General features: G+C 46.5%; 1 protein-coding gene, 3 long non-coding RNA genes and 1 other non-coding gene across 5 annotated transcripts; 3 read left to right on the top strand and 2 right to left on the bottom strand.

Moving 5' to 3' along the window:
* The first annotated feature begins 6254 nt into the window (after positions 1-6254).
* Positions 6255-9634, top strand: LOC135828382 (uncharacterized). Its single transcript, XR_010555650.1, has 2 exons — positions 6255-6799; positions 9073-9634. It is a non-coding gene; the product is annotated as an uncharacterized LOC135828382 (long non-coding RNA).
* A 1497-nt stretch (positions 9635-11131) lies between these two features.
* On the bottom strand, positions 11132-13746 carry LOC135828254 (uncharacterized). The gene is made up of 2 exons (XR_010555608.1): positions 13479-13746; positions 11132-11603 (listed from the first exon to the last, which is right to left on the bottom strand). It is a non-coding gene; the product is annotated as an uncharacterized LOC135828254 (long non-coding RNA).
* An 11635-nt stretch (positions 13747-25381) lies between these two features.
* On the top strand, positions 25382-25453 carry Trnap-ugg (transfer RNA proline (anticodon UGG)). Its single transcript has one exon. It is a non-coding gene; the product is annotated as a tRNA-Pro (tRNA).
* Positions 25454-31308: 5855 nt separating this feature from the next.
* On the top strand, positions 31309-37281 carry LOC135828575 (hormone-sensitive lipase-like). The gene is made up of 3 exons (XM_065341011.1): positions 31309-31389; positions 33166-33322; positions 36009-37281. Exons 1-3 carry the CDS (start codon positions 31349-31351, stop codon positions 36216-36218), a joined length of 408 nt encoding a protein of 135 aa, XP_065197083.1. The 5' UTR covers positions 31309-31348; the 3' UTR covers positions 36219-37281.
* A 2703-nt stretch (positions 37282-39984) lies between these two features.
* On the bottom strand, positions 39985-42425 carry LOC135828793 (uncharacterized). The gene is made up of 4 exons (XR_010555749.1): positions 42305-42425; positions 41624-41757; positions 41132-41216; positions 39985-40662 (listed from the first exon to the last, which is right to left on the bottom strand). It is a non-coding gene; the product is annotated as an uncharacterized LOC135828793 (long non-coding RNA).
* Between the last annotated feature and the right edge of the window lie 12939 nt (positions 42426-55364).

Genomic DNA, 55364 nt, shown 5'->3' with positions numbered 1-55364 from the left:
TACATCCAGTCCACTATTGCCACATTGGTCAGCCAGGTGTCAGAGCTGAGCGCTGCCGTTTCCCAGCTCTCACTTAGCTGTTCCAACCAATAGTCCGAAACCCGTTCCCGTGCGCAGAGCTTCTCACGACGGGAATCCGGCCTGTGCTGATATCATGCCAGATTTGGAGCTAAGGCCACGAAGTGTACATACCTCTGCACCTACGCGTCGGGAAACGGATCCGCCAGCCACTGATGGCGACCGGTGGTTCTGGCAGTCTGATGTTCGTCCTTAACCGACTCTCGGGACAGCATTTTCTGATTGATACTGGCGCTTCCGTGAGTTGTATTACGCCCTCTGCTGAGGACCTGCAACGCCCCCTGGGCCCGCCTCTCCAGGCTGCAAACCAGATATCCATCCGGACTTATGGTGAACGCTTTATCACTCTCGACCTTGGTTTGCCCCGCCGTTTCCAATGGGTGTTCATCATTGCCAGTGTCCCAATGCCAATCATCGGTATCGACTTCCTCAACGTTTTGGATTGTCCGTCAATGTGTCGGCCGAGTGTTTGTATGATGGCACCACCTCCCTCAACACCATTCTCTCCCGATCTAGCATCTCGTCTCTTGCACCGCTTTCTTTAGTGCCTACCCCTACCGCTTGTCCCTATATATACTACACTGCTTGCCCGTTATCCGTTAGTTGTCGGCCCTTGCAATGCTGAGCTACCGGTCCGTCACTCTGTGGTCCATCATATTCTGACCCGTGGTCCCCCGGTAAATGCTAGGGTTTGTCGGTTACCGCCTGACCATCTCACAGTCGCTAAGGAAGAGTTCGAACATATGTTGCAACTCGGCATTATCTGGCCCTCATCTAGCCCATGGTCTTCGGCTCTGCACATGGTGCCCAAGAGTACTGGTGACTGGCGGCCCTGCGGGGACTATCGGGCTCTGAATGCTGCAACTATCCCTAATCGCTACTCGCTGCCACACCTGCATGACTTTGCAGCATCTCTGCATGGCAAGACCATATTCTCCAAGATTGATCTGAAGAAAGCCTATTACCAGATTCCCGTTGCTCCAGATGACATCCCGAAAACGGCCATCACGACGCCATTCGGGTCATTTGAGTTTCTTCGGATGCCTTTTGGCCTCCGAAACGCTGCCCAGACGTTTCAGCGCCTCATCGATGAAGCTCTACGTGGACTCCCATTTGCCTATGCCTACATTGACGATGGTGTTCCAGACACTTGCACATGAATTCACAATTATTGTATTTGCTCGTTCGAATTAATTTGTATTTTGTTTCTCTCACCTGTCACTTTTCCCGAGTGGATCACGTACCTGCGTGCTACACTCTGCTGCAGTTAGAGGCAGCTACTCTACATGCAGTCGAGTCAATTCAAATTTTTTTACTAGAGCCACGTAAACCCGTCATGTGTGAGCCATGAATAAGGGGAGTGGTGGCGTGGTCTGGGATGCTCTGCCGACCTTGGGTCTCGGCTTCATCACAACCAGGCGCGCCGATAGCAGAGAGAGAAAGATAGGGAGAGAGAGAGAGAGAGAGAGAGAGAGAGAGAGAGAGAGAGAGAGAGAGAGAGAGAGACATAGAGAGAGAGAGAGAGAGAGAGAGAGAGAGAGAGAGAGAGAGAGAGAGACATAGAGAGAGAGAGAGAGAGGAGAGAGAGAGAGAGAGAGAGAGAGAGAGAGAGAGAGAGAGAGAGAGAGAGAGAGAGAGAGAGAGAGAGAGAGAGAGAGAGAGAGAGAGAGAGAGAGAGAGAGAGAGAGAGAGAGAGAGAGAGAGAGCGGGGAGGGTTGGGGAGCAAGAGAGGGGGAGAGAACTAAATAAAGTATAATAATATAATGCGTAACGGGTGCACATTCAGATCCAGAGAAAAGAGTAAGCAGGGCACGAGGCGTATGGCAATATGCAGCAGTGTGTGGGCAGATGTGCATACATATTACAAAGTGTCAGTGGCCCAGTGCGATTGCTGGGCACGGAGGTGCCGGAAGACAGATACTTCGAAACTTTGCAGCCGTTTCCGGTCAGGTGCCTGGCTGAGGACGGCGGGTGGCAGGGCATTCCATACAGGGACAGCACAGGCGGGGAAAGCTCTACGGCAACTTTCCTGGCTGTTGACAGGTAGCCCTGTCTCAAGCTGGTAGTTATGCATGTCGAGACGGACGAGAGAGAGACGAGTGGGTCGAACATGGGCTGGTCGGGGGGCTTGAGAGGGAGGCAAGGGCTTACAAAGTGGACTGGTAGGATTGGAGCACAGTAGCTTGTGAATGTAGGTACACGCAGCTACCATGCGCCGGATAGACAGACGTTGCGCCATTGCGCCGGGGCCAATCAAGTGGAGGGCTGAGCGTTGCGTCTGGTCAAGTCACTATTGTGTATCTGCATGTCTCCTTGACAATATCTGTCCAGCTCTAAATAATTAGAATTATATTCCTTCTCTCTTTTCTCTCTCTTCTTCTCTTCGATTTATTTATTTTCGCTTCTCTCAGTTATTTTTGTTTTGTTTGGACTTTGTACGCTATCGCTCTATCCAGTCCGTGCGCCAAATTAAAAAAAAAGTCGTCTAGAAGTTGCACTTTTATTTGCAACCGCAGGAAATTTGAGGGGTCTGGAGAAGAAAATTCTCAATGGGACTCAAAATTGACAAACAAGACGACGACCAGCACTCGAGCATGGTACCTTTTCGCCATTCCTTCGTGCATGATACCCATTCTAATTGATAAACACTACCCTCATGTTTCGTTTCATGCGCAACGGACGAAGCGAAGTGTCTTTTTTCGTCCACGAAAGAAAGGTAAGGAAATTGTCATATTCGCAACACCCTTCGGATTATTTAGTGGGGCATTGTGGGCCAAGGGTATTTTTTCTTTTTCTTTACAACTGTCCACAGTCACTGAGACGGCGCTGATATCCTAGGAGTTCTGTTGGTGCAAAATGCCAGGTTACTGACTTATGCCGAGGTTTGTCCACCCAAAAATATGAGAGATTTCTTGGATAACATACACACATAATACAGTGAATGGTATTGTAGTGGGAATCCAAATGGTTGAACCAAAAAAATATGGTATGATACCTAAAGGCTAGGCACACAAAAATCACTCAGGAATTGGACGCAAGTCCCGGGGCCTTGGTGCGTCATTAAACCCGGACATTGAATGTTTGCCGGCGCACGGCTTTTGCTTCACTACTTCATACAAGTTTACGCACTCACTCAATTCGAAAGACTGGAACGAGACCAAACCGAATGTGACAACTAAGAGCGAGCTGTGCATTTGTTGGAACAACGTTCGGGCATTGCGAGAAGGATATCAGCAGGGTCCAACAATGGCAGCAACAGCACCAGGTGATGATGGAGTACCAAGGAGCTTGTATCATGCAAAGTTACAGGGCATAGCCGAGCGTTTTGTTGCCAATGAATTGCTTGAGAAGGGAGCAGTATTCCTTGTAACATTGCATGGAGTATACGAGAACGCAGAGTCAGAACCAGGCGTGACAAGGTAAGACGGCTACTGTACAGGGGACAGGCTTGACGATCACTTGCATACTCGCAATTTTGGTACAACCAGGAAATTAGGCATCACGTCATACTGAAGTGGCTTCGACACGCTACATTGCATTCATAGCTGTACGGTGAACCTGTTACACAAGCTTCTGTGAAAGCACCAACAAACGCAGCCGGTAAAACAAACGCTAAATAACTGCCCAACATAAACTTGTACATGCTGATGAGAAGCAAGAATATGCTTGATGTTGGAAGTTATGCTCGCATATTCAAAAACATGTATGGAAAACATCAATGACATTGTTCACGAATACAACAGATACATCGTACAGGGAGAGTAAGTAATCCTTCCTCCGTTTTGTATACGCGCACGCGCGCACGCGTGGTAGATTAATCCGTTCGGCATGACTTTCGATCGAGGTTGCGTTCACCGTAGAGGTAGGTGAACTCGAAGCCAACACCTCTCACTTTCGCTCTACTGCCCCTTTGGGGCCGATCCTTGTGCCAAGTTGTGATACTGGCTTAACAGAACAGGACATGTGTGTGTGCGCGTGCGCGCATGTGTGTGTGTGTGTGTGTGTGTGTGTGTGTGTGTGCGTGCGTGAGTGTGTGCGTGTGTGTATGTGTAAGTGTGGTTTCTGAACTTTTCTCAAAATCGTATACCGTATCTTCCGGGGTATAAGCCGCACCGGGGTATAAGCCACACCCCCCCCCCTTTTTGTGGCAAAATATTGACTAAAAGTTGGTATTCGAAGTATAAGCCGCACCCACAAAACAAGATTTTTCACACTCATTGACAAATGGCCTTTCTACAAATTAATTATGGTTATGGAGCTAAATACCATGTTAGATCAGATTATGAAGTGTTAGTGCACCACAGGTTGCTGCAGAGATGTTGGTGTATTGCTGTGCTGTCTACAGATCACTCCATGTCATCTGCACTATCTTCAATCTCGCTGCCACTGATGTTGATGAGCAACACAGGCGCGAAGCTGAGTCGAATGACATGTCACATGACGTCAGCATGCATACTGATGTATGCTAAGCATTCATTCGCGCAAGCATACTCGGTGTATAAGCCGCAGGGGCGATTTTGGTCCGATTTTTAGCGGAAAAAAAGTGCGGCTTATACCCCGGAAAATACGGTAAGTTTCATTTTTTCGTGAAAACTCAGCTACACTGTGACCGGTATAATCGCATGTCGTTTATCTGGCGGTCAGTCACATGGCATGTCGGGTATCCAACAGCACCGCACTGACAGCTTATGGACCTTATATTTAGTATTTATAGTCCTACTTCAAGTAAATGTAGACAGTCAGCAGCATGAAAGTTGCCATTACGTATAGTTAAATACAAGCCAGTCTCTAGAGATGAGCACTACTGTTTCAGGCTAATACTAGTGATAAGTACTGTCTTTTTGATCTGTTAACACAAGATGGCTTTGTAGCTTCAGTCGTCCAGAATATTCATTTTATTCCGCGGGTGCCGCATAATTGACACGCAGCTGTACTTGTGCAAGTCTCCAAACGCTACGTAATTGGGCCGACATTTACTTTTCCACTGTGATGAGAAGCACGGCTCCTAATTTCTAAATCATGAAAGGATTACATACACAGGTACATCCACACAATGTGCACTATCTTGAAGTCGTGCGCAAATATTCAAAATCATTCACCGAACACAGAGAGGCGCACATACCGTAAAGTACCGCGAGAGTGCCCCACCTTGATTTTGCCGTGACAGATTTTACAGCCTGGAAAAGGAAAACCGTATGGCAGAGTGCAACTAAGTTCGTACGGTGTGAGCAACTTAGTGAAGGTCACACTAAGAAGGTTTTTGTGTGGAGCTCGTGCCCGCTCGAAGATACGGATTGTCTGCAGAACGTGCAATATGACTGTGTACAAAGTTCGTGTCGTTTAACCTACAGACAGGAGACCACCTCCACAAAACGACCACGAAAGGACGAGATGGTGGGGCGCACTGGCGGTACTTTACGGTACATGTAAATACGAAGGAACCACATGCGCAGCAAGGAGATTAGTCATTACTTAACTTATGAGTTGATGGATAGAAGTTTCCTTTCAGCTGACCATTATCACTCATGAAAGCAATAGTGAGTGCTGTTGTTCTGATTCACAGGTATATATTCGGCCCTTAGCGCTATGTGTTTTCGAAGCTAGGCACACGATTTGCATGAGGAAATCATGCAAAGATGTGGCATAAGGCCCTACAAACGTGGCCTAGGTAAAGGGATGCCATTATTTGCATTTGCAGTACTTTGCCATAGGATAATTTGTGGATGATTGTGTTGATCAATTTCACATAAATTCATGACAGGTCATAGTTTATTTAGTGGGATGCTGTGGGCCAAGGATCTACGACCATCTCTTTTGCATTTCGAACAAGTAGACACTTTCAACAATTCATACAAAAAATGCCTTCAGTGCAAAACATACCGTTCGGACACACCAGGCAGTGCTTTCCAGCCTTGATTTTCAAGTGCAGACGTATCCACGATGACCTTCGAGTGAACTGCGGCTTGGAACACTTTGAATACGAACCACACACTCAAACCAACTAGACCACCGCATAGCTAGTGTATTCACGGAGCCAAAGAAGTCTCCTTCTGCCCCCACAGGGTCTTGGTTAGTTCTCTAGAAGGGACGAGAGCCATACCTAAATTCAATAAATTCTCCAATTCCAAAAGCCTCAAATGAAGGCGTCTCGGTGACTTCGTTTTGTTTTTTTCGTTTCCCGCGGTTGCAAATAAAATCAGCCCTTGAGTGAGGTATATTATGCTCGGCAGGCCGCGAAAGAGAGCCCGTTACCTGGACTCCTACTCGCGCGGGTAGAGCGAAACTGAGCACCCTGGAATGCGAGCAGCTTTTTAGTACTCCCGGGTCCAAAATCTCACCACCAGGCCGGGATGATCAAAACGTCTGCCGGGTCTGCAGCCTACAAACGTGGATCTGCCGACACTGTGCTGTCGACGACATGTCCGGCAAGGCACCTCCTTGCGTGAAAGCAAGGAACGCTTTTTTTTAGAAAGGAAGCTTCTTCTCCAAAATTTAAAATTTTTGAAAATTATTCCTTCTGAAAATATCATCGCGTTCTTGACCTCGAAGCTGACTGCTGAATGCGATTAGGAAAGAAGATTCCTGAAGATACACCAGACTGATTCTGGCAAGCCGTCTGTCGTCTAGATATGCAGTTGTTCGTCATGCATGGTCAGCAATCTTCCTCGTTCGTCCTTTCGTTTTCCTGACCACGATGATGACAAGCAGCTCTCATGCTCAGGTTAGTGCTGTACTTGTATGTCTGGGCACACAACACATCTGAGATTCACCCACTGACGTTATCGAACTGAAGAATGCAGCAAGGGTTCCTCGGATTCTCTTGATTTCGGAACAAATTTCCTTCACTTTCACCCTCTCAGTCTCTTCCCCATGCCCTCCATGCATGCACAATGCAGCTTGCATTTCAATTGCTGTTTTTTATACTTTGGCAGTGCCTCTGCTACACTTTCATATAGAGTGAGGTCCTGTAAATAGGATCGAACATTGTTGGTGGTGGTGTGTGTGTGTGGGGGGGGGGGGGGGGGGGGGGTACGTTTGCAGCCAGGATGTAGGAATGACACTTCTGCACAGCAGGTGGCAATAGTCAAAACTGGTCACTCTACAAATCCCATACCTGCCAACCTTTGCAAACCTGAGATCCAATGACATACCTAGGCATGAAAATGTATACAAAAGAAGCTCGCGGTGAGGCATGGAACTAGTGCACTTTTGGGTGCCTATTACCGCCCTCGATATCGGGACGGTCCCGGCCAAATCGGGATGGTTGTCAGGTATGAAATCCCAACCGAGAAAACCATTTAATTAAAAGATAAACTCGGCCAGGACATAGCGACTTTCTGTTTGCCGGGGGGGGGGGGGTCATCGTCCGCAATATTGGTAGAGTTACGGTTACATTGTATATGTAGATACATGTGCATCAGGGATTCATAGCACCTGGGGAGACGACATGAGACCTAAGTACCCAAAACGTTGTGAGTTGTGACCCCGGATGGGGTAGTTCTACGTGATCTGTGTTTCTATAGACCTTATTCGATAACGTGATTTTTGGACTCGCCTCCAGGGATTTGTTGTAAGCTGGGGCACGCGCACGTGAAACGAGTGGCAAGAAAGGCCCAGTTCGTACAAGGGAGTAGTAAAATACCGGTATTTTTCTACTCCTATGTTCCCACGCCGAGTCCACTGTGCACTGAGTGCAGGTCTCTTGCCGCTCCCTGGTTCCCGGGACCCTGGTTCACGTGATTGTGACGTTTATTGAATAAGGTCTACATGTATATGCGGGCATGCATAAATCAACCCTTCCACAAGGACGGCTCAAACAGGCAGCCAAGGAGTGAAAATTTCGCTCCTGGGGCTAGGAGTGAAACGAAGGCCTCAATTTGCCAGATGAACCTTCTCCATCGAAACGAACGAAGGTGTCGAATAATTCTTTTACCAGTTCACAGTTGCCGTTCACGCGCACTCCCCGGGGTGGGGGGGGGGGCTACTATGCACTTGTAGTGATACTTACTACATGTATATGCGGGCATGCATAAATCAACCCTTCCACAAGGACGGCTCAAACAGGCAGCCAAGGAGTGAAAATTTCGCTCCTGGGGCTAGGAGTGAAACGAAGGCCTCAATTTGCCAGATGAACCTTCTCCATCGAAACGAACGAAGGTGTCGAATAATTCTTTTACCAGTTCACAGTTGCCGTTCACGCGCACTCCCCGGGGTGGGGGGGGGGGGGGGGCTACTATGCACTTGTAGTGATACTTACCGTAAGCCCAGTGGAACACGACTAGTTGACTGCACAGACTACAGTACAGTATACATGCACATGTATACAGTGAAGATCAGTGCGTGCATGCCTGCCATAATCGTATGTTGACCTTCGTTCGAATTGAAAAGAGAGGGTCGTTTCGAAAAAGAAAAAAAGCTCGATGGAAGTATGATGCTGCTGACAATTCAAGACTCACTGAAGTCGCCTTTCTGGAATGGATCATGCACTCTAGGTTCATCCAATTGGATATGGACTCAAATCATTGTTACACCATTATTGTTTGGTTAGTTATTGTACATCCCATAGCATGTACAATCAACCTTGTGAATAATCTACCTCGGGTTTACAAAACAACTCGCAAATAACGACACAATCTTCAGATCTAGTGAACATTTGATTGCATACTTCCAACCTCACGAGTAACAACAATGCGAATAGCGACACTTTTCTCATTCACAATCGAGGGTCAGTATTCCCCAGGTTGACTGCAATTGCCAATCAAACAGGAGGGGCGAAAGTCGACCACGGCTGAAAAGGCATAAAGAAAAATTAATGTATATCATGAGCTAGATGGCTGAAGGAGGAAGTAGGTTTTCTGAGAAAGCAAGAAACAGAGGTGAATGAGGCACCAGGTCTGTCCATGCAGTGGATAGAATTATTGCATTGAAAGACAGGCTCTTTACATCAGCTTGCTACTATTATACCTACATTTGCTTTCTGCCTTTTTCATGCAGGATTCTGAAAGCTGGAGCAGCTCTGCTTACCTCGACCACTGAACTTACAACTAACTTCCAACCAAGTACAAGGCAATATTATGATGAATCAAGCACGCTTGCCATCATGTCATCATTGCAAAGTACATCGACAACATAGATTTGGTGCCGACTATGTATGATGTAGAGTGTGCTCTATGTATCTATACTACTGATTGGCCTACATTGTACTTATGTGGGCTGAGAGTAATCGATTGTGCTATATGGCAGTTTACTTGTATGTCATAGATGTTAACATTGCACACAGCTTCTGAAATGCTTTCTGTTGCACTGGCCTACTGCGGCCCACTGCAAATAGATTGTAGTGGCATGGGCCATGCCATAATTATAGTAGTATACCGGTACTACACCAACAATTTCACTGGTGCACTGTACTTACTGGTACGAGTAGATCTACATCATGCACAGCCTTGTCACTGCTTTTCTCATTTTTTATTAATTTACTGTACTGTACACATTTTGGCACAGCTCTTCCACAAAGAGTTACTAGTATTTTCTTCTGCATACCTACTGTATACAGTGACCTGACTGGTAACATCTATGGCTGTGAAATCACAAATTTCTGGGTTGACAGCCTCGAACCTATACGATTTGTTTCTAAGAACTTGCTATAAGAAATTTTCTATTGAAGTATTCTACTGTAGCTCGCAGGACATGGAGTGCAATTACGTAAAGTTTGGAACACCACTCTTCTGTGATTTGGATGTCAAATTATGAAATTCAGTGTGTGAGGTAAACCCATGCATGGCATACACTGCTATAGTATGACTCGGGGTAAAGTGTTCCAACGCATACTCATTATAGTGAATAGTTGTGTGACCGACGTTGTTGCTGCTGGATAAATAGTACATATTCTGAGATACCTGAAGCTACACAGCCATCTAATGTTCAGACATGCATCGAAGGGGCCGTAACGAGATCTGCAAGGCATGATTCTATACCTGTATTTGATGCTCTCTAGCCTAGGACATTCACCTGCCTCATTTTCTCTGTGCTGCATTGATGAGTCCATTAGTAACTAAAGGACGAAACAGCATGCTGTCTGCAGATTGGTAATTGTGTAAAGACAGACGTGTATGTAGTGGTAAAGCTCAGATACATGTGCAACATAACAATCCCGGTGTTTGACAACAGCACAAACCTACACCGCAATTCTTAATTTTGGGCTGTGGTGTTCTTAGTATTCCAGGTTGGATGTTCTGTAGGCTTCCACGTTCTTGGGCGCACGACTTTACTGTGCCGAAGAATATTTTCAGCCAATGAACCCAGAGCTTGGTGGCAGATGAGTGCCATGGAACAGCCTTTTGCATGTGGCTTTCACTACATGCACATGTATAACGTTCAATTGATGCGGAAAAATCAGACGAGGACTTTTGCAGTTATGAGCAAGGTCCCCACGAATGGTCATGTCACTTCACAGAATACATGAACTGATAGAGTAGACCTCGGTCCCCTCAGAGAACGCTTGGGGAAGTCGGGTTCAACCATAGATTTATACTTAACAGAGAACGCTTGGGGAAGTAGGTTTCAACCATAGATTTATACTTAATATTCTTTACAACAAGGATCGATGTGTTCCTTCGGATGCCCTTTATCGACTTTCACACACTTCTCCTCTCTCCTTTCGTCATAAGCACCATCTCTGTACACTGGTTCATAAAATATTTCTTCATAAAACCCCTTCACACATAATGAAGTACAATTGGTTTTCGACAAGCTCAACCCGTAACGCGCTTATCCTGCCTCTTGTTAAGTCAGCCCGGTATCTAAAGCCCCCCTTGTTTTCCGGTTATTCTCATTGGTTAACTGGGGACATGTCCAAAACCATACTAAGTACTTGAGCTGCTCATGAGCCCCACAATTATCAGGCCCGCCGGTCTGGTTGGTCAGGTTATCACCAGACCAACTTGTTGGCCACCAACAAACGTTTCCTACCGTGGAGGACGTGTGTACCCGCCATGAAACTACCGGACCAATCAAAAACTGCTTCCGGCGGTACTGATTATAGTACAGGTTTAAGTTAAAAAGCGGCTCCATTTTGTCATACATTAAACCAACTCTGTCATTGCTATGCTACTCAAAAAGAGTAGTGATGTTTATTCACAAATGAATCACAATGCTTTCAGAGAAATTCGATATTCTCCAATTTTAGGGGCACTGCAATACTATCCAAAATTAATGCTGCATGGTCATTGTTATGAAGCAGTCACCTCAGTACAGCAATTAAACAGGCTGATTATGTGAACGAGATTCACGGCAAATCTTCTTCCATCAGTGCTGTTCAGTCTTGAGTGGTCCACTGAGACAGGAAAACAACCTGTTCGGTCCTTCCATACGAGAAACAGAAATTGAACATGTTCCAGGGTGGAGGTGGCGAGTATCGGCAATGTAATGCACCTTTAGGCCAACATGACCATCATTCCGACATGGATTCTCAAACACCTTCGCTCGTGAGAGTGCCTCAGAGTGGTATTCATCAACAGATGGCAGTCCTGTAAAACACATGAAAAGACATAGCAGCAACAGAAAGAAACCTAATGTTATAGAAACGAATTCGAAAAACAAAGTCTACTATTATTCTAATACAGTGAACCAAGGTACAACCACACTCCAGGAGGCAAGCAAAAGAGCATATAATCCGAAGGTTGCGATGCCTGTATGTATTGTATTTATGTATTTACGGATTCTCCACAGGCTAAATCGAGGGAGTCTTTGTCATGCCACACTGGATACAACATGCTACCAGAATCACTTTCCCCAGAATTGATGATCTTTTCTTAGGGTGTTATATAAGACACATCTGTAGCCACTTCATCTTGCTCACGAAATCATACACCACCACACAAACGGGTCCTTCGGCTATTATACTTTGGGTGGTACATGGTGATGTATGATATTGATAATCTATTGATACCATATTCAAGTCTGACTCTCACCGTGAGATCCTGGCAACAATATTACCTGGTACACGACATATTCAGACACTGACATAAGCATCTTTTTGGAACAACAGGTGTGCCTATCTGCTAGTGTAATGTGACACACATGCAGAACACATGCAGAATCAGTCATACTAGTAGCTAATTTTACCCCCTCACTGTTGTATGCGCAGACTCCACTTCGCGGTGTCAAGTACTCTTCTTTCGGTGGGCTACTCCACTAAGGCGCTTGTCTAAAAGGACTCACATTCATCCTGCAAACCAACACGACTTGCATAGTTTTCACTGTCGGCCAAAGTGCGTGCATTGCACACATTGAGATTCACTCCCTCCATACAGGCCAGTACAGAGCTGCCCACCAATTGAGTCTGTTTTGCGTACTCAGACTTCTGATTTTCCGTATCTTGCAGTGTTTTGCGTACTGCCGTGTACATTGCATGCATACTTGCACTGTAATGTTTTTTTGACACGCACATGCATGTCGGTGGCTGCATTTGGTAGTGTAAAACATGTGTGACTTGCACTCACGACATTATTATTTTTGTGCTACATGTACATGTTGTTGTGGTACGGCATGCACTCGCTTTGGTACAAGACTATTCATCACTCAGCTTACACTTGCAATGCTTCTACACAGCTGATTGATCAGGCCTCTCCGATTTTCTATACCATTTGCTCAATTTCTGTAGTGCGCACAAGGAGTGATTTTCCGTACAAATACAGAAAATATGGAGGGCTGGTACTTGGTAGCACTGCTAGTATGGTAGTACCAGGCTAAGCTGGCTGGAAGATCAAATACTTCTTTGGTTCTTTCAGTCATTTTCACGACATATGTTTTCTTTATCATGATCCCCGGGGTGTGACATTCTTATGAATGCAGAAACTCAGTCTTTCTAACCGAGTCTCACGTGCAATGTGAATTTGTTCTTCTTTTCTTCACAATGCCATGTATCGATTCATCGCTTCTTCCCACCCGAGATCCTATGCAACCGCGATTTAAAGATTGGCTTTATCAAATAGTTAATTCAGAGAGAGAGGATCAGTTGTGGATGCTGTGACAGCATAGAGTGTAGATTGGTGTAAACATCATTGCCCAGCAGAACCGTATTCACAGGGATCTGCGTTTAGCATATGGAAGCTATTTTTTAGAATTTGTACACGTCCAATAAGCCTGAAGAGAAGAACACCTAACTTAGACTGTCCTAACGTTATCGAACGCACTGCCAAAGTAAAAACAACATTTGAAATGCAAACTCGATTGTGCATGCATGGAGGGCATGGGGAAGAGACTGAGAGGGTGAAAGTGAAGGAAATTTGTTCCGAAATCAAGAGAATCCGAGGAACCCTTGCTGCATTCTTCAGTTCGATAACGTCAGTGGGTGAATCTCAGATGTGTTGTGTGCCCAGACATACAAGTACAGCACTAACCTGAGCATGAGAGCTGCTTGTCATCATCGTGGTCAGGAAAACGAAAGGACGAACGAGGAAGATTGCTGACCATGCATGACGAACAACTGCATATCTAGACGACAGACGGCTTGCCAGAATCAGTCTGGTGTATCTTCAGGAATCTTCTTTCCTAATCGCATTCAGCAGTCAGCTTCGAGGTCAAGAACGCGATGATATTTTCAGAAGGAATAATTTTCAAAAATTTTAAATTTTGGAGAAGAAGCTTCCTTTCTAAAAAAAAGCGTTCCTTGCTTTCACGCAAAGGAGGTGCCTTGCCGGACATATCGTCGACAGCACAGTGTCGGCAGATCCACGTTTGTAGGCTGCAGACCCGGCAGACGTTTTGATCATCCCGGCCTGGTGGTGAGATTTTGGACCCGGGAGTACTAAAAAGCTGCTCGCATCCCAGAATGCTCAGTTTCGCTCTACCCGCGCGAGTAGGAGTCCAGGTAACGGGCTCTCTTTCGCGGCCTGCCGAGCATAATATACCTCCTGAAAGTCGCTTGTAGGACATTTTTGTTGGTACGAGGTGATTCGTAATTTTTTAACATTGAGTCATTTCTTAACAAATCGGTAAAATATCTCATTGCCAGCGCATGCAAAAAGTCATGTCAAATTTCTTTTTGCCATTGCCATTGCCAATGTTCTGTCAAGTTCGCCTCCAAAATTGAGACTGATGTTCCTTCAGGAAGTGACATTGCAAGAGTTTTCAGTCTGCATGTGCGCGATGTTTACGGTAAAATAGAGTATAAGAGAGTCATAGCCGCTGGTTTTAACCTCCAGTGACAACACATTTAGCTGAAGAGGAAGCATATGATAGCTACATACTGGAAACGACGCCTGGGAAGGAGAAATGTCGGTGTGTTGGCCCTGGTATTGGCCAAACATTGGCAATTACTGAATTTACTCACAGATGTTGATCACAATTGCATATGAAATCAGGGTGATACATCTATTGCTATGCAAGCTTGAATGGCTTGTATTTGGATGAACATATTCTTGATCCAGTCTTTCTGGACCATCCTGGACATGTAGGGTCTCTTTCTATTGAAAACTGACTTGAAATTGTGGTGCTAAGGCCTATTTTACCATGATGTTAAGAAATGACCACAACAAATAATATGCAGAAAAATTGCCATTTTTCAACTGCCCCCTGCTTCCCAACACCAAGGATTATGTGAATGAACAACCCACCATTGCAATCTAAGGATACCAGTATTACATTTTTGGGGGAAGAAATTGAAAGGTTCGCACCTCGAACCCTACGGAAGGCTATTTTACTTTCGTGTTAAATAATGACGAATCACCTCGTAATAGGCGATTCACACGACAGGCAAATCCACGTTTGTCAAGTGCCCGCAGGAAGTGAAACGTGAGGCTGCAGTTCACACGGCCGCGGGTGGCGGCCAGAGCTCCCGCGAGTATCCGGTGAGTATACGGCGTTACTGTGTGATTTGGAATGAGTACCCGAAAGACAAAGGCCAAACAACCAGGGTTCAAGACTACCGTAGATCTACGATAGTACGACCTCACAGCCTCATAACTGTAAAAGTGCCCGCAGATGAGTGCATCCGCGGGCAAAAAGGCCATGGGCACTTTTGATTCCCGCGGGCAAATTTTGGTCACCCGCAGGAATATCTCCATGGTGACTTTCCTGTAAACGTGGATTTGCCTGTCGTGTGAATCGCCTATAATAGGCGATTCACACAACAGGCAAATCCACGTTTGTCAAGTGCCCGCAGGAAGTGAAACGTGAGGCCGCAGTTCACACGGCCGCGGGTGGCGGCCAGAGCTCCCGCGAGTATCCGGTGAGTATACGGCGTTACTGTGGTGATTTGGAATGAGTACCCAAAAACAAAGGCCAAACAACCAGGGTTCAAGACTACCGTACCATAGTACGACCTCACAGCCTCATAAGGCTGTGTTTACATGAGAAATTTCAACCCGGGTCGAGTTCAGCCCGGGTTGAAAGTCTGTACGATAGACAAAAGAAGTGAGCGTTTACATGAAGACAGTTGACCCGGGTCAAATACTGATATGCCGCCAAAAGTCCACTTCTACAGTCCTGTATGGTCACGTGAATCCGTTCGTGCGAAATTTGCATCTGCAGTGCCGTTCAAACCTGGCGCGAGATACGCACAGAAGTACGTTTGTACGATTTTCTTGACCCGGGTTGATTTCAACCCTCCCCTTGGGGGGAGGGTTGAAATCGACCCGGGGCGAAATTTCAACCCGGGTCAAGCACAATGCGTCATGTAAACGCGCCATTCATTTTATGCACATGGCGGGTTGAAATCTGACCCGGGTCGAACTCAACCCGGGTTGAAACGCCTCATGTAAACACCGCCTAACTGTAAAAGTGCCCGCAGATGAGTGCATCCGCGGGCAAAAAGGCCATGGACACTTTTGATTCCCGCGGGCAAATTTTGGTCACCCGCAGGAATATCTCCATGGTGACTTTCCTGTAAACGTGGATTTGCCTGTCGTGTGAATCGCCTATACGGCCCCGGTCACACCGAAACAAGCCACTTTGGGCTTGTTATCGCTGGCGCTCAGCTGGCTTGCGTGATCCCTGTGACGCGGTCACACCAGACCTTGAGTGCAAAGCTTGAGTGGCTTGTTTTTCTTACCCGCCAAATTAATTTTGAATATCTCGAAACACACCAATGTTTGCAAGAAACTGGAGAGCAGAACGTTCGCGATCTAAAACTGTACTTGTTCTAGTGTTCAGTTTTGATGAAGAAGCAAAGGAAGCCCGGATTCTGAATTGCGAAGTCGTGCTCTTTTTATTTGTTCGGTGTGCATGGACGCGATGGTTCGGGTGGTGTTTCCTGATGTCGAGCTTTCTGCCACGCCGGTTGCCGTTATTGGGTGGTGTTTCCTGATGTCGAGCTTTCTGCCACGCCGGTTGCCGTTATTGACTCAGTTGCAATCCACTCTCTTCTTCGTACCCGGCTTTCTTCATGAATTCGGTCGTGAGTGTGGTGCCTTGTCTTGGCCTCAAACCACAGCTCCAACAATCTACGCAGCAGTCTAGAGGCACAGCGGCAGAAATCCATGGTCGTCGGACAAAATCCAAATCAAACTGAATACAGTGTAGTTGGATAGACTGACTCACGGTCAAAACTAAAGGCACAGGGATAGCACGGTTCCACGGACACAAGAAAGAACATCAATATCAGTTCATCATGTCAACTAGCTACATGGTGTGCTCCGGAGCTCCAAGCGCACTCAAAATATTTTTTGAATTTTGGCTTTCAGCCGCTTGTACAAGCTGTGGCTGAAACAAGCCGGAAAAAACCGCTGAGAGTCAGCCACGGCTGAAAGTCGCTTGTAGGACATTTTTCAGCCATTTCTATGGTAATAGTGACGTAAACAAGCGCTTTTTTCGGCTGAACGGCTGAATCGAGCTCGGTGTGACCGCGGCCTAATAGTGACGTAAACAAGCGCTTGTTTCGGCTGAACGGCTGAATCGAGCTCGGTGTGACCGCGGCCGGCCTAAGGCCGCGGTCACACCAAACAAGCCGTTTCCCGCTTGCGCTGAAAGTGGCTTGTGCTGAATGGGGCGGTTGGTCACACCACTTCGCGAAATCGGCTGGATTTTTTTGTGTGCTAGAGTTTTTTTTCTTCCCGCTCATTTTTGAATATGATTTTCTCTTGTTTTCCCGTCCGCTTTCTCCAGCACACTTCTTCAGTTCGTCCAAGATCCACGCTCTCTTTCTGGTATTTTTTCATAGTGGGCTCATACTTGGTTTTTGTTTCAAACCAAAGCTCCAGTAGTCGCCGCTCCTGTGCTACTGTCCAGGATTCCATGATGACCGACAAAAAGGCAAGGAGAGAAGTTTCACCAACAACGAAAGCCGGAAGGTGGCAGAACACGATGCAAGCTGCAAGATCATGCCAAGATGCGCTTTGAACGAGTTTATTTTTCCCGCCACTGCGCCAGAATGGCTGAAAGTGGCTGAATCCATTCAGCGCTCCCATTCAGCGCTTTGAAAACGGCTGACTGCTGAAAAAGGCTGAAGCCGAAAATTCAGCCGTTTCCGTAGTGACGATGACGTCAAAAAGCGCTTTTTTCCGCTGAATGGCTGAATCGCGCTTGGTGTGACCGCGGCCTAACCCACACACTTCACGTACAAACTAGCACGCGGGGAGCCCCAAGTCATAAAATATTAACTGGTTTGAGGGAAAGAGACAACCGGGAAAAGTCTGAAGAAAAATTGACTGTCACCACCAGGACTCGAACCAGGGACCCTCGCTTGTAGCCAGCGATGCTCTAACCACTGAGCTATGGTGTAGTCGTCATCCCAGCAGAGGCCGTTCAACATTTTCTTCAGACTTCGTAACTCACACTTCCTGTGAATCCACACAGGCGGGTGGGACGCAGCCCTCACTGTAACCCACACACTTCACGTACAAACTAGCACGCGGGGCCGGGGAGCCCCAAGTCATAAAATAATAACTGGTTTGAGGGAAAGAGACAACCGGGAATAATAATAATAATAATAATAAAAACAAAAGAAATTATAGCAATAAAAACTGCTTTATGGCAGTTTTCTAAAAAAAGTTATTGTGTTCTAGTCCATGGGCCCCGTCTAAAAAGTAAGAAATTAACGAAATGTGATAGCCGAAAATTAAAATTTCACCCAAAACCTCACAATAATCACAGCACTTGAGGATCTTAGTTTAAAAAAAATACTGCTTTCAACACTTGTTTAGTCTGACACTTCACGGGTGACTTTTACTGCGCCAACATGCATGAATAGGAAAGAGGACCCCTGTAACAAGACGCCTTCCCTATCAAAATAATAAATTCTACTACTACTACTACTACTACTACTACCACGAGAGGAAAAGGTCTTCCCGCTTTTCATCCTGTGTGTGATTGTTGTGAGGTTTTGGGTGAAATTTTAATTTTCGCCTATCACATTTCGTTAATTTCTTACTTTTTAGACGGGGCCCATGGACTAGAACACAATAACTTTTTTTAGAAAACTGCCATAAAGCAGTTTTTATTGCTAAAAATTTGGGCAGAGACAACGTTACTTGCCTGTGCCTTTGGGTCAGCGTTGTCCTATGCATTGCTGTGAAGAATCTTGGCGGGACGCTCGTCAATAAGGGGCACCGGTGCACATGGTGCACCCCTAGCCCTGTGGACAATCTGGTCGTACGGTAGTGAGTAGGCCACTTTCTTGCTCCTTAGCGTACGGAAAAGGGGCAAAACGGCCTTTCGCGCTGCTTGCTGCTGCTTTGGAGTGAGGTCATGACCTATGTAGATCGGCCTGTCGCGGAAGCGGATTTGGAATTTGTGCTGAAAGATGCTGTCCTTTATACGGACTTCGATGTCCTAATGCGGATCGGTCGTGGACGGGAATCGTTCGTGTTGTGTGTGGTTTTACCAATTCTTTCAATGGAGGTGTTGTCCGGAAGAGAAACACCTGGCTCCTGGAGTCCATGAGCATCTTTCTGCAAGTTTGCGCAATATCACCCCCCCCCCCCCCCCCGATTCAGGCACACCAAACAGGATCACATTGCTCGCACGAGAAGCTGCATCTTGTTGCTCACGCAATAGCTCTTGCACGTCTTCTCTTTTGATGTATTTTGCGGAAGTCGCGGTTGAGTTTTTCTCGAAAGTGGCGGACGAAGTGCCATTCAGAGAACGTAGCTTCTCTCCCACATCAACAAGCTCCTCACGTATTCTTCTGATATCAGTTTCAGTGTGGGCTTTCAGAGAATCGACTTCGAGCATGCAATTATCAATATTCTTGTCTCTTGCCTTGCTAGATTTCTCCATATGTTCCACTTTATTTTTGACATTGGACAAATGAAGCGTGAGCCCCTCCCCTTTTTGGCATACTTTATTCAAGGTACGCTTCAGGTCCTGTTGTCTAGCAAGCAGTTCCTTCAGCAAGCTTTCAGCAGTTGTTACCATGCTTACCGTGGGCGGGGTATCCGCAATGGTGTTGATGGATTCCGATGATATGCCGTCGCTCGTTATCGATCTATTGCCTCCATGGCTGGGGGTTTCCTTCGTTCTCTTCTTCTGTGTGAGGCTCTCTGTACTGCTAAGACTCCTAAAATTGAAATCTGGCTTCCGTTTTTTACCAAAGCTAAGGCCAGTCAAGGGAAAATCTTAGTCAAAGCACTGGATCATGGAGCTCATTTTTGACATCCACCTTACAAAACGTCACTTTTTGCCACCAAGGGCTATGACAAGGAGTCGTAACTGTGGTACATGTATTTAAAAAAAAAACATCTGCAGGGTTTCTGACAAAGCTGTATTATGTCCGTATATTATGCGAGAGCATAATTTTTTGACGAAATCCCAAGATGGCGCCAAATATTACAATACCAGCAGGTTAGTCGTACCTACCTGAGGCCCAACTGATCCAGAATAATCATGCCACCATTTCGGAACCTGTGTAAACGCAATTTCAATTACAAAGCCGCTATTTTCGTGCTTTCCGTAGTGAGTGCAGGGGCGTAGGAAGCAGTTTAGCAGCAGTGCGGCGAAAATGTGAGAGGGGGTCCGGGGGTCGTCCCCCGGGATTTTCTTTGAAAATTGGGCCTAAAAGGCCATATTTTAATGCTACAGAATAATATGAGAAATAAGAATATGCATGCTGATGATACACCGCATTGTCGATGTAAAACATGGTAGCTGTACAAGAGTCGACAAGCCATCAACAAGGTTGAAATATTAAATTAAAAAAATACAAAATAAAAACAATTTGATAATTATTGGTCCCGCGACCGCTGGGCCTGCCGGACTGGTTCCTACGCCCATGGAATTGCACTTAGCTGGAGAGCACTTTCTCCCAGTACGTTGCTTGGCAAAGCCATGGAGGACCGGGTGGTGAGTCGACTAAAAGAGGAATATCAGAAAGCGGCAGCAGCAGCGAGAGATTTTGCAGTCATCTACCAGCCAACAGGTGGAACACTCCGCACCGCAGCAGGCCACATCTCGCAGCGCAACGTCAGCAGTCTAGAGCACGCCTCAGCGAGCCAGATCAGTAGGGAAGATCACAGTGCAAGGCAGTACCTCTCTCCGAAGTACTCCTGTAGTTACATCAAAGCCAGCACATTCCGTGACACAGAGATATAACCAGATCCTGTCAATCACTTCTGCCACTGCCTCTTCATCAGCTGCACCAAAGAAGAAAATCATCACAACTCCCACTGTGCTTGTGGATGAGAAGACGGGGATTCGTCTGGGCACCTTCATCTATATGGTATAATGGGAAGGGTGAGCCTCAGAAACGGTGGTTGGATCAAGCGATCTGGACAGACATATACCTGCTCTACGTAAGGTGGAATCTGACGTGACTGTACAGCTCCAGGGGCAGGTCTCGATAACGTTTCGATACGTATTCTATGCTAAGTCGACATGGACTTCGTCGCGTAACCACCTCGGGGGTCAGCTTCAACGAATATGACTGGAACAAGAAAAATATACCTGCTCTACGTAAGGTGGAATCTGACGTGACTGTACAGCTCCAGGGGCAGGTCTCGAAAACGTTTCGATACGTATTCTATGCTAAGTCGACATGGACTTCGTCGCGTAACCACCTCATGAAAGCGGGGTCAGCTTCAACGAATATGACTGGAACAAGAAAAATCTGCGTTGACAGAGCAGATGTCAGGCGGACAACTTGGTAATGCCTACTAATGGCACATCATCGCTCAGCAAATCGTTTTCTGGAGCCATACATCACACACTTCGATAAAACGAATTGGTGGCTGTCTGCTTACATTCTAAACATGTACATCTCGGTTATTGTCCCTGAATACTGTGCGAGTGTGGGATAATAAGGTAACAAGCCGGGAGTTTTAGACGGTTTCGCGACCTCAGACCACTAAATTCCAGAGCAGGAAAACTATTGTTATTCTGGAAGGAGTTCTTGAGTAATTGCCAGGGAAAAACTAGGACCCAGAGAGAAAACCAAAAAGAGGAGAGAAGAAAACGGCAACCATAAAAGGGATGATGCACTACGGTTTTTTTATTTTTTTTAAATGCACTACGGTACAACGTTACCGTAAAATGTGTAGTAGTACCAGCGGTTGGCAGTAGTCATGGCCCAAATTTGCTCAGCCCACATCGATATTTTGCTGCACAATTTTGCCACAAAATTTTCGGTATTCTGCTTGGCATTTCCTTTTTCCGTCGGTATTTCGCTTTGATTTTGCTCGAGAAAAATGAGTTTCACGGAAAACTCAACGATAATTTTCGCTGATGACGAGGGAATTTTTGGTTGAGCTCCTGCTGCTGCTCAACTTTCTACAAAAATATGGCCATGAGTCTGTTTTGTCCAACTTTTGTGCTTATTTTCAACCTTGGTGACTGATTGCGTTGAGAAAGTCCCTGAGAAGCCTTGGGTTTTCTGAAAAGCCTACCAAAACTCGATATTTTGCTCAAAACTTGCTGGCAACTTGCGCATCCGATATTTTGTTCGAAGAATTGCTAGCAAATTTGGGCTATGACTAGTTGGCAGTTGGCACTTTGGGCAACTCGTTAGTCCGGCGTGCAATGCAAATAAGGCAACGATAAATATAGAGAGAAAAGCAGTGGAAAACAATAAATTTGATTGCCGGGGTCCTGTGCCTGAGTGGGTACACCACATTACTCCCCCACAAGTGAACAAGTCATACAGCAAAAACGGAGCAGTGAACGGAACAAACAATAAAGAGGAAACATATCGAGAGAAAAAAAGAAACAGGAAGGAACACGCGAAAACTGGCAAACGAAATAGATCAAGGCAGCGACGAGGCGGAAATCACACAAATGCCAATGGAGACCGTGTCCGAGCGACCATTGACCTTGATAGTGAAATATTTCTCAGTGCGAGACAGCACAGGAAACGGCCCATCGTATGGCAACTTTTTCTCGTCTTGGCTACATAGGTTCTGATCGGTGGAATATGCTGCCTTCCACTGTTCGCTCTTGTACAGATTATCGCCCCATTTATTCGTTCATGCTTAACCTTTCTAGGGGCTCCCGTAAGAAGACCATAGCTAGGTCTGTGGGAAACACCCTAGTAAAATAAATAAAATAATAATAATAATAACTGTAGCGACTTGCGGACGCTGTCCCGACGGATAAAGACGTGCGAGGCCGAAGATAATTACATTGGTACGAAGACCACCAGTACAGGATTGCTGCGCTGACTGGTACATGGTTGGGACGGGACGAAGAGTGGATAACGCGCTACGCAACTGCTGGATTAATGTGGCCGGTGAAATGGGAGTGGTCGGAGGTGCAGCATCCAGGAATTGGCCTGGAAGACGTTGGGAAGAGCCGTAAACCATTTCTGCCACCGAACACTCGAGGTCAGACTTGACAGAGGTACGGGTACCAAGCAGGACGAAGGGCAGGTCATTGAACTACTCAGATGGGGCTTGGGTGCCGGAGCGCGCCATCAGGGCACTCTTGAGGTGGCGGTGAAAACGCTCCACTAGGCCGTTGGTAGCCGGGTGATAGGATGTAGTACGCTGGTGAGTGGACCCAAGAAGCTGCATGAGCTCTTGCCAGAGGGACGATTCAAACTGAGCACTGGGGTCGCTGATGATAGTGATAGGGATACCAAATCGGGCAATGCAATGCAACAGGAAAGCCCGGGCGACTGTTGGAGTCCTGCTGTCCGGTATTGGCAGCCTCTGGCCACCGGGTGTAGTGGTCAATACACGTAAGCAAATATGTACAACAGGAGCATGATGGTAGAGGGCCAACGAGATCAATGTGGACAACTGAGAACCGTTCGCCAGGACGGTCAAGAGCCGGGAAGGGCTAGATTTGGTGTGACGGTGAACTTTGGCTTGCTGACAAGCTAAACACTGGCGGGTGAAGTCGAGGACATCCTTGAGAATACCAGGTCAGAAATAGCTAGCAGTGAGGAGACGTACTGATGAGCGAGTACCAGGGTGAGCAAGGTTGTGCAAATGGTTGAAAACAGCTTCATGGAGAGATGCAGGTACATACGGACGGAAAGAACTGGTGGAGATGTCACCATGCAGATGCGTATTAGGGCTGACGTAGCGACACGACCATTGAATGGAAGTGCCAGGAGATGGGGCAGATCGGAGCTTGACCAAGTCTGGGTCAGATTGCTGAGCATTGGCAAGGGCAGCAAGGTCGGTAGCAGGCACCACTGTCCACACGTCGGAGGACCGAGATAATGCATCTGCAACAGGGTTGGCAGCACCACTGACATGTCGGATGTCGGTGGTAAATTCAGAGATGAAGGCCAAATGACGTAATTCACTCGGGCTGTAAGTTGAGGAATTTGAGGAGAGAGAGAAACTGAGTGGCTTGTGGTCAGTGAATACGTGAAAACCACGACACTCTAGCTGGTGCCGGAAATGCTTGATGGCCAAATAGATAGCTAACAATTCCCGGCCGAAAGTACTGTAACGGGTCTCCGCTGGCTTCAGGACTTTGGAAAAGTAGGCCAGGGGCTGTGGGTCGCTACCCACACTCTGGTGTAATACAGCACCAACAGCATGGAACAGAGGCATCCACCATGAGGCTGAGCTCTGCGTCCGGCAGTGGATGATGGAGCTGAGTGGTGGCAGCCAAAGCAGACTTGGCCTCGGCAAATGCATGCATAGCGTTGGCATCCAACACCACAGGAGACAAGTTGCCCTTCGGACGACCTTGGAGGAGAGTGGTCAAAGGTAACAGCAGGGTAGCGCACTGAGGAAAAACCGGCGGTAGAAGTTTAACATTCCCAAGAAACACTTGACCTGTGCCATGGTTTCAGGGACCTTGAATGCAGCGATATCGCGGACTTTCTCTGGTCGAGGGTGGAGGCCGTCAGAGTCGATGATGTGGCCGAGGAACTCAAGACGAGAAACACCGAAAACGCATTTGTCGACATTGACAACCAAACCGTGATCGGCGAGGCGCTGAAGCACTTGCTCAACGTGCTGCTGATGTTCTTCATCAGTCTCACTAGCCACCAAACCATCTGTTGCGGCCCTGTGGCCATGGTAGACAAGATTTCCTTCGAACCATTACTTGTTCTTGTTCTTAATAGGCCATTCACACGACGTGCAAACATTTGCACTCGTGTGACCAAGATAACACGGGCAAACTGTGATTCGCGAAGGACTAAAGGGACGCTGGTCTAGGAGAGCGGCAGTTTTGCACCATGGCAACCAGGAGTGCGCGCACGCGACAGCCACCAGCGCAAAGCGTTGTAGGCTGCGGAGATCCGGAGAGCAGGGAGAGCGAATGAGACACTTCGCCGTGACCCAGGTGAGCGCATTATTATTATTCTTATTATTACTCAATCTGCGGACAGAACTGTTTCGTCCTTTGTGGACTCGTCAGCGCAGCACAGAGGAAATGAGGCCGAACCTGATAGCAATGGAAATAAAAATTTCCAATCAGGCCCGAACGTACCTTGCCAGAGTGCTCAAACTGACAAGTCAGTGAGCTCTGCATAAAGCAAACAGCAAAGGCACTACCCCACGCAAGAGTGCTCAACTGCTACAAGAGCAGGAGCGAAATACTCAATCTGCGGACAGAACTGTTTCGTCCTTTGTGGACTCGTCAGCGCAGCACAGAGGAAATGAGGCCGAACCTGATAGCAATGGAAATAAAAATTTCCAATCAGGCCCGAACGTACCTTGCCAGAGTGCTCAAACCGACAAGTCAGTGAGCTCTGCATAAAGCAAACAGCAAAGGCACTACCCCACGCAATATTATTATTATTATTATTATTCAAAGGATCTGTCGGGGAAGTGAACTGCCTGAAAAGAGAAAAAAACGCCAGACCCACCAGGACTCGAACCTGGGACCCTGCTTGTCATGAGCAATGCTCTAACCACTGAGCTATGGGACCAGGCTGAACCTAGAAGGCGCTGACAATTCTTTCACTCCTGGTCCCATAGCTCAGTGGTTAGAGCATTGCTCTTGGCAAGCAGGGTCCCAGGTTCGAGTCCTGGTGGGTCTGGCGTTTTTTCTCTTTTCAGGCAGTTCACTTCCCCGACAGATCCTTTGAATTTGAAGTTCTCCCAATCCTTTCCAAATTATTATTATTATTATTATTATTATTATTATTATTATTATTATTATTATTTGAAACTCGGATGTTGAGCCATAAATAAATGTAGAAGAGAAAAGGACATATCGATACGAGTTAAGAGTAACTCTCCATCACTGTAACATGATACTATATACAGTCAGAAAGTGCAATAACTAGGCACAAAACTGACAGAGTACTGAAACATTCGACGTCCTGACACCTAGCTTCAACACATCTCCGTAGCGCTAACCGACAGCCTTCCAACTTGGAAGGTTCAAGGTTATGGTGTGCTGCTTTGCTGCTTCGAATTGTAGTTAGACCGCTTTGTCAAATATCGTACTGGTCTCGTCATCGTCCAGTAACAATCGACATTCTTTGTTCCGTTGGGACTGTAGCTTTTGCTCATTTTCGTTGCGCTTGCCTTCCCCTCTTTGGTCTTTCCATAACCTTGAACCTTCCAAGTTGGAAGGCTGTCGGTTAGCGCTACGGAGATGTGTTGAAGCTAGGTGTCAGGACGTCGAATGTTTCAGTACTCTGTCAGTTTTGTGCCTAGTTATTGCACTTTCTGACTGTATATAGTATCATGTTACAGTGATGGAGAGTTACTCTGAACTCGTATCGATATGTCCTTTTCTCTTCTACATTATTATTATTATTATTATTATTATTATTATTATTATTATTAAGTAGTGGTTGCGACTTCGGCGATGATTTGTAAGAAATGGTCGGCGGAATAGCGCGAGCTCCGGTGTGGGGAGCAAACCATTTATTATTATTATTATTATTATTATTTCGTAATACGTATTCGCATGCAACGACGCAAATCCACACAATTCAGTAGACACTTTTCCTATCAAACGTTTTCTTTCCCTTCTCTTCAGGATAGTACAGGGAATGTTGGAAATTAGAAAAACACATAACTATATAGAGAGTGAAAGAAAGAAAAAGTCAACACTTCAACATAGGTGTTAAAAATGATTAAAGTGTTAAAAACTCAAAAACAAACAGCTGCAAGTTGTAGACAAACACGTTGAACACATCAGGGAACACTTGTCACACTTTCACGAGGTGTGACACCAAACAACTGCAACGATAACACACTGTTCTCCTTCTGTACACATAGTTCTGGATCTAGTTTACGAATATACAGAGCTTCTAACACAGCAAGATGTAACTTAGACCTTCCACGAGTCAAAATCGAAAAGATATCATCACTATACAACTTACGACAACTAGCACTGCCCGACAAATGACGCTTGATGGACGATGTCCGATCACTTAGCTCTGTCACCTTCGACGCCTGCCGTTGTTCTCTTCCGTTAGGCTTGTTTGGTTGGTTGTTCCGGTCCACACCTCCAACGTCCGTTGATTTCATGTCCGTTTTTGTTGATTTCATGGCCGTTTTCGTGTCACTTCTTGGTCTTCCTCGTTTCCTCTTGTTGATCGTTGTTGTCACTTCCATTATCGACGTATTCAGATCCCCAGTACTCCGTCTCTTCACCTTGCTTCTGGTAACTCTTCCGGTGTCTATTGTTGTGTTAGCCTGATGCCACGCAGGAGTCCATTGTGGGACAAGACGAAGACTCCTTTATTTACAACGAGCATGCATAATAATTGATCAGAGAGAGACAATACGGAGAGGGACAATACGGCGACAAACACTATACACAACATCTCCCTTTCCGGGAAAGGAGGGGAAGAGAGAGAAAAGATGAATCTACACAATATATCCCTTTTCCGGGAAGAAAGAGGAACATGAAAAACAAGATTGAGAGACGAGCTAGGGCCTACACGTACACCAGTACAGTACTGTCAGTAGCAGGGCATGCCTAGCATCTGCACAGAAGAGAATTTTGTTTTTTTGAAAACTGAAGAAGTTCGAGGCAAAAAAATGAGGAGATCGAGAGTGAAGAGAAAGAATAAAGAAGCACACAAGGTCAAACGAAAACAAATGAAACACAAAGCGGAGGGAATGAGCTACAGCTAACCGGCATACGCCTGGCAGTTCCTTCCGTCACGAGCCAGACTTGGTCGATCCAGAGCGCTCGTACCGTGACACCTCTCTCTCTCCCAGACGGATGGGTTGAGCACAGCATGGGGACATGGCGATCAGTGCTCGACAGCAGGCTTATCGGAGCTGCCGAGAGATTGAGCATGCGAGGACGACGAACTGGCTGGACAGGGACGACAGTCAGCAGAGACAAGGAGCAGTGGCGTGACTGCTGCTGAAGAGTAGAGTCCACGAGTAGGACGAAACGAGTAGAGCGTAGTGCATGCCGGGCATGACTGGACTAACAACCAAACTTCTCAGACTGACGACGACGACGCATGACGACGACGATGACGAGACTGTCCCGGAGCTGGGGATGCTCGACTGCGGGCTAGAGGCGAAGGGTTCTTTCCTACAGTCGTAGAAACCACAGCTGCCACCATGTTGTGTTAGCCTGATGCCACGCAGGAGTCCATTGTGGGACAAGACGAAGACTCCTTTATTTACAACGAGCATGCATAATTATAGATCGGAGAGAGACAATACGGAGAGGGACAATACGGCGACAAACACTATACACAACATCTATGAGCTCCAGTGTCACATTGGGTGGTTTTCGAGACGGTCTCCCTCGCTTCCTCACGCTTGTCTGAGATGGGCCAAGCTCCCCGCCCGTCGAGGCGGAGGCGCGCATGCGTACATCTACACTGGACGCAGACAAAGGCGTTCCAGTATCGGACTGCACAGCACATTTTGGAGGACGGCCACGACGAGGACGAGTACCACGAGCGTCAACAGGGACAAGACCTAACGTTTGATAGAAAAAGTGTCTACTGAATTGTGTGGATTTGCGTCGTTGCATGCGAATACGTATTACGAAACTGTTTTTCCCACCGCCTCCAAACTACTGTTTGAATTATTATTATTATTATTATTATTATTATTATTATTATTAGACACAATCTCATAGCATGTGAAAAGCATAGCTAATGCAGAGACAGAATCCCCTGAGACAAGGGCGTTGAGCCAGCCACGGCAATAGTAAGCTAGGAAAACAAAGCAAATATGAATTAAAGCAGAAAATGAATGGAAAATTACAAAGAAAAACGATTAACGGAAGTGAGCACTATCAAAATTCGTGCATCACCCAGGTATTCTAGAATGTTCTTCGATGATAATTATTGCGTCTAGTTCAGTTGTGATAGTAGACCTTTAAACTGACCAATAGAAGAACAAGTTTTCAGACCGTATGGTAATGATAACCAATGAGAGTAGCCGGAAAACAAAGGGGACTGTGGTTTCACGTAGCGTGACGTAACCCTACGGCGTGTGACTTCCGACCACTCTGCACCTGCAGCACTCGACCCTGGGTTGGATTGCTCAGGTGGGTGTGGTCTGGTGCCATGCATTGACAAAACAGGCTGCGACAAATGGCTGGAGGTGGTGTGAGCGGGGGTCATATGGTGAGTACTAGAACCCGTACTACCCTGTGTCACTGTGTGTGTACTGCATAGGACCAGAGGAAATATGGGTGCGTGCACGTGGGGGATTCAAGTCTCCTACGGCGGTGCTGTACAACTTCCCGCCGGCATTGTCAAATTTTGCTGTGCTTCCTGTACGAGAGGGTGTACACAGATTTCCGGTTGTTGGAGCCCTGTGAACTAATTCCCGCTGTTGCACTTCAAGACTCATAGGAACATACATCTCGTAACAAAGCACGACAAAAGCAAAAAAGCAACAAAAAAAAGCACTGTCTTTTATTTGAATGAACAAGACGTTGGATTAGTTCCTGAAAGTCACTCTACTTGGATTGGTTGGAACTAGCTTCTTTGCTAACTGTAATGATTTTGTTGAGGAGCGGTTTGAATTCGTTACTTTTCACGCCAGCCTGACGCCAGCCTGACTTCTGGCTTGCAGTAGAGCTCTCCTTCCGATCCTGTCAATGGTCTCAGATTTGAAAGAAAATTACTCGAACAGTGATATTATTATTCTATACATCGCTTGTGGAAGGAAAGGGCGAGTGCTGGCAATCACTCAGTCTTCGCAAGTAGAGAATGTCCCTGCTGATTACCAGCTGAGAGACAGCTATTCTGTGCTGTGAAACGAAGGGACGATTCTTGAAGTGGAAGAACAATCGTACTAGATGTGCTGATCTACTTGTATGCAATGTCACCCACAGTGTGTACAAACCTGTAGGCTAAAGCCGGTGTTACACTGGGGTTTTCTGGATCTTCAAAGCACCAGAAGTAGTATGTGTACTATTGAAAGCGCCCATTCCGTCTTGGAGGTGTGCATCACATTGACATTGTGCTTGCGGTCTTTTACTAGTACATGTGTTTGGTCAGAGTCTCATCTGTGTGTGTGTGTGTCTCTCTGTTTGCTTGTGTGTCGGTGTTGGTGTGTGTGTGCGCGTGCGCGCGCATATGTGCTTATCTGTCTTCATGTGTGAGCAGTGTGTACTTTGAATGTGCCGTGCACAACTGTTTTGTGTGTGTATGTGCTTGCAATTGCCTTGCATGCGCTTTGAACATGTGTTCGTGTACGTGCTCTGCAGGACTTGTGATTTTGCCTGACCTTTGAAACCAATTGGACTGCCTGCCCTGGCAAGGGACTCTTATTGCCTAGCTTCTTGTTATGGCGGCATCAACGGTAGCACGTAACGCCACTCGACCTGTCGTTGCTTCACAGCTGCTGCTTTCTCGCTCCCGCTGTATCAGTTCGGCGTATTGCCCTCCTGCACCGTGTAGCCGTGTGGTGAAACAGCATACCGGTGCTCCCTGCTCAGTAGCTGTTGTCAGTACCAGGAACTTGGTGAGTGTAGCGGACACAGGTAGTGGCGAGTACACTGTGTCGCTGGTGACACACCGTCACTGGCAATGCCCCGTGTCACGCAATGCAGCGCGTCACTATTCCGCTCCACCGCGTGTCACAACCGCAGCGTTGCAAGGGCTGCTAGCGCAAGTGCAGCGTCTCCAGCAGGAACAGCGCAGCAACGGTGGCGGAGCACTGAGCCCGGAGCAGAAGTCCCGATTGGCTTCCGCTTGTCATATGCTGTGCGCTGCAATCGGGTCGTTGCTCAGCACCATCCCTTACTTGCTGCAGCAATATTCCCGCTACAATGCTTACCCGGGTGTAGCCAGCAACGGACTGCGATCTAGTGTATCCATATTCTCCACGTGTACATTGGCGCTTGATGACATCATCAAGTCACTGCTGACGTCATCGAATACTAATAGAGATTTCGCACAGGCTGTGTCAGCACTTGAAGAACATTCAGAGCTGCTCAGGGATCACGCGCAGCTTTTTAAAGTCATCTACGCTGTCGTGCAAGTGGACAAGACTGGCGACCTGATCGTTGATCATACTCAGTTTCCGGACGACTTTCTGGACACTGCTGAGAGTATGGAGTGGAGAAGCTTCTATGGACGGTGCCTCGGCCTTCATATAAGTCACTGTGAGAAGTAAGGTGACATTTGTATGTGTGCTCTCCGACCGTAGAGTACAATAGCTGTTCGTGGTCTTTTGAATACTCCTACCCGATCCCCCTTTGGTGCATCCATGGAGCTATAAAGCCGAGACCTCTGTTTGGCTGAGCTTAATGGGCCCCACCACCACATGCACACTCCATTATTCACCCCAGTGTCTGGAGATAATGTGTCTTTTGTAGAGAAAAAAAAGAAGAAAAAACATCCGAGTTTCAAAACAAACAAACAAAGGTTTTAGCATGCCATGTACGGTTGACGTTGACGATTTGTTCTGTACCATGCTCAACACTCTCTTTTTGCTGCAGAGTGCCAGCTCTGAGCCTTCTAAGGCAGTCATCATTCGCTTCCATGGTGGAAGGTTTCTGGCGCAAACGTCATAGTCACATGTGGTAGGTCATTGGAAACAAACGGGTGTGCTTTGCTGCCATGCTCCATCCATTTCTCCGCTGCCCTAGCCAACGAGAGAGCTTGGATGCTCAGGGCCCTACGCTATGCTTTTTTGCCTTGATGACCTAGACAAAAAAAGCATACGGATGTTATAAATTTATATAAAATTTCCTTTTTTTTTTAAAGACATAACCTGGGATTCGAACCCGCACTATCGCCGTGCATGCATCCCCCGATACACTTCGCACACAAACTAATTCTTCCAAGTTGAAGTTGCTTCACGTTATCACCTTGCATTTGAAAGCCCTATTTGAATATGCATTGTGGCCAGCCGTCTTTGATAGCACGGTACGGGACAGGTACGGGACAGGTACAGGACAGATACGGGACAGGTACGGGACAGGTACGGTCGAGGGTAATACGACACCGTCTACCGCCTTGATGACCTAGGCAAAAAAAGCATAGAGATGTTATAAATTTTTCAATTTTCCTATTTTTTTAGCATATTATAACCTGGGATTAGAACCCGCACTATCGCCATACATGCATTCCCCCATACACTTCGCATTCATACTCATTCTACCAAGTTGCTTCACGTTATGATCTTGCGTTTGAAAGCCCTATTTGAATATTGCGCCCAGCTGTATGTGGCCAGCTGTGTTTGATGGTACGGTACGGTACGGGACAGATACGGGATAGCGCCGGGCGTGACACAAACACACAAACACCAAATTAAAGCTGTGTGGACCCTGGCTAGCGCCAGACGTTACTGAAGTAACGTCTTCTGCATAGCTACGGGAATAAAAAGATACTGTATCATGTGTGTAACACGGATGTGCACCAGGTTTTCATTTGGCCCCATATACTGTAAAGCGATACATTTTTGCGGCGTGCAAAGTCCGCGTTTTCAAGAATTGTGCTCGTTCACGACCAGAAACTTTTGCGATTTTATCTCTTCATTTGGATCTTGTACTGTCTACAGTCAATGTACAGAGCAGTGTGCGACGATTTATATTTGCGAATGTGTGATGGTCGCGAAAATAGCGAAATATATTCTCTAGCGAAAATTTCTCTCTTTACAGTACAGTGCTGCTCCATGACATCCAGTCGCGTCACTCAAGTACGTGCCGGGCGTTGCGCAGCCCTAGACCTGCGAACACTGGGCTGCGAAATGGTGCAAGGCGCAAACTTGACTCACGCGACCGGATTTCATTGAGCAGCACTGTACTTTAAAGTGCTTTGCTGTGACTTTGTCACTTTCTGGTTAGCTGTGATTTTGTCACTTTCTGGTTAGCTGTGATTTTGTCACTTTCTGGGTAGCTGTGATTTTGTCACTTTCTGGGTAGCTGTGATTTTGTCACTTTCTGGGTAGCTGTGTATGCTGTGCACAACCGGATTTCATTGAGCAGCATTGTATGGTTTTGTCACTTTCTGGGTACTGTGTGCACATCAGCTCAAGCTTTGATTTTCATCACCTCGAGCTTTGATTTTCATCACCTGGAATTGAAACAAAACTGCGTCGCTTCCTTTGCCCTGCTTTATTTATCTGATGCAACGTTGGTGATGGATGAGGACAGAGAGCTCTGTGACTAGAGGCAGGTGTTTGGTGGACGTGGACCGTGTGACTTGCCTTTGCCCTTGCTATAGTCTCCTTAAAGTCATCGGAATCCACTCTCTCAGTCTCTCTGTGCTCGCACTGCTAGGCTATGCTGTGGATGTACTCAGCAACGCTGATTGCTCTGTACCAGTTCATGGTGTTCTTCTCTTGTCCTGTCCAGCACGCCAGATTATCACCCGAACACTCGTCACCTGTCACAGCTGCAGTCGGGCATCCACCAACGTCATGCCACCATCCTGAATGCTTCGCCGGCCTACCTCTCTACACTGGTGGCAAGTGATGAGATGCTGCACAGCTTACCATCGATTGCATTGCTGGTAAGCCACTATAGCACACATGGCAGTACGGTATGAGCTATGCATTCACATACCAGTAGCTGAGGAGTGCTAATTCCGTACTTATAGTATTGACAAACTGGCCTATCGATCAGGAACTGTCCGCAAATACACCCCTGTCCAAAAGTCTTTCGAGAAGGAACCTTTCCGATGCCCCGGAAAACCCAAGCACTGCTATACCACACGTAGGTGTGTGAATTGTGACTAGATGCAATAGTCATGTACATGTAACTAAGTTAGGCAACCTTACAACATGTGCAATGTTGGAAGTGTGTTTCACCAAAAAGGAGACTGTGTAGTCTCTACATGTGACATGATGAGCATGTAAACAACCTAATTCTGAAATACATGCACATGTACGTACTTCACAGGATCTACTGGAGCCACAGAGTCAGAGGTCAGCAATGTTGTGACAGGCCCTGGCCTGTAGCTCTGGGTCTGGGTGTGATGTACAGTCAGACCTCGCTTATCCGGATCCCTCGCGACCCGGAAGAAAATAGCTGGCTACAGATTTGCAGCATACGTGATGCATCCAATGTAACTGGTGTTCGGTTATCCAGTCCCCTCACCTATCCGGATATTTTTGTGGAAAACGGATGTGTGCGGTTAAGCGAGGTCTGACTGTGCCGTTAGCATTACCGTTAGCTATGTATGGAGCAGCTAGTTTGTGTGTAATGAGTAGCTGGCCATGTGAGTTCCAGAGAAAATCGATTGTGCCTGAGACATATTGCGTGTCTGGGAAGGGGTGTTAACAAGAGTACATAACCCCCAGAGTGTGCAACTCCCACATACCCTGCTGTCCCGACAGAATTTCAAGTTGACGTCATTATTTATGACGCAATGCTCCTTGCACCAGTGATTTACAACGTGTGTACGGGTGTCAACGCATCACACGTTTTTCTTTGCAATAATTTGTACAGGATCGATCGGCTTCGGTCAACCACAGGTTCCGGATTCGTCTGATAATCCGTGTAAAGTGCGCATTGCATCATCAAAATGACGTCAACTTGAAATTCTGTCGGGACAGCACCCATAGTGGAGTTGCACACTCTGGGGGGTTATGTACTCTTGGGACGCGTTTGGTTGGTACGAACTAGAACAGGATTCACCAGAACAGCGCGTTTGGTTGGGACTGCACCTGTTCTGGGTCGGCCAGAACATGTTCTGCTTGCTCCGGCATCGGGGCCGGAGCAGACCGAGCAGTTTCACTTTTTCACAGTGAAACCTGGCGGGAACATCGATTTTGGTCCCAGATGATCACGTGCATATGCTTTTGGGTTGGATTCGTCGTACCGTACAAAGTGACCATGGTGACCCATACACATTTTGAAGAATGCACCAAGTTTGGCACATTTTTCCACAAGAATGTGCTCTGTTTCTGGAGTACCGTTTGGTTGGCATGAGGCTGCTCCATGTGCACCAGCTGTTCGATCCTGTTCTAGATCGTACCAACCAAACGCACCCTTGGTGTTAATAGAGAGGTTAAGCTTTACGTGACACGAAAGTTCAGCTCGCGCATTGGAAAACAATGTGAGTGACCTGCAGCTCACGTCGAAATTTGGAGGTTTACGCCTAATTTGACGTGATATTGCGCATCACGTCAGAAATAACGTGCAGCTTAACCTCTCTCTAATAGTCAGTCATGTGAAGTGTGCACAGAGCACCTTGGTAAGCACATAATTATAGATCATCTACATGTATGTGCTGGACCCTGCTAGGAATGGGAAGGTGGGTTACTAGCACCCCTTCCACAGAGAGTAGTGTGCAGTATGAGCTGATAGAACTTCCATGACAGCAACCTCCATTGCAGAAGGACCCCTGCTGTCTAGTGGAAGTTGCCCGACGCTCAGCCGTACTTCTTATCGGCCTCTTTGAGTACAAGAACATCTCAACATGCTACATTATTGTGCTCCTTTGTGGGTGTTCAAGTAAGAAAGCAATTTTTCTTTGCCGATAGATTTCTTCGTGCTATGGGTCATCTCTTACTCTGTGTGTGTGTGTGTGTGTGTGCCAGCTAGTTCAGTTGGTGGGTACACTTATGCCTGATTGTGTTGGGTATGTTGCCAACGGGCTCGGCTGCTTGAAGGTGTAATGTTGTATTTGCCACCTTTGTTGGTTCCAGGGTTCATATACTTTCTATTTGAAGTATACATACCTGTTAACCATGGACTGCTTCTGGCTAAATTAACTCTTGTGTAAGCGATGGTGCTAGTGATGTCTAAATCAGATCACTGGGGGCAGGGGTAACTGCAGTTGGATCCCAGGACGGATACCCTGATGCCGTCAATCCTTTTTCTGCACCTTGTCCTCACCCACTTACTGAGGTGTGGTGAGCCCATAAGTGGGATCGTTTTCAAGTCCACCCAGAGTTTTGGGGATTTCACGGGGTGTCGGCCATTGGGCGGTTCAATAACCAATTGAGTCATCTCTCCAAGATTCCTTTTGAGTCTCTCTCCTCTCTCCCGGGGAGACCCACGTGACCAGTTTTGGCAGTGAGCAACAAGTACAGGTGTGTGTGTGTGTGTGCATGTGTGTGCATGTCTCTCTCTCTCTCTTTCTCTCTCTCTCTCTCTCTCACACACACACACACTCTCTCTCTCTCTCTCTCTCTCTCTCTCACACACACACACACTCTCTCTCTTTCTCTCCGTTCTTTTGTACCTTTCAGCCAAGTTCACTTGACCCACTCTTGGATGATTTCATCGTCATGGCGGGTCGTCTGCACGCACTCGGCAAGGATGTGACACTACGCCCATTCGACGGAATATCCCATGGCTTCCTCAACTTCCACGCAGTCAGCCGCTTGGCGCGGCAAGCCACCAATGTGTGCATTGAGTTGATGGACGCAGCAATCAAACAACACGACCAAGATGTTTAGTCGTGATACAAGTACCGTAAAGTACCGCCAGAGCGCCCCACCATCTCGTCCTTTCGTGGCCGCCTTGTGGAGGTGGATTCCTGTCTGTAGGCCATACGACACGGACCTTGTACAAAAATTGCACATTGTGCAGTCAATCCATACCCAGTTTACCTTCGAGCTCCACATAAAAGCATACCAAGTGTGACCTTAGTACTAGTACTAGGGCCAATTCAAAAAATCGACCTCTAAAATACATGCCTTGACACATGTTGGCTAACAAGGATTTTTCGGTGTTATTTGATAGATAATGTCTTCAAGAGTATCTTGGCCCAGTATGGCGTGTCCAATCGCGTCCAAAGGTCCCGAAATCACCCTCGATAGGAATACAAATTGCCGAAAAAACTAAGTTCTCATCGGCTATATTCAAGCATTTTCAAGACTTTCTCGGTACTATATTGACTGGACCTGGGAGTTTTTACCCTTTTATGTGCCAGGAGCTATAGTAACACCGTACATACACAGGATGCGAACCGACGCGTACACTGATTTTGTGCGAGAGTTGGAAAGATTGAACATCAAGTCGTGTAGTTGTGACATACCAGAAATGTGTTACCTCGTTTGGACACTTTCTTCAAAGTTTTGCATTGACTCGCTGGCGCTTTTGCTGTCGGAACGTCCACGAATGGATCGATGCTAAATTCAGCAGAACCTTCATTATAATGTAATCTTGGCTCCCCGGAAAAGTAGGCATGATTCCAACAAGGAGCAGCACAACAATTATGTGTGGAAAGCAGGGGAAAGTCATCATAGCTTGCCAAGCCAGTTGTAACTATTCATAGGACTAATCTACAACCGTGGAACGTTTCAGACCTGGCTAACTTCATCGGGCTGGAATGAAGGCATTTACTTTGTGAGTACTGCTGCACAGGAGGTGTTACAGTGGACGAGCATTTGATTCGAATCTACAAGAGCGGCTAGTGTTAGTACCATGATTTGAACACACCGACCGTGGTGATCAGCTACCATTTGCACAAAGCCTATTTACCAGCTCAACAGCTCTAGGACAACTGCCTAAGGCCTCGGTCACACTACGGCAGTTTGAAGCTGGACGCAGCGTCAAGCCGCAGCACTTGCCGGAGACGCGGGGTCACACAGTGTTTTGTTTTTTTTGCAGCTCATGACTGCCGCGGCTTGACGCATTTGTCTACGTCACAAAACCACCAGGAAAACTCAATGACGACACGGATTCCCACGGAAACCGGCCTTTTGCTTATTATACAAAAAAATTGTCGGACAAAGTTTTCGAATTTTTCATTGATTTTTGATTACAAGAAGACGAAAGGTACTACAGTCCATTCATAAAAAGATGGGTCCTGGCTCTGGCGAGCTCCCGTATTTGGCGATTTTTCGTGATTTCATCGTACACAGTGCAGTGCTGCGAACTTTGAAATTTGAAAAAGGGTCCAAAAAGGGTGCCTGAACTGGGGTTCGAACCGCAGAATGCACTGTTGCAGGCGGGGTCAAACGGCCTGGATTTTGATGGTTTTTCCCAATTCAGTGCTTTTGGGGCAAAACCTGGCCGAAATCCTATTCTTGCTATGGCTTGCTTTTTGGACAAAAAAACTTCAGAAACATAATTGGAAGAGGATTCCATATGGGATTGCAGAAAATAATTCTAAAAAAACTCAACGTTTGACCCATTTATGGCCAAAAGCTAGAAGTTCATTTTTTTCTGAATGGACTGTAGGTCCACGCGTGCACGATCGTTGTTGTTTCTTTCCGAATTTGAAGCCATTTTCAGTTGTAGTGTCATTGATCAGGCAAGAAAAGTCCGCATCGCAGCTGTGTTTCTCCTGACTTCGTCATACTGGTTGTCCTTTTTGGGGCTCTTGACGACAACACAACACTCACAAGTCAACAGGCTCCAGTTGGCCGATGACCCACTCAAACAACTGGTCCTTTCTCGACATCATTTTCTTCTCAGAAAACGCCTCGCTCTTCCGCCAGGTTCGGAGCAGAGGAGCCTCGGCCTCGTAGGTCCACGGACTCATCTCGAACAAAAAGAGGGAACAAAACAAACCTTGAACAGACGAATGTCGAATAACTGCTCAACTCAAGCAAAGTGTCTTGAAACTAATTTTACTTGAAAGACACTGTTTTTCCGCCAAGCGTCACTCCCATCAGCGGCAACGCAGCCGATTTCCCCACGTCAGACGCAGCAGCGTCTGACGCTCAAACTTCCCGCGTTGCGTCAGTTGCCATGGAAAAGCTCATGATTCTGACGCTGACGCAGCATTTTTGCCGTAGTGTGACCGAGGCCTAAGGAGTGCCATGCTGCAGTGAGAGGGAGTAGCTATGTGGTGTGGAGTGTTACAAAAACGAAATCCGAGTACCTGGAGGTAACCTATCCCAATATGCAACACCAGCAGTAGAAGAATCATTTCCTTGTCACAGAATTTGATGGCTGGGACTAGGCAGTGTGAAACTACCGTTATACTTATAAAACACTAACTGCAAGAAAGAGTCCGATGTCCAATGTCATGGCTTGTCTCTCCTGAACTGATCACGGCACGTAGTTGATGCGATTCAAGAGCGGCGGTGAAGAGGGAAAACATGTTCATATAATACCTCATGTACTAGTGGCTAAAGAATTGTCCCTGACTGCAGAGCCAACAGTGATGGTGTAGATGGCGGAGTAGAGATGGGCTCAGCTGTACGGCGTAGAGTTTCCAAAGCTCAGACGGAAGAACAACTTCAGTTAAAGTGAAACACATGGAAGCGAAAGTATTCGCATCACAATGTTGGGATCAACCTGCAGCTATTCACCTGTGAGCGCTGTCCAACTGCAGCCTTGAAGTCTTTTCAAAGCATTTAAGTATAGTGGCAAGCTAGCCAGTGTTTGTACTGTTTTAATATCTACTAGTATGCAAAGGATTTTGGTATTTTCATTTTCATCATTTTTTCGTTACAGCACTGCCATCGCATACAAATAGTGTTGTCCTTCTTACATTGCTGCGAGATCTATCGTATTGTCTACACGTACTTCGAGTAAATTAGTTCAGGTTGAAACTGTCCTATAGCACTTCTTTCCTTAGACTCTGACAGTTTCCTACCACCTTTTCCTTCTCCTGTTAGTACTTGGGTTACAATACCTATTCTCTCAGTTGAAGTGTAACGCCGAACCGTCTGACGCTTCTCTCGTGTTTGAAGTCTGATAATTATAGTAATGCATGCCTGTAAATAGTCTCATGTACCTGCTAGCTGCACATACTATGTACATGTACACGTGCCTCAATGCTAACATTCGACGCGACATGTAATGTACATGTACATGTCCAATAACCAAGTTTCACCGCACTTTGGAAATTTTGTTTTGACACTGTGAAAGTACAGTACTTGTCGCCGTACTGTATCTACTGCTTATTCTGAGCAAAATGAGGTGCTACTTGGCCATATACATGTCAGTAAAAATGGATATAGGAGCAATTCTAGTTAGGTTGCCATGGTAATAACGGCCTTTTTCTATTTTGATGTTTTTCACCATGTTCGGACACAATTCGGCAATCGAAACCTATGCCATCGTGTTCAGGAGGCAAAAACCATCCAGGAATGATCATAAAATCCATGTTAGCAAACATGTGTCAAGTAAAAGTGAGAAATTTCAAATGGGCCCTAGGACTATACACGAAGGTTCTCGAATCGTACAAACTTAGTAGCATTCTGCCATACGATTTTCTTCCCTTGGCTGTAAAATCAAGGTGGGCGCTCTCGCGAGACGGGGCGCTCTGGCGGTACTTTATGGTAGTTCCTATTGCAGTACGAGATGTCACCACTCATGTGTTCTCAGTGCAGCACCAGACCTTTGCCCATTGGCACTCATTTTACGAGTATTGAACTATTTTTTTTAAAGAGCAAGGTCCATAATTAGTTTTATTACCAAGCATCAAGTTGAAGTCGTTTGGACATGTTGCAAGGCATCAGGATAGCTACTCCCACTATTTCTTGGATGGAATAGTGCCTGGATCGCGGCTGCATGTAGTCTAGCCTATTTTGCACTAGCGTGACCCATGCTACCGGTGTACCGGCAGCTCCTAAACAAAAAATAATGCGGTGCCCACGTTATTGTTGATATAAATATGACTGTGGCTAGTAGGGTAGTGAGTCAACACAGTAAAGAGATATACACCAGTTTTATGTGCGATAGTGCAGATCTGATACTTAGGATATAACATTGGAGGTTAGCGTCAGTATGCACTTGAAACACTAGGGACAGAGGGTGTACATGATTTAAACATACACATAAAACGAGCCACTCAACTGTGAATGTACAAAGAGCCATGCGAACATGTAGTCTATGTCTTTTAGCCTTGGCGCGGGGCACTTTCGTGTCCGCGGATGCCCATGCCTTGAGGGCAAACAGCTTCTTGCCCAGGTCAGTCAAGTCGACACCAGCTAGTTCAACCTACAAGTACACCGTGTTAACACAGAGATAACACTGTGTTGCATGTGTGTATAAAGACTCGCTGACTGAAGACTCACGAATCATGCATGCTCATATCACACGAGCGCATGCGAGACAGGAGACCGTTTGGGGAATGTCATCACACAGGAAAACAATACTAGCACATCGCTACACCACTGGCACTATAATAGGCATGTGACGTCACCCGGATGATGTGGATACATGAATGCAAGGGTATCCGGCATGTGAATACAAGAACACAGACAACAGCACAATAGGCACACAGCTACAGGAAACAATGCGAGGGGCAGTACCCAGAGCACACACAGGGAAGCAAACAATCACATGATCCGCTAGGCAGCAGCAGGACAACACAACAGCCTAAGGACTACGAGATCTCGTATACTTAGCAGCAGGACAGACACATCCATTACTGGTCACATCAGCCGGCGGAGCACCCGCAACATACCTTGTCCTTGATAAGCTGTCCACGATTCTTAGCTCGTTCTGAGCGGAGGTTGATGGATGGGAACATCTTTACAAATTGAACATACCTGCAGGGGACATTGTAGGCCCACAAGAACTTGTCATAACACGAACCCACACATAGCCTAGAGGGATGATCCTTTCCCACCAACGACTACTATTCAAGACTTCAAGTACCATAGTACAATACATGTCAGTAGCCTATAGCGATAAGCAGCCCATAATTAAGTTCTCCGTATTCCAGGAGGGTCTAGATGCTGCTAGATGTCCGGAGAGCATCGTCTACTCATGTACCGTAGAGCAGAGCTTTATCATAGATATCAGTCTGGTTGGTGAGAACTGAGTAGGCGGGAAAGCACCTAGTACAAACCACTGCATCAAACTTTAAAACAAATACGGACACACACACACACGAGCGCACACTCATACACACACGCACACGAATACTCATATACGTAGCAGTGTTCTGACGTACCTTGCTCGCGTGCTGTTGTTGGGCCGACTGCCGTGCGCCACACGCTGGTCCCAGATAAGTAAGCTGACAGCACGCATGGGTACCCTCTGGGGCTGTTTGTACATGGGATCATGGCCATGCACAGGTATAAAGTTCTACAAAGAGAACACAGAGATCACAGGTAACAACCAACCATTTGAATGGTAAAGTAGTCGTTGTTGATGAAATCCAGCCAAATAAAACATCAGTACCCCGCAGCAGTACACAGACAACTGTCCCTGTGGGCAACAACTGTATGGTACTGACCCTAGTTGAGCATGATAAGGCTGGATTTTGCTGGACATGACAGGAGTTCTAAAAAGCAGCACAGTCCCGGAGAAGGTTGCAGGAGAAAACAAGTAGCTGTAGAGAGAGTTTGTTTTTGCAGATTTAGATTTATATTGCTCCAGGAATGGTCAAGGGTGAACAAGGATCTTGTCAACTGCACAAAGGTGTTGTTTGTTGCTCGGACCGCGGCCACATTCTCAGCACTGAATATCACACCAGCCTTGTCGCACTATACATTGTGCCGTGGTGGTCACAGGTGAACGCGTTGGAGTGTCGCTTCTCAACAGAGCCTACAAAACAAAGTCATCGCGCGTGTGCCGTTATCACCGTTTGCATGAAACCTCAGATGTCCAGGAGTGATTCTTAGTTTCTTACCTTGCCTTTGGCTCAGCTCCCCGGCAAGTTTTCCTGTTTCTGTAGTTACGTCATGACCAGTATGGCACTCAGCTGTGGGGTAGCTAACGATGAACCTAGTAGGGTGCAGAAAAAAAACACATATACATCATACATTAAAAATCCGGTTTGCATCAGCTGTGGATTTTTCAACTCCCATCCTCCCTGCAGAGAAACGAACGGAACTTTGGTATAATTAGTCTGATGTGATATTGAGTCGCGTGATATTGCAAAATAACACACAAAATGTCACACATTGAGTGCCAGATTAGATAACATTCATATCACTTATGTAACATGGACAAATGTGGACACAAGTTATGCGATTGAGTCCACCAACTAAGCCAGATTTTGAACAGTTAGACGTGCGCAAAACTGACAAGGAGCACAGAGACATTCCACAGCATGAAAGTGCCTTGTGCCCACATTTTTCCATGTTACAATTTTTTCTTGGCTCACCATCTGAGTTCCAATCTCTTATGTGTTGAGTTATAGTATTCTTGAATTGTGTTCAGTTTATCATCATTATAATAAGGTCGAGCATTGAAACGATTGTTTTCAGAAACAGAATATTCTTTGAAATGCTGATAGGTAGTTGATATGTGTGTATAACACAAGTGGTTATTTGTAGAGGTTATTCTTCTGGCAACTTTTTATTTTGCCATTTGTTTGGATAATGAACCTGCCGTTCGCACAGACTGAGCTCACACAACTTCTCAGCTTCAAGGGCAGTCGTAACTGACTTCTTTAGTTTCTCCAGCTGGGTGTTGTGTCCTCCACCTTGTTTCATGCTGTCAAACTAACAACATGTGTGAACTATATTATTATTATTATTATACGCATTCCCGCGTTGAAGTGTAGCAGCAGTATGCTGCGTCCACAGCTTCGCTTATGCAGAATGGCTTGGGTGAGAGGAGAGGGGAGAGAAAGCAACAAGGCAACCAACATCTATGAAATTGGTCACAATAACATGAAGAGAACCAACCTACATACATGTACGCATGATTGCACAAGAATGGAGACGACCAAATATAATGGCTATAATCATTGTGCCACAAAACCGGTACACAGGAGATCTGACGACAATGTAACGAAACATAAAACTCAGTTACTCAATACAGGTTCCACTAAATTACAAGAGAACAACGCTACAACGTTAGAATTGCCGCTAAATTATCGCAAGTGTAGAGAACGAGTCCAATACAAATGAAAACCATGAACAGACTGTCCCGAAGTTATTTTGGGAACAAATTGTACTACATGACTGTACTTGCTGATACTGACGCTGACGGAACACGAATTTGAGTTGAATACTCACGAAGTCTTGTACATGCACATCATTATGCGCCGGTGTTGTGGAGTAAGCAGGTGCGTCAGTCACCAATCCAGCTTCAGCTCCACGCTCGCTTCAGCAGAATGTTGCCCGCGTTTGCTTTGCCTCCACACGGATAGACGACCAGCGCAGAGTCCCGCAGCTCCGTGGCCGTAAGGTCTTGATATTCGCCGTTAGCGCCGTCAAGTCTCAGTCCACCTCTCACACCAAGCCTGTGTGAACTATAACAAGGTTTATTCCCGTAGCTATGCAGAAGACGTTACTTCAGTAACGTCTGTCGCTAGCCAGGGTCCACACAGCTTTAATTCCCGTAGCTATGCAGCAGACGTTACTTCAGTAACGTCTGGCGCTAGCCAGGGTCCACACAGCTTTAATTTGGTGTTTGTTTGTTTGTTTGTTTGTTTGTGTCACGCCTAGCGCTATCCCGTATCTGTCCCGTACTGTACCGTACCAGCAAAGACAGCTGGCCACAATATTTTTGTGTGTTTGTGCCATCGACATGCCTGGCGCTATCCCGTACCTGTCCCGTACCATCAAGAGTACGGTACCATCAAGAGAATAAGACATTAGTATATGCGAAGTGTATCGGGGGAATGCATTCAGTGCAGTAACATTTTGTGTGGATTTGTGTGCGAGGCCGAGATCCCATTAACAGGCTGGCTGGGCCGCCTGTCGACCTGCCCGGGAATCGCATGTAGGCGGATAGCATAATAACTATAACGTTTAATTATACAGTCATGTAGATGTATAGCAGGGACTCATATTATGTAAACGACTCCCTGCTGTATGGGGAGATTTTCTGGAAAGAAATACGAAGTAGGGAGACGAGTAAATGCAATCAGAATGGATGTTGGTTGTCGCCAGTATAATAATAAGAAGATAAACGCCCGTGATCGGCAGAGTCAGCGCCGGTCCCAGGAAACGTCATCAGGACAGACATCTCGTCAACTGCAGAACGCCCGTGATCGGCAGAGTCAGCGCCGGTCCCATAGCTATGCAGAAGACGTTACTTCAGTATCTCATTGAAACGTTTTTGCAATACAATGATGAAGCTAATCAAAGGAAAAAGCATTTCCATCAGTTCTAACAACATGCACGATGAGCTAGGCAACAAAGCATAGCGCAGGGCCCTGAGCTTCCAAGCTCTCTCGTTTGGTGTTTGTTTGTTTGTTTGTTTGTTTGTGTCACGCCTGGCGCTATCCCGTATCTGTCCCGTACCGTACCGTACCGTACCAGCCAAGACAGCTGGCCACAATATATTTTGGTTTGTTTGTGCCATCGGCATGCCTGACGCTATCCTGTACCTGTCCCGTACCATCAAGAATACGGTACAATCAAGAGAATGAGTATATATGCGGAGTGTATCGGGGGAATGCATTCAGTGCAGTAACATTTTGTGTGGATTTGTGTGCGAGGCCGAGATCCCACTAGCAGGCTGGCTGGGCCGCCTGTCGACCAGCCCGGGAATCGCATGTAGGCCGATAGCATAATAATTATAACGTATATAGATGTATAGCAGGGAGTCGTATTATGTAAACGACTCCGTGCTGTCTAGGGAGATTTTCTTGAAAGAAATACGAAGTAGGGAGATGAAGAAATGCAATAAGAATGGACGTTAGTTGCCGAATATGTGACATGATGCGTCAGCTAAAACAACCTTTGGAAGAGAGATCCCGTCGTCTCCAAAATAATCCTGAACGGGCGAGTCAGCGCCAGTCACAGGAAACGTCGGAAGAGAGATCCCGTCGACTCCAGAACGTCCGTGATCGGCAGAGTCAGCGCCGGTAACAGGAAACGTCGGAAGAGAGATCCCGTCGACTCCAGAACATTCGTGATCGGCAGAGTCAGCCCCGGTCACAGGAAACGGCAGGACAGACATCGCGTCGACTCCAGAACGCCCGTGATCGGCAGAGTCAGCGCCGGTCACTAGGGGTGTGCGGATAATGCTCGAAAAGGTGGCAGATTCTGCTCGAAAAGCAGTGAAATTGGCAGAACCATACAAACCTATGGCGGGCAATTCCTCGAATTCTGCTCCATTTCTTTATCCACATACCAAACATGCAGGAAACTTACCAAAAAAGTACCGAATTTGCCAATTTTTCTGCCGGCACTATCCGCATACGCCTACCGTTCACAGGAAACGTAACAAAAAAATTAAAAATTAAAAATACACAAAAAAATATTAACGCCGTAGTAGTGCAACAGACGTTACTTCAGTATCGTTTGGCGCTAGCCAGGGTTCACACGGCTTTGGCACGTCACATGCATGATGACCAGACAAAAAAGCATAGCGTAGGGCCCTGAGCTTCCAAGCTCTCTCGTTTGGTATTTGTGTGTTTGTTTGTGTCACGCCTGGCGCTATCCCGTATCTGACGGCAAAAAATCATAGGGATAGTATAAATTTTTCAATTCTCCTATTTTTTCAGGCATAACCTGGGATTCGAACCCGCACTATCGCCCTACATGCATTCCCCCATACACTTCGCATTCATACCCATTCTTCCAAGTTGCTTCACGTTATGATCTTGCGTTTGAAAGCCCTATTTGAATATTGCGGGCAGCTGTATGTGGCCAGCTGTGTTTGATGGTATGGTACGGGAGAGGGTGTCGTATTACCCTCGATCGTACCTGTCCCGTACCTATCCCTACCGTACCGTACCATCAAAGACGGCTGGCCACAATGCATATTCAAATAGGGCTTTCAAAAGCAAGATCATAATGTGAAGCAACTTGGAAGAATTAGTATGTATGCGAAGTGTATCGAGGATGCATGCAGGGCGCGATAGTGCGGGTTCGAATCCCAGGTTATGTCTTAAACAAAAGGAATTTTTCAAAGAATTTATAACATCCCTATGCTTTTTTTTGTCTAGGTCATCAAGGCAAAAAAGCATAGCGTAGGGCCCTGAGCTTCCAAGCTTTCTCGTCTGATACTAGTACTGTACTACTTGGTCCGCGTCAGCGATATTGTCGCTTACCTTTCAGCTTTGTTTATATGTCGCCAATGCTTACTTGGCAGCCCATTTCATCCCAATTTTGGTTAGCAAGTTAGTTTGCTAGTACCTGAAAGGTCTAGCTAGAGTTCGATTGGATTTAAAGAGCGACAGGTGGACGATTCTGATTGATACAGCGCCGCATCAAAATAGATTATCTTTTTATGCTGTGCAGGCAAGAGCAGCACAAGCCACAAGAAAGTAATCGGCTACTCGGAATCAGCTCCATTTTGCTGAACGGCCGAGATCGCTCACCTCAGGGATCGCTCATCAAGCTGAGATCGCAGCTCCCTTACCTCCAGCTCAACGCTCGGAGTGTCCAGCGCATCGTGGAGATTTGCAAGTACTGTACGCGTCGTCATCGTTCAAAATAAAACCTTGCAAAAAATGGCATCTGATTTGAACCATACAGGCTGTCGTGCTGCCCACGCGAAGTCCTATAGAGAAGGCGACCGCCACGATCGACTTCTCTTTAGAGAATAGCCAGGCAGCGGAGAGGAAGAGAGATGAGCTTGCAAAAGCAAGAGAGTCGATCCCGAGCAAAAATATTTGTCGCCATCGACGAGACCAGCGACGAGGAGGACCGAAAAAAGTAGGAACCCTTCCTTGGACAATAAATTCCTCGCAGGTAGTTGTCATTCTATACCTTACCGTCCATCGTACCAAGTTTTATCACTTCAAGTGCACGCGTTCATGTCCAAAGTCTAAGTTCAAATTGTCGAAAGATAAGCGACAATATTGCTGACGCGGACCAAGTAGTATTGGGTTATATAATAGTACTTATCTGTATCAGAGGGTCCCGGGCATCATACAGGCGGAGGAATAGGGCCTTTGTAAATAGCTGCCGTTCTTTGCCAGTACGGTAATGTTTCTGTGGGCTCTTTTACCGAGGGGTTTTGTCTCTTTTTTGTGTTTACCTCGTACTTGGCACTTGCCAACTCCGCGGACTGACCGCTGTCTCCATTCTCCCCTTCATTACTTTAATTGCTTGCCCACCCAGCTTCGCGAAATCCCTTCTCGTACGCCCTTCAAATCCCAGATATCCCTGCTGTTGCACAACTCTGTATGCTCGTGTAGCGACCACCCCTGCCCATACACTTAAGTACACAAATCTGTATGCTCGCGGTTCGACCACCCTGCCCGTACACTTTAAAAGTAGTCATTAACCCCTAGGCCCTGGCCACCCAATTCTTCCTCACTCTCTATCCTTTCTCACACTATTATCTCTTATTGGCCACTGGCTATCGTGAGAATAAAGATTTGAAACAACAACAGCAACTTCTCTTATTGGCCACAGGCCATCGTGAGAATATAAGATTTCAAAAACAACAACAACAACAACAACAACAACAAGTGATGTAAATCACTTTCCAACTGTTTAAGCCACAATCTCACCTTCTCATAAATTTATCTCTTATTGGCGATGGTGCCATCGTGAGAATAAAGAGTTCAAACAACAACATATGGGACGGCACACAACGGTTGCATTTACCTTGTAAAAGCTCTTCTCAAAGTCGGTTGTAGCCCTCGTGCGAAGTGCAGTGTTCAGATTGATGTAGGGGCCATCCAGGCACTCTGCTGAAATCCCAACACCTTGTGAACAGCGGTCACTACCATGCCCAGACGCGAATACAGCTGCAGTGTACGGTAGTGCAACACATACTTGGACTTGGGTAGGAGACTGGGTGTCAACTTGACTCCATCTATGGCTGACACTGTGAGCTCCTCCACAAGTGCTTGTTGGTATGGTGATAGCTTATCTGAGAATGTTTTCATCACTTCCGGTGCGAGTGGATAATCATTGAAGTAGTGGTGCAGCGAAGTGGGTGCCTCAAGATCACACTCCACAATGAACCCAATGCTCGAATCTACAGGGTGTGCCAGTATCTCGGACAGGTTCTTGTCACACCAGGCAAACTCGGATGTCGGCATACTCTGGCACATAGTCCAGCCATACAGGTTGTTGGCATCAAGGTATAGCAGGTATGATGTGGGCTCGGCAGGATTGTACTGATCCACCGTTGGGTTGTTGGCCTTGCCGTACCGCTGCGACGCCATTGAGATGCCCCCACGTAGACGGGTTCGACAAACAGATGCATGTCTACATCCGTGAGCAGCTGCAGTTCAATCTGAGTGAACCGTAGTAGAGCATCCCATGCATATCCTACATAACACCATACAACACACCAGAACACAAACACGAAAGTCAATACACCATGCAAAAAGTATAAAATACACCGACAAGAAAGTACTTACTGAGAACACATTAAAAAACACACACACACACACACACAATCCAAAGGAGAGAATACATTGGACAACAACAAAGACTGATGAACATACCTGGGAGAGTAGTGGTAATGGGCTGGATCCAACCCATACGTCTTGTATGCCGTCTTGCAGAGATGCTCAAAGACATCTGCTAGAAGATAGACATCTGTTTGCAAATAGAGGTCATGATAGGCCTCCATTGTACTGCACTCAAATGTCTGCAAAACGAAAAACAAAACAAAAAACAACAACGCACACACACACACGCACACATCCATACACACATGCACACAAGCATGCACACATCCACAGATAGAGAGCAATGAGTACAAAAAAAATGAGTAGAGCACATCACAACAGCATTCAAAGTTATAAGTAGAGCACAATACAAAAAGCATGGCATCAGAGAAATTCTGAGGGTCAATACCGAAGGCACAAGCTGCTTACCTGCCATACGTTCTGAGCATGGGCATATTCGGCATCACTGATACCTTCTCCACTCAAACTAGACTCAAATGCTGATTTAGGTGGCAGCTGTGTCTCATCAAACCGAGCAAAGGAGTCCATGTACTCGTAGGGGTAGACACCCTTACGCAGGAGAAGATCATGATGGGCCAATGTACGAGTAAGCTTGAAGGCATCTTCCGGGGTGTTGCTCACCAACGAGTCCAGAGAGGAGTTCAAGAAGGCCATGGAGTCGATGAAGCGAAACTGACGCCACTTGCATGAAATATAGTTCTCCATGTTGTTGGCGATGACACTGATATCGCCAACCTTCTTAATCCGCGATCTAGGTCGTCAGGCGAAATAGCACGTCATAGTACATTCGAGATCAGCGGGAAGAAGATGATGACGTCCACTAATTTAGGATCTGTGCACACGAATCTGCTGTGTGTGTTACTCTGTGTGTCAGCTATGACATCATCGCCTGTGGTGCCATGCCTAACATGTACGTCTGAACCATCCTGCAAAGTTTGAATGACGTAGCTTGAGCGATCGCTCCGCGAAACATACTTTTTGAAATTCTCTTCATAGTATATCTTCCACCATTGAAATTTCGAATTTCTTCAAAAAAAGTGCTGAGAGGGGTGGCTTGCAACCTCGATATGGCTTGTTCCAGGCATGCTTTGGAGCCATCGCCTGTTGAAGTAGTGGCGGGGATCTGCCCTGCAACTGCTACAACAAAAAATGATTCGATCTGAGAAAGGGTGAGACCGCGAATCCCGGTTGAATATTGAGTATTTCAAGCCTTTTCACGACGAAGATGGAGTTCTTTTTGGAGATGGACGTCGCGGCAAAGGACATGGTGTCCGACTTCTGGCGTCTGTTGAAGCCAGGGATCACTTGTCCAGTCAGGTCGGCAGCCTAACCGTCGGTAAGCTTGTGTTTGGATCCCGTTCTGCTCGATGTGGTAGATCACAAACAATTTGATATCGCACAAATTGATCTCAGCATCGTGCGTACGGTATTATATATTCAGAAAATCCCAAAGTGTCTCTGTGTGACCGTCCTATGCCACGAGAAACTCCAATCAGGCTCCTATGACTATGTCCTCTGCCTTCATGATTGAATGTCCACTTCGTTTGAACAACGAACACAACAATCGAGGGCGGCTTTGCAATGAAAAATACAGCTATACTGGAGCTGAAAAAAAGAAGAAAAAACGTGCTCAGGATGAGACTCGAGTACACGCATACTCTCCCAGCAGGTGAAACGCAAATTTTTGTGAAAAATGCGTGTCGCCGACTGACCAGTAATTTCGCCTGACGAGATACTCAGCTGAATATTACACTGGTAGTGTGCAGCACCACGATAGTCGCCTGTGCAGATATTCAGAAAGAGGGGAATACACAAACATAGTAAACATCTACAGTGAAGGTGATACCACAGACAATACAATTCAATACACCGTGATAGAACACATATGCAAACAACTACAAAGACATGAAAATGCACTATACACATCATGCGCATATCTACACGCAGCTGCAACACATGAACAACAAAAATAAACAAAAAATTACAAAACTTACCAGTGAGATGATCATGATCACGAACACGATCTTCTCCAAGTACTTCGTCACATATCCAGCAGTTGACTGCGGTCTGAAACTCAAGCTCCAGTTCTGCCGTCATGCGGATTGGCTTGATATCAGCCAAATCCTCCTGGATACTGCCTTCCAACTCTTTGAGACTGTCGAAAAAGTTGTGAATGGCATTCTCACTGCAGTCGTCAAACTCGCCACGGACTTCACCGTTGGATCGGATGGCAGCATATCTACAAGAGCATAAAAGAAGAAGGAAAGTAAGAATAAGTGATTTTTTGAAAAAAACGGAATCACACAAAATGCACATACTACAACACGAACACAATTAGGGGAGAACAAGACAAGAAGGAATAACAGGAAGCACTGTGCAGGCATGAGTACAGCAAACATTAGTCAAAAACAACACCAACAACAAAACATAACTGATGCTGCATGGTGCATGACGGGCTGTGCGTACAGTGCTGCTGCCATGCTGTTCCTCCATCGGCTCAATGATGGCCTTTGTATCAGCGTAAATGATATATGGAGCCACCATCCTCTGCTTCAAATTTGTATATTTGAGGATGCTGTCCTTTGCTGTGGGCATGACTACTGGCACGGGCTTCCTCACCTGACATCTCTCGCTGTGATGCTGCAGGGAGTCTGCTGTTTTGTGTGCGGAGAGGCATCGCAAGCAGTAGTGTGTGGCATGTCTGTTCTTATTTTCGCATGCACGACTGAAGTTTTTTATCCATGTGAAGTGGTCGTCATGAAGAAGCAGGTTGATTGGCGTCTCCTGTCGCTTGCTGAGATAGAGTGGGTACAGATTCCCCTCGTATCCAAACACATTGATTGCAAGACCATTCTGTATCTCCACTTTGGATACATCACGGAGCGTTGCAGGGAACATTGCACCATCGAACCGCAGCTCATCAACGTACTGGGTGTACCTGGATACACGCTGTGGGTTGTTGTCGATGGGGTGCAGCGCTGACAACAACGCCCACACTTGTCATCGTTGTTTATTACGTTAATGATGGCCTTCTTTTTTTTCTATTTTGGGCGGGATAGCAGCTGCACCACCTACAGAACACCACAAAAATACAACGAAGGCTTTGCTCAAAGTAACACCACATCACAACTACACTCTCTCGTCAATCACGAAAAACTGTACATATGGTACAAAACATACATCTACGACAAATTCATTCCACAAGAAATTCGACAGGCTTCGAACAAACACTGCCGGATGAACAGAAACTCACCTCGAAGAGGAGTGTACTTTGCTGTCGACACATCCAGCTGTCTCACTCGAGAAACGATCCAGTCAGATCCGTTCTGCACCCACTTATCAATAAGACCAGTGATCCTCGCCACCATGGTCTTGACTGCACTATCAATGTCCCCGTCGCTGAGGATCCGAGCTGGTCTACTTCTAAAAAACGGGAAGGCAGACGTACTACCCGTGGCCGACTATCGTGTCATCTCCACCCTCAAAACTAAAACCACCTTGAACGGCTGAGACTGAAGCTCCTCGAGGAGAACCTGTCTGAGCTCGTCATGATGGCTGCTGAAAAATACGAGAGGATCAGTGCCTGAACCTGGCAAAGAAAACTTTTCAAAAAACCACGAACGGCACTCGAGGTGGGCTGTCTCGACTGCCTAGATCGTTTTGCACTTGGCTCCGCTATCGTCACGTACGTAACCTCCAGCACTGCCTACAACATACTGTAAAAGCAGAAATTTTCGGTGGTGTTTGATTTTCGGTAACTTCGGTGACGACAATTTTTACCGAAAATATAACGCACCGAAATTTTCGGTACAATCGATACTGTATACATGTACAGTCCATCCTCAAGCGTTCCATCGAGACTTACACTGATTTTTGCGATCTTTTTCTTGAGAACGATTCTCACCCTGAAATGACTTTCGGCGACTGACGTGAAAGAACACTCATGACACCCACCTCGTCGAATGGAGCATGCATTGTTTGTGGTGTATGAGTGCAGGAAGGTGGTATGTTCGCGAGGGGCATATCGAAAATGATGCGAAAGACTTTGTGATGGTGCCATTCGGCGGAGAACATTTGAATTTTTCGTACGATTCAGAGCAGTCGGCGAAAACGAGCCAGTAACCTGAAAAGAGGGCGTGAACAGGTGTAATTTTCGACAATGTGGTTGCCCTCGACCCTGCTCTCGGACATTCGAGTAATGGTTATGGCAAAATCGATGGTGCTCCAAGTTTTTCAGACGCATTTCTTGACCATACTCAATTCTGTAGATAAACCTGTGCACAGAAAGCACGCAAGAGTTCAAACCAACTCCACTGTCTTCAGTTCACGTGTTTTCCACAGATCCAAAACACTCCTGGGACCAGGAAAGTGGACAATACGTTGGAGTATAGACGTGCACACTGCGAACACGCCCACGCGCCACTCCTGCACACCCGTGTCGGACATCACATACTGGATATGTCACGGTGCCGCAGACGTAATGGGTGTGCCCCACACGCTTGCGTTACACACGTTTAGATCCTACATGCACACGTGGAGCACAAACATGCCAAACATGCGTACCGCAGATGCACGCACACTGTTCGTACATGCCGGATACACTTCGCATACATCACATGTGTGTGCCACACCGTCGGAGGAATACAAACGAGCACGGATACGCACACATGAGAGTACCTCACCAACAAAGCCTAACCAGGTTCGCACTCGGTTTCCCTATTAACACTAATTTCTGGCTAGAACAGTGCAATAGCAATAGCCGAAACAGAGAGAACGCAACACGGGTGGCCGAGCAAGTGACATACAGCATAAACAAGACAAACGTACTTTGTACATTCACATACAGTCAACTTCTCTAATAACCACTGCGTATATAACGACAATTCGCGAATACGACAGAATTTCCATGCCCAGAGCAAAGTGACACACAGCATAAACAAGACAAACGTACGTTGTACATTCACTCACTTTTAAAAATTTGTATACATGTATGTGATTGAATTGATATGCTTTGGTTTTCTTTCCTCAAAGGAGAAGTGACGCGTGCATGGTATATGCATAGGCCGTTGAAGTTCGTGTGAATGCATCAGACGCACACATGTACAGGATACTTTGCATTTTTCAAACTGAAACCGTATACATAAGCATGCGTGCGCGCGTGTGTGTGTGTGTGTGTGTGTGTGTGTGTGTTTGTTTGTGTGCGGGGGGGGGGGGGGGGGGGGTACGTGTACGTGTGAAGAGCAAAAACCAGTACTGATAAATTGATAATGCAGGCCAAGCAGAGAGGAACGCAAAGCAGACAATCACCTCTACATTATAATCTTCTACAAAATAACATGTACATGTACATGTAGCTTCATAAGCAGAAAACGAGATATTGTGAGCGCGACAGACAGACTCACACACACACACACACACACGCGCACACACACGCACACACACACACACACCCCATAGACTAGGGTCCGGCGGATTCTGCCGGCAGAAAAATTGGCAGAATTAGGTACTTTTTCTGGTAAGGTTCATGCATGTTTGGTATGTGGATAAAGAAATGGAGCAGAATTCGAGGAATTGCCCGCCATAAGGTTTGTATGGTTCTGCCAATTTCACTGCTTTTCGAGCTGAATCTGCCACCTTTTCGAGCAGAATCCGCCGGTCCCTACCACAGACACACACCACGCGACCATAAATCGGAAACGGCATGCATTTTGACACACACACGCACACATGCACACACACACACACACAGTCACACATAACACACACACACACTCCACGAGACCAGACATCTGAAACGGCATGCGTTTCGACGGGCTTTAGAAGTCCACGAGTTAGGTGATCCACATCAAGGCAATACGCACCACCAGCTCAGCTACATGTACCGATATCTCATACTAGACAGCAACTGAACGCGGCACACATACTACACACAAGAGCGCGTACAACGGCAACTTTCTCCTTATAGCTATTATGCTTACAGTTGTCGAATACAGCATTGACGACACACCGAGACACACAGAGGAACACAAACTAGGGTCTACAATGTACACACATACATGTGCATGCACAATGTACATGTATACACAGCTATGCGTTTGCGTGTTTTCATGCTCCCTTCAAAGGTTTATGTATACGGCATGTATGATTTATGTTGCTTGAGTACGCCCACTTTGAAGGTCGAAGTTGGATTATACAGGGCGTGAACAGGTGAGATTTTTATATCTAGCTGTTAATTACCCTTACCTTAGCCCACCAAGGAAATCGGAATAATCAAACTCGATGGTGCTCCAACTTCATTTCGACCTAGAAAATTCGCTGTTTGAACATCTCAATTTCAAAGGGTAAACACTGATTTCGATGTGAAAAACGTTTCCTGATCGCCATAAAAAATTTCCTGCCGACACACACC

The sequence above is a fragment of the Sycon ciliatum genome, chromosome 12, assembly GCF_964019385.1.
Source record: "Sycon ciliatum chromosome 12, ocSycCili1.1, whole genome shotgun sequence".
Lineage (NCBI taxonomy): Eukaryota > Metazoa > Porifera > Calcarea > Leucosolenida > Sycettidae > Sycon > Sycon ciliatum.
Note: the sequence above shows the minus strand (reverse complement) of the source record. Positions and strands in the feature narration are given on the sequence as shown.

Bases quoted from the DNA above. Each gene is read 5' to 3' on its own strand.
- LOC135828575 (XM_065341011.1), top strand. From the start codon at position 31,349: ATGGTGGAAGGTTTCTGGCGCAAACGTCATAGTCACATGTG. The intron at 31,390-33,165 runs GTAGGTCATTGG...TGTCCTGTCCAG, and splicing joins AAACGTCATAGTCACATGTG to CACGCCAGATTATCACCCGA. The intron at 33,323-36,008 runs GTAAGCCACTAT...TGTACCTTTCAG, and splicing joins TACCATCGATTGCATTGCTG to CCAAGTTCACTTGACCCACT.